The sequence below is a fragment of the Oncorhynchus clarkii genome, chromosome 16 (genome assembly GCF_045791955.1).
Source record: "Oncorhynchus clarkii lewisi isolate Uvic-CL-2024 chromosome 16, UVic_Ocla_1.0, whole genome shotgun sequence".
NCBI classification, from domain to species: Eukaryota; Metazoa; Chordata; class Actinopteri; order Salmoniformes; family Salmonidae; genus Oncorhynchus; species Oncorhynchus clarkii.
Window position 1 is genome coordinate 28,714,264 of NC_092162.1, and position 72,089 is coordinate 28,786,352.

At 41.0% G+C, this 72,089-nt stretch overlaps 1 protein-coding gene across 1 annotated transcript; it reads left to right on the top strand.

Moving 5' to 3' along the window:
• Window positions 1–29,574: 29,574 nt before the first annotated feature.
• LOC139368298 (eukaryotic translation initiation factor 3 subunit L-like) lies at window positions 29,575–47,153 on the top strand. Its single transcript, XM_071107045.1, has 15 exons — window positions 29,575–29,689; window positions 30,276–30,318; window positions 30,530–30,740; window positions 38,315–38,394; window positions 39,245–39,306; window positions 39,486–39,555; window positions 39,665–39,738; window positions 41,008–41,179; window positions 41,413–41,567; window positions 44,488–44,658; window positions 45,481–45,614; window positions 45,918–46,091; window positions 46,278–46,467; window positions 46,611–46,691; window positions 46,933–47,153. The coding sequence occupies exons 1-15, from the start codon at window positions 29,660–29,662 to the stop codon at window positions 47,014–47,016; spliced, it is 1,731 nt and encodes a 576-aa protein (XP_070963146.1). The 5' UTR covers window positions 29,575–29,659; the 3' UTR covers window positions 47,017–47,153.
• The last annotated feature ends 24,936 nt before the right edge of the window (window positions 47,154–72,089 follow it).

The following is a 72,089-nucleotide window of genomic DNA, read 5'->3' on the forward strand; positions in this document are numbered from 1 at the left end:
ACAGTTTTTCCTAACCTCAGTGCAGTGGGCGGCTGGAAGGAGGTGCTCTTATTCTCCATGGACTTTACATTGTTCAAAGACTTTTTGTAGTTAGAGCTACAGGATGCACATTTCTGCTTGAAAAAGCTAGCTTTTGCTTTCCTAACTGTCTGTGGGTATTGGTTCCTGACTTCCCTGAAAATGTGCAAATCGCAGGGACTATTCAATGCTCGTGCAGTACACCATGGGATGTTTCTGTGCTGGTCAAGGGCAGTCAAGTCTGGGGTGAACCAAGGGCTATATCTGTTCTTCGTTCTCTATTTTTTCTGGGGCATGCTTATTTAAGATGGTGAGGAAAGCACTTTTAAAGAGCAACCAAGCATCCTCTACTGACGGGATGAGGTCAATATCCTTCCAGGATAAATAGGCCAGGTCCATTAGACAGGCCTGATCGCTGAATTGTTTTAGGGAGCGTTTGACAGTGATGAGGGGTGGAGATGGGGATGGTATTCTCTGGAGAATGAGAAGTGTTAGGTTTGCGCCGGACATAGCATTTTCCTTGATGGCCAAAAAGCTCAATTTTATAGTCTCATCTGACCAGAGTACCTTCTTCCATATGTTTGGGGAGTGTCCCGCATGACTTTTGATTTAATTTATTTTTACAATGCCTTTTTTTCTTGCCACTCTTCCCAGCTTTGTGGAGTGTACGGCTTAAAGTGCTTCTATGGACAGATACTCCAATCTCCGCTGTGGAGCTTTGCAGCTCCTTCTGAGTTATTATTGATCTATTTGTTGTTTCTCTGATTAATGCCCTCCTTGCCTGGTCAGTGAGTTTGGTGGGTGGCCCTCTTGCAGGTTTGTTATGGTGCTAAATTCATTCCATTTTTTAATAATGGATTTAATTGTGCTCCTTTGGATGTTCAAAGTTTCTGATCTTTTTTTATAACCCATCCCTGACCTGTTTGGAGAGCTCTTTGGTCTTTATGGTGCTGCTTGCTTGGTGGTGCCCCTTGCTTAGTAGTGTTGTAGACTCTGGGGCCTTTCAGAACAGGTGTATATATACTGAGATCATGTGACAGATCATGTGACACTTAAATAAAGTTCACCTGTGTGCAATCTAACTAACTATGTGACTTTTGAAAGTAATTGTTTGCACCAGATCTTATTTAGGGGCTTCATTACAAAGGGAGTGAATACATACAATGGGGCAAAAAAGTATTAAGTCAGCCACCAATTGTGCAAGTTCTCCCACTTAAAAAGATGAGGCCTGTAATTTTCATCATAGGTACACTTCAACTATGACAGATGTAAAGCCATAACATACGTTTTTCCAGCAGCAGACTATGCTCGATAGTGTCAAAAGTACTGAAGTCTAACAAGACTGCCCCCACAATCATTTTATCATCAATTTCTCTCAGCCAATCATTAGTTATTTGTGTAAGTGCTATGCTTGTTGAGTTTCCTTCGCTATAAGCGTGTTGGATGTCTGTTGTCAATTTGTTTACTGTGAAATAGCATTGTATTTGGTCAAACACTATTTTTTCCAAAAGTATACTAAGGGTTGGTAACAGGCTGATTGGTCAGCTATTTGAGTCAGTAAAGGGGGCTTTACTATTCTTGGGTAGTGGAATGACTTTAGCTTCCCTCCAGGCCAGAGGGCACACACTTTATAGCAGGCTTAAATTGAAGATGTTGCAAATAGGAGTGGCAATTTCGTCTGCTATTATCCTCAGTAATTTTCCATCCAGATTACCAGGCCCCGGTGGCTTGTCATTGTTGATAGACAATAATTTTCTCACCTCTTCCACACTGACTTTACGGAATGCAACAGTACAATTGTCTTTCATAATTTGGTCCGATATACTTGGATGTGTAGAGGCAGCGTTTGTTGCTGACATGTCATCCCTAAGTCTACTAATCTTGCCAATGAAAAAGTAATTAAAGTAGTTGGCAATATCAGTGGGCTTTGTGGTGAATGAGCCATCTGTTTCAATGAATGCCTAGTTGGCTTTTTTCCCAACATTTAATTTAAGGTGCCCCAAAGCTTATCATTATTTATCTTTGTTTCATGGTATAGTTTATTTTTATTTAGTTTAGTCACATTATTTTTGATTTGCAGTACGTTTGCTAATCAGTTGGGCTTCCAGACTTATTTGCCATACCTTTTGCCTCATAACCATACACTTTTTGAATTCCTCATCATCCAAGGGGATTCAACAGTTTTTACAGTACAGAATTAGATCCGCAGCCAACATCATTTTGAACGCCCTTGCCTCGGTTGTACTGAATCTAGTTATACATCTTAATTTATTTCCACAATTGATGAATAATATGCCTAATAATATAAGCAAATCTACGAAGGATTGTTATCCATAACAAGGGCCTGTAGTAATAATTAAAAATGTTGGTGAACAGATGTGGGGTGCATACACTCACTCACCCTACCACTCCCAAACAAACACCTATGCCCCTCTCTCCCCTTCCACCCTTAGATTGACCTACACCAACCCATCCCCCCCCACACACACAACCACAAGCTCAAATGTTCAACAGTAGTTCCATCACAGAGACCAACTCAAGAGAATACTTGATGTGTGAATGCATATAGAGTTTGGTTGTTTAAGAAAGCATGCCAAATTAACCAATATCTAGTCGTAGCTGATTTAGCTTGGATACCCCCCTACCTCCCAACACCCACACACGCTGGGCCCCCGTTGTGACCCATCTGCCCAAGCACCTCTGTGCAGTCAGACCATTTGATTATCCTGTACCAAAACTTGAGTATAGAGCCAAAAGAAGAAGAAATGCTTCACTGTCCCAATAATTACAGAGGGCACTGTATATTATATATGATATTACACAGAACAAAAAGTTGCTGCAGGGGGTGCTGAGATGTTGGCCAGGGTAGGGGTAGCCAGGTGGAAAGCATGGCCAGCCGTGGAAAAACACTTATTGAAATGATCGATTATCGGAAATTTATCGGTAGTGACAGTGTTTCCTATCCTCAGTGCAGTGGGCAGCTGGGAGGAGGTACTCTCGGTCCCAGCTTTGATGCACCTGTACTGACCTCGTAATTCTGGAAGGTAGCGGGGTGAACAGGCAGTGGCTCGGGTGGTTGTTGTCCTTGATTATCTTTTTGGCCTTCCTGTGATATCGGGTCCTGTAGTTCTCCTGGAGTGCAGGTAGTTTGCCCCAGGTGATGAGTTGTGCAGACCTAACCCCCTCTGGAGAGCCCTGCGGTTGTGGGTGGTGCAGTTGCAGTACCAGGCGGTGATACAGCCCGACAGGATGCTCTCAATCTGTAAACGTTTGTGGGTTTTAGGTGACAAGCCAAATTTCTTCAACCTCCTGTTGCACCTTCTTCACCACACTGTGTGCGGGTGGACTGTTTCATTTTGTGATACGTACCATGAGGAACTTTAAACTTTCGTCCTCCACTGCTGTCCCGTCGATGTGGATATGGGGGTGCTCCCTCTGCTGTTCCTGGGCCGTAAGCTCGTCCTTTATTTTCTCTGTTACACCGTGCAGGAACATGTCGAACAATGCTTCTGGGTTAAGGCACTCTCAGCCGCCAACGTGCAAAAATCCACCGCGTAGTCCGCCACCCTACAGGAGTCTTGACGTAGCTGGAGTAGCTAACAAGCAGCCTCTCTCCCAGACAACAGAGAATCAAACACCTTTCGAACTTCCATCACCAACTCCTCCAGACTGAGGCAGACGGCAGATTGTTGCTCCCACACCGCCGTGGCCCAGGTGAGTGCCCTACCGGATATCAGCGTTATGGTGTACACTATCCTCGAGCGGTCCGAGGGAAATTCCGTCAGGTTCCAGAATCTCAAGCATAGCGCTCCGGAGGAGGTAAGCACGGTTCTCGGGACACTAGGGTAGGCTGAGAGATTACTGGTGTGACCCGCTGCCCAGTGTGGAATCCACAGGATTGCTCCAGCAATGTATCGAAAGCCTGGTCATGGTGTTCTGCCAGGGTATGGAGTCCCTCCATAAGACATTGAAGTAACTCCTCATGTCTTCCAATGGTGGCTCCTTGCAGGGAGACAACATTGTGGAGCTGGTATTAGTCTGCTGTGGCAGTCATGGCAGGTTCGTACTATCCCATTTTAGGGAAGACCCAGATGCAGACAGTGTCGAAGTAACATAAGTTTATTACTAGAACAGAGGGCAAGAAAAACAACAGGCAGGCAGAGGTCAGTAATCCAGATCAGAGTCCAAAAGGTACAGAACGGCAGGCAGGCTCAGGGTCAAGGCAGGCAGAATGGTCAAAATCAGGTAAACTAGAAAACAGACAGGAGCAAGGGGGAAAACGCTGGTATCCTTGACAAACAAAACGAACTGGCAACAGACAAACATAGAACACGGGTATAAATACACTGGGGAAGATGAGTGACACCTGGAGGGGGGTGGAGACCAGCACAAAGACAGGTTAAACAGATCAGGGTGTGACAAACTCAAGAGTTGGCATGCTGTGGTAACAATTCTAAAATGCAATCCAGAGAGTAGCAGATGGAGATTCAATATTTAAAGATAGTAATTGAAGTCAGAACGACCGACGAGAACTTATTTTACGTATACAGCAACACCACCACCCTTAGATGCATGATCTGCATGAAAAAAAATGATTCAAAAAAATGTATTTATGCATATTGGGTTTGAGTGGGAAAGGTCCATTTCAGACGGGGTCAAACTTTTCCGACCCGTGAAGACCTCTAATGAGAAATTCTAATTTCCTAGTCTTCTAAGCCTCTGGCCTAGTAGCCATCTGTTTTATTCTTTATCTTCTAACTCTCAAGATTTATGCCTAGAATAATGTATTCCGTTAATGACCTGAATGACGGGTCACCACTGATTGAGGCCAAAATTACAGACCATGTAACTTACAATTAGCAAAATAGAAATCAATTGATTGAACATGACATTAATTTCAATATGATTGAAATATATCAAGCGCATACTGAAAGTATTCAGACCCCTTGACTTTTTCCACATTTTGTTACGTTACAGCCTTATTCTAAAATTGAGTTATTTTGTGTAAAAAGTGATGTGGAAGGGCAAATAGTCATCTAACGACACACTTCTGTTACACGAGTGGTCTGAGGCAGTCGGTAAATAGTGTTTTCAAGTGCAGCTTGAGTAATCATGGTTTTCAAGTGCTGCTCTAGTAATCATGGTTTTCAAGCGCAGCTCTAGTAATGATGGTTTTAGGAAACAGCTCCGATGCTCAAATTCACTTAGCCTTGAGATGCTTTTGTGAAACCGGGCCCCCTGCTGAAACGTCAAATTGTGTTAACCCCAAACACATCTACTCACCATGCAGATTATTTTACAATAGTGGTAAACTGCAAGTACTTTTTCTAATTAATGCTTTTTTTAACCTTTATTTAACTAGACAAGTCAGTTAAGAACAAATTCTTACTTACAATGACAACCCACTGTTCCCCAGTAGGCTAACTGCCTTGTTCAGGGGCAGAATTACATACAGTATATTTACCTTGTCAGCTCAGGGATTTGATTCAACAACCTTCTGATAACTGGCCCAACAGTCTAACCACTAGGCTACCTGCCTACCCAAATGATCTCTCTGTTGGAAAGGAAAAAAAGACTAAGAACTACAAGTCAAGAGTGAGGGAAAAACAGAGAGAGAGAGAAGGATGAGATAAACATGAGGCCTGAGAACCAGGTATTTCTGATTTACACACACCCTCTGTCCCCTTTTCACATCCCCCTGGTCTGTCTGCAGCAGCTGCTGATGCCATGCTCTGTGCACGTCTGTCATAATTGGATGGCACGTTACACATCTTCGCAGTGAGGTCCTCCGAGACCCATGGGCACCAGAAGCATACCAAACAACCAGGAATGGTGTATGTGTGGTGTGCATGAATGTGCACAACGACGCAGTGAGTGCTGTTCATTAGCATTAGCACACTGGCTCATTAGGGGACGTGACGGTGAGGCGGGCAGGCTGACTGAACCTCTCAGCAAGAGAGCTCTGGGGGACACTACTGTCACCACCAGGACACACACTGCTTGCTGCTGCTTCATCAGGACATGGGCTGTTTATGTTGCTGTACGCAATTGTTTATAGTTGGTGTCAAACCAAATTAATATGTGCCGGAATCTGGTGTAGTGGTAGTGCTACCAGACCACACATTGCTCTGTACGACATGGGTTCAAACCCTCCCTGCGCCTTTGTCTATATTCCTCTACCTATCTTTCCCTCTCATTCATGATTGTCTATCTCAAAGAGAAAAATGTATTAACTTCTTCAATGACAATGGATCTATTGAAAAAAAGGTAGGCTATATAACATAGGCAATGCTTGACTGAACTTCTCTGCTGTAGAAGGTGCATAGAATGTCCATTATGGATCCAATGCATATTTAAAAGTTTAACTGCACCGCAGAGTAGGGGAAAACATTTGTTTCAAAGTGGATGGAACTGCACTGCCACCATCAGAGGCATATTTCAGAAATGTATTTCATTATTTTAGGGACATTTTCAAAAAGAATGACTACAACTGTAGGTAAATTCTAATGTGCAAATACTTATGGTCAGTTTTAGTTAGTTTTATTCCCCCAGTGATTGTCCTCAAGTGTGACAACATAACAGACAATCAGAGATGAGTCTGTCTCTGATAAATCAACGTAATATATATATATATATATATATATATATATATTTTTTTTTACATACACACACTACCATTCAAAAGTTTGTGGTCACTTAAAAATGTTATTATTTTTGAAAGAAAGTCCATTGAAATAACATCAAATTGATCAGAAATACCGTGTAGACATTGTTAATGTTGTAAATTACTTTTGGTGGCGGAAACGGCTGATTATTAATGGAATATCTACATAGGTGTTTTTCTTATTTTATTTTACCTTTATTTAACCAGGTAGGCTAGTTGAGAACAAGTTCTCATTTGCAACTGCGACCTGGCCAAGATAAAGCATAGCAGTGTGAACAGACAACAACCGAGTTACACATGGAGTAAACAATTAGTCAATAACACAGTAGAAAAAAAACGTCTATATACATTGTGTGCAAAAGGCATGAGGAGGTAGGTGAATAATTACAATTTTGCAGATTAACACTGGAGTGATAAATGATCAGATGGTCATGTACAGGTAGAGATATTGGTGTGCAAAAGAGCAGAAAAGTAAATCAATTTAAACAGTATGGGGATGCGGTAGGTAGAATTGGGTGGGCTATTTACCGATGGACTATGTACAGCTGCAGCGATCGGTTAGCTGCTCAGATAGCAGATGTTTAAAGTTGGTGAGGGAGATGAAAGTCTCCAACTTCAGCGATTTTTGCAATTCGTTCCAGTCACAGGCAGCAGAGAACTGGAACGAAAGGCGGCCAAATGAGGTGTTGGCTTTAGGGATGATCAGTGAGATACACCTTCTGGAGCGCGTGCTACGGGTGGGTGTTGCCATCGTGACCAGTGAACTGAGACAGGGCGGAGCTTTACCTAGCATGGACTTGTAGATGACCTGGAGCCAGTGGGTCTGGCGACGAATATGTAGTGAGGGCCAGCCGACTAGAGCATACAGGTCGCAGTGGTGGGTGGTATAAGGTGCTTTAGTAACAAAAATGATGGCACTGTGATAAACTGCATCCAGTTTGCTGAGTAGAGTATTGGAAGCTAATTTGTAGATGACGATCGGTAGGATAGTCAGTTTTACCTTGGTAAGTTTGGAGACGTGAGTGAAGGAGGCTTTGTTGCGGAATAGAAAGCCGACTCTAGATTTGATTTTAGATTGGAGATGTTTGATATGAGTCTGGAAGGAGAGTTTACAGTCTAGCCAGACACCTAGGTACTTATAGGTGTCCACATATTCTAGGTCGGGAACCATCCTGGGTGGTGATGCTGGTCGGGCATGCGGGTGCAGGCAGCAAACGGTTGAAAAGCATGCATTTGGTTTTACTAGCGTTTAAGAGCAGTTGGAGGCCACGGAAGGAGTGTTGTATGGCATTGAAGCTCGTTTGGAGGTTAGATAGCACAGTGTCCAAGGACGGGCCGGAAGTATACAGAATGGTGTCGTCTGCGTAGAGGTGGATCAGGGAATCGCCCGCAGCAAGAGCAACATTGATATATACAGAGAAAAGAGTCTGCCCAAGAATTGAACCCTGTGGCACACCCATAGAGACTGCCAGAGGACCGGACAGTATAACCTCTGATTTGACCCACTGAACTCTGTCTGCAAAGTAGTTGGTGAACCAGGCAAGGCAGTCACTAGAAAAACCGAGGCTACTGAGTCTGCCGATAAGAATATGGTGATTGACAGAGTCGAAAGCCTTGGCCAGGTCGATGAAGACGGCTGCACAGTACTGTCTTTTATCGATGGCGGTTATGATATCGTTTAGTACCTTGAGCGTGGCTGAGGTGCACCCGTGACCGGCTCGGAAACCAGATTGCACAGCGGAGAAGGTACAGTGGGATTCGAGATGGTCAGTGACCTGTTTGTTGACTTGGCTTTCGAAGACCTTAGATAGGCAGGGCAGGATGGATATTGTTCTGTACCAGTTTGGGTCCAGGGTGTCTCCCCCTATACAATCCTTGGGGATCTCAGACGATATGAAAGAGAGGTTGAACAGGCTGGTAATAGGAGTTGCGACAATGGCGGCGGATAGTTTCAGAAATAGAGGGTCGAGATTGTCAAGCCCAGCTGATTTGTACGGGTCCAGGTTTTGCAGCTCTTTCAGAACATCTGCTATCTGGATTTGGGTAAAGGAGAACCTGGAGAGGCTTGGGCGAGTAGCTGTTGGCCGAGGTTGGAGTAGCCAGGAGGAAGGAATGGCCAGCCGTTGAGAAATGCTTGTTGAAGTTTTCGATAATCATGGATTATCGGTGGTGACTGGACTATTCGATGCTATTGCAGTCCGCCACAGGATGTTTTTGTGCTGGTCGAGGGCAGTCAGGTCTGGAGTGAACCAAGGGCTATATCTGTTCTTAGTTCTGTATTTTTTGAACGGAGCATGCTTATCTAAAATGGTGAGGAAGTTACTTTTAAAAAATGACCAGGCATCCTCAACTGACGGGATGAGGTCAATATCCTTCCAGGATACCCAGGCCAGGTCGATTAGAAAGGCCTGCTCACAGAAGTGTTTTAGGGAGCGTTTGACAGTGATGAGGGGTGGTCGTTTGACTGCGGATCCGTAGCGGACACAGGCAATGAGGCAGTGATCGCTGAGATCCTGTTTGAAGACAGCGGAGGTGTATTTGGAGGGCCAGTTGGTCAGGATGACGTCTATGAGGGTGCCCTTGTTTACAGATTTAGGGTTGTACCTGGTGGGTTCCTTGATTTGTGTGAGATTGAGGGCATCTAGCTTAGATTGTAGGACTGCCGGGGTGTTAAGCATATCCCAGTTTAGGTCACCTAACAGAACAAACTCTGAAGCTAGATGGATAGATCAATTCACAGATGGTGTCCAGGGCACAGCTGGGAGCTGAGGGGGGTCGGTAGCAGGCGGCAACAGTGAGAGACTTATTTCTGGAGAGAGTATTTTTTTTAATTAGTAGTTCGAACTGTTTGGGTTTGGACCTGGAAAGTATGACATTACTTTGCAGGCTCTCTGCAGTAGACTGCAACTCCTCCCCCTTTTGCAGTTCTATCTTGACAGAAAATGTTATAGTTGGGTATGGAAATATCAGAATTTTTGTTGGCCTTCCTGAGCCAGGATTCAGACACGGCAAGGACATCAGGGTTAGCAGAGTGTGCTAAAGCAGTGAGTAAAACAAACTTAGGGAGGAGGCTTCTGATGTTGACATGCATGAAACCAAGGCTTTTTTGATCACAGAAGTCAACAAATGAGGGTGCCTGGGGACATGCAGGGCCTGGGTTTACCTCCACATCACCCGCGGAACAGAGGAGTAGTATGAGGGTGCAGCTAAAGGCTATCAAAACTGGTCGCCTAGAGCATTGGGGACAAAGAATAAAAGCAGCAGATTTCTGGGCATGGTAGAATATATTCAGGGCATAATGCGCAGACAATGGTATGGTGGGGTGCGGGTACAGCGGAGGTAAGCCCAGGCACTGGGTGGTGATAAGAGAAGTTGTATCTCTGGACATGCTGGTTGTAATGGGTGAGGTCACTGCATGTGTGGGAGGTGGGACAAATGAGGTATCAGGGGTATGAAGAGTGGAACTAGGGGCTCCATTGTAAACTAAAACAATGCTAACTAACCTGAACAACAGTATACAAGGCATATTGACATTTGAGAGACATACAGCGAGGCATACAGTAATCACAGGTGTTGATTGGGAGAGCTAGCTAAAACAGTAGGTGAGACAACAGCTAATCAGCTAGCACAACAACAGCAGGTAAAATGGCGTTGACTAGGCAGAGAGGGTCGGATTAACTACACACAGAGCCTGAGTGCGGCTGGGGCCGACAGATAAAAACATAATCACGGTACTCCATTCTGTTTGTTTAATGGACAGTCCAGCAGGCATCAGCTATGTAGCCAAGTGATCAGTGTCCAGCAGGCATCAGCTATGTAGCCAAGTGATTACAGTGTCCAGGGGGCAGCGGTAGATGGGACAGGGAAGCTAGACTGGCGAGTATTATCCAGGCTAAAAAAAACTGGCTGGCTGTGTAGAAGGTAAAAGTCGCTAGCAGTGGCTAACAATGACTAAATAGCTTGTAGCTAGTTAGCTGGTTAGCTTCTGGAGGTTCTTGAATGTGTTCTAAAAATTTAAAATAATAGCGATTCCGTATCACATTGGGTGAGGCAGGTTACCGGAAGGTATAATCGAATTAAAAATCAAAAAGAGATTGAAAATAAATATGGGTCCAGTGAGTGGTTGGGCTGGCTGGGGATGCGACGATTCAGACTGTTAGCAGGCCAGTGCTAAACAAGCTATCAGTTAGCAGACCGGGGCTAAACAAGCTAGCAGTTAGCAGACCGGGGCTAAACAAGCTAGCAGTTAGCAGACCGGGGCTAAACAAGCTAGCAGTTAGCAGACCGGGGCTAAACAAGCTAGCAGTTAGCAGACCGGGGCTAAACAAGCTAGCAGTTAGCAGACCGGGGCTAAACAAGCTTGCAGTTAGCAGACCGGGGCTAAACAAGCTTGCAGTTAGCAGACCGGGGCTAAACAAGCTTGCAGTTAGCAGACCGGGGCTAAACAAGCTTGCAGTTAGCAGACCGGGGCTAAACAAGCTTGCAGTTAGCAGACCGGGGCTAAACAAGCTTGCAGTTAGCAGACCGGGGCTAAACAAGCTTGCAGTTAGCAGACCGGGGCTAAACAAGCTTGCAGTTAGTAGACCGGGGCTAAACAAGCTTGCAGTTAGTAGACCGGGGCTAAACAAGCTTGCAGTTAGTAGACCGGGGCTAAACAAGCTTGCAGTTAGTAGACCGGGGCAGGATAGCAGTTAGCAGGCCGAATTAGCAAGCAAGCAGATAGCAAGGGCTAGAAAGTTAGCCTTTGGGGGACGTCAACGATGGTGTGTATAGAGGCCCATTATCAGTAACCATCACTCCTGTGATCCAATGGCACATTGTGTGAGCTAATCTAAGTTTATCATTCTAAAAGGCTAATTGATCATTAGAAAACCCTTTTGCAATTATGTTAGCACAGCTGAAAACTGTTGTTCTGATTAAAGAAGCAATAAAACTGGCCTTCTTTAGACTAGTTGAGTATCTGGAGCATCAGTATTTGTGGGTTTGATTACAGGCTCAAAATGGCCAGAAACAAATATGTTTTTCTTCTGAAACTCGTCAGTCTATTCTTGTTCTGAGAAATTAATGCTATAACATGCGAGAGATTGCCAAGAAATTGAAGATCTCATACAATGCTGTATACTACTCCCTTTACAGAACAGCGCAAACTGGCTCAAACCAGAATGAAAAGAGGAGTGGGAGGCCCCGGTGCACAATTGAGCAAGAGGACAAGTATATTAGAGTGTCTAGTTTGAGAAACAGACACCTCACAAGTCCTCAACTGGCAGCTCCATTAAATAGTACCCGCAAAACACAAGTCTCAATGTCAACAGTGAAGAGGCAACTCTGGGATGCTGACCTATGCAGAGTTGCAAAGAAAATGCTATATTTCAGACTGGCCAATAAAAAGAAAAGATTAAGATGAGCAAAAGAACAGACACTGGACAGAGATACTCTGCCTAGAAGGTTAGCATCCCAGAGTCGCCTCTTCACTGTTGACGTTGAGACTCGTGTTTTGCGGGTACTAGCATGTGTCATGAGTCCTGATCAGGTCAGGTTACAGGAGACCACAACCCTACAGATTCTCTCAAACCCAACAGAGGAGAGATCTAGAAATATAGCATAGTAGATGCTGAATAGGAAACAGAAGTGGTAGAAGTAGACAGTTCAAATAATACAAGTTTGTACAAAAATAGTTATATCGAGAGCATGTGAAAAATTTGTATTAAAACGGTAGTCTTTTTTATCTTTAGTAGACATGGATGATCAAGAGTGCTCTTGCATCATTTTTATATTAGGTGCTGCCAAACTCATGTGGACATCAGTCAGTGCTGAATTCTCTTAAGACATTGGGTGTGGAAGAGTTGGAAGAAATGAGTATGTCCAGGAGGCAGATCTTCTTCATGTCCTGAGGCCAGTAGAAGCAAGGAAGCTTATAGCCCAAGTGAACGCTAAATATGAGTGTATCAGTTTAACGTAAAGAACTCGTGATAACTGTCATTAAAACATGGTATTGTCAATATGTAAAATGTGTTAAGCATGGTGAGAAAATTAGAACATGGTACACAGCTTGATTCCCAGCCTCTTTTTATCCAAGGTGAAAAGGATAGTACTGAAAGGAATGATCCAACACCCAGAAGTGTGTCTGGTTGTCCCCAAACACCCCGCAGCAAGGATTGCTACTTTGTTATACGTAAGTACATAAGAAAATGCTAAACGGGCTATACATTTACTGTGTAAAAAGTGCATATACACCCAAAACTTAAATGGGCTCTATGATTATGACGATAGGATTGACAAGAAAATATTTTCAAGGTGGGTGTCAAGTTAGGTAATACTTGTCGAATTCAAATAGTTCAAATCATAGCTTTTGGAAATCTTTTCGAGCTATACTACCGATGATTTCAATCTACACAGACATTAGAAAGGTCTCATCTCGGCTCAGTTTCTCAGACTCTGATTAAGCCTAGTTTAGCCCTCCTATTCATGGTGTCAAAAATGTAGTTTTATGGCCTTTATCAAATGTTTATGTCATAATAATCATTATTTAAGCAAGCAGACATTTTGTAGCAAGATGTAGATGTTACAATGGGAGTTATGTTTGGATTAGAAACTCAGTGATGATAATGTATGTGGTGTCAGGGAGTAAAATGTGGAGTTAAGAGAGCACCAAATGTGTTTCTTGTGCGCATTCTCTAGCCCCAGTAGACGGACAGCAGTGGACTGGCACTTCAGTTTTGTAATTCCATGAAATCTAATGCCATCTGAGGTTAAAAGAAAGCTGGAGAACAAGGAGCGCCCAAATGGAAGGGAGTGATGTGAAGTTATTTGCCTGATTGTAGGTGAAATTCTTACTGTTGGTCCAATGCCAGCAAATAAGCATTTGAGTGAGGTAGAAAGATGGTGCTGACTTATCCTAAGGCATTCCAAGATGTTATCGAAGGTGAAATTGTTGGTAGTGGACACGACTCCTTCACTAAGCAGGTGCAGAGCCGAGTTGATAACTTTAAGCGAGGGAACACCCCCCTATCCCTAAGAAGACAGTCAAGTGAGTCTGAGGATCCACCATCCAAGAGAATATGCCTGGATGTTTATGGCTGTATCAACTGGCGACCAGGACAGCTACCAGCCAATGAAACTACAGAAACGTACACAAGAAGAACTAAAGAAGATGTACAAAAACAGAAGCAAGGACAACAAGAGTATTGAAAAGAAAATGGCAGCAACATTCTACTTCCAGAGGAAAGACATTTTTGGTATGGAGTCCTCTGACATTGCCCAAGAATGGCCATATCTACACGAGGCATCAAGACTCATTTTAGAGAACTTACTGGTGTTGATCTCAATGAAGAGCAAGAGAAAGCCATAGCGAGCAAATGTGTAAGAATTGTGTCTTACTTCAAATCTCTCTCGTGAGTGGAGGAGCAAGATTGACAGTTTCTATATCTGATAGTGTCTTGGCAAAGAGAAGCCAGAAGCCAACCTACCTGGGTCTGTTTTGCTGCTACTTAACTTCTTCAATGAAGAAGAGAACAAGAGGTTCCTCAACGTTGATGAAATTTGCCTTCCATCGGAAATTGACAGTACAAAGCTGCCAAGCACACCATGCATCATTGTTTGTGGTAAGACATATTTTGCATTTCCACTTTACATACCCAAGCGAAATCAGCAGTTTTCCTAAAGTGTATTATTTTGGAACCACGTAAGTTTTACTTTAGTACACTGAATAGCATTAAAAGCTATTTTAAATTGGAAAACATAGTTTGATTACCAAGATTCTAATCTTTTGAAGGGTGTAAGACATTTGCATTTTCAAAAATGTTTAATGTTACGACGTTGTATTTTTAGTTGTCACTCTGAAATTTCACCTGATGTTGATCCCTGTACAGGGATCGCAGCCATAAGAGGTTTTAAAGTTACAAGTCTGTGAGAGCCAGAAATCTTGCTTGTTTGTAGGTGACCAAATACTTATTTTCCACCAGAATTTGCAAATAAATTCATTACAAATCCTACAATGTGATTTTCTGGATTTTTTTTTCTGTCATAGTTGAAGTGTACCTATGATGAAAATTACAGGCTTCTCTCATCTTTAAGTGGGACAACTTGCACAATTGGTGGCTGACTAAATACTTTTCTGCCCCACTGTATGTGTAAGTGTGTTCAAAATAAACTTAATGATTTAATACTTCAGTATACTTATAATACAGGATTGAAATAGCATTTTAATTCACTTTAAATATATTCTTAATTTAAACTAATAGCTTATTTTAAGTGTACCGAAATACTATTTGTAATCTTCTATTAAAAGTATTGGGACCGGTCTTGCATAACAATAAAGCAGGACAAGTGGAAAAGGATCGAGACAAAAAGAACCAAGGGCAATTTAATTAAAGTGGTTTAAATTAAATAAACAAGGCGTTGAATTTCCAAATAAGCAAGTAGACTTCTCTCTAACCATTAAGGGAAATAAAATAAACAGTAAACCAACATGCACTCTAAGGAACAAAAAGGAGACTTAACAAAAGCTAAACTGATGAATAGGAGGAGAGGAGTTCGACTCCAGTCAGGTTGTTGTGTGAGGCCCGAAGCTTCAAACGTCATTAGGCATGTGGTGTTGTAACTTCGATATCAAGCTTCTGGTTTACTGCATTGAATTGGAAGCTCTTTGAAAACTGAACTGGGCATCAGAGCTTGTTTTTTATATTCTTCCCATCACTACGTATTACTATTTAAATAGCATTCTAATGTACAACTTAAGGGGTTCCAAAATAATACAAGTATACAGCTTTTTTTCACTTGGGTAACAATGTGTCAGACCTGTGTGGGTGTGTGTGAGGGAGAGGGATAGAGCAGGATCAAAAGAGGGAGATGAAGTTGGCGAGGTTGCAGGAGGTAATGAGAGAGATGGGTAAAGAGAGGAAGAGTTTGAATGGAAGACAAACAGTGGTAAAACATTTCACGCTTTGTCTGTTATTACCATAGGGAGTTCTCCTCTGACTGCTGAAAACTTCAACTTCTTACCTTCAACTATGCCCTGGTAATGATGTTTGTGGCATATTATTTATTTAGCATAAGTTACCCCTCTGACCTGGCAGGAGTTCCTGCAGAAGTATGAATTCATCCCTTTATTACCCACTACAATTTCATTTGAAGTGACTGACTGTATATTTCTTCCAGAATGTATTTGTAGCACTTGGGAAAGTGGCGTGTAATGTTATATTGCGCACCTATTGCAATAGACATTACTTTCTTTGCACACGTTATAACTAACTCTAGTCTGGTGTTGTCATCTAGAATGCCTTATTGTTAACTACAACTTTCAATTTCAAAACAGAACCACACCAGTCCCTTATTGGCCAAAAGACATGTAGCATTTCAGGATAAACTTTCTATGCACCCAATATACTTTCTTGTGAAAAAACATTGTGAAACATTGTCGTTCCAATGTTACTTTAATTGTATCATAGACATTTTCTAATACTACATTGTAAGCATTCTAAATTAGATAAATAGATTTTTGCAGGTACATTTGTTTGTCCACAAATCAAATTATTGTATCTGAAGGGGTAGAGGACCACTGCTAGTGATTAAGAATGGCGGACACAAAAGAATAGAATGACATTATTTATGTTATTTCATCCAACATAGGTGCCTATTCAAGATCAACCCGGATAAGGGGTCCAACGTGGAGAAGAATTTAAGAAAGCAGCATGCAATCAATGCAAAATGTATTTCTCTGATCTCAAACATTGCAGACAATGAATGGAGGGAGTAGCCTTGCGCACGCACACATACAGGCACTTAACCCTGTGAGTTCCAAATATCTCTAACGGTCGCCCCAGCGTGAGTTTTTTTATGCACGTGATGTTAGAATGTCCTCTCCATTCCAGAATGTGATTGATACGTAACAGTACATTTTATCAGCGCTGCCCTCAAACTAAAGCACGCAGCCTGTTTATTTATAGGTTGTTTTAACTTCAATTTCAAATGATTTTCTAACAAGTTTTTATTTTCTAAAAACAGTTTGAATTTAGGTGTGTTCCGCCTCCTCATTCATTCACATAAAAATAGTCATTTTGACTTTTGCGGATAATTACATTTTTGGGACATTTCTGACACGGACAAAATTCCCCAAGCACTTCCCAATTATTTGTGCAGTTCACATCTGCAGCTCATCTCCCGTCAGAACAGGATCTGCACACGTGTTCACATTTTCTATTCCACATTTCTATTGTAGCGTACTGTATGTATGGAGCATAATATATTTGTGTATATTCTTTATCACCGCAGACACGTGAGGTAACGTTACTCATTGTATAACCTTTATGGTGTTATAGTCAATCGTGCTTATGTAGCCACATTCTTCTATAAACAATGCTAAATGCGTCAGAGAAGTATTATCTTGTGTTGCATTTTGAAGCTATGACTCCAAAGTGGTTCAGCGGTCAAAGGCACAGAACATCAGTGCTAGAGGCATCACTACAGACTCCCTGGTTCAAATCCAGGCTGCGTTTCTATCAAAGTAAGTGCCTTATTACGTTATAATAGTTATAATAATAGTTTCCGTATGCCGTTTCTGCTGTAGATCATAATATATTCCTTATAACTGCGGACACGTGAGGTAACGTTACACATTTTATAACCTTTATGGTGTTATTGTCAATCATGCTTACCTAGCTACATTATTCTATTAGCTCTGTAAAACAATGCTAGTTGCGTCCGAAAACGATTAGCTTGTGTTGTATTTTGAAGCTACCCTGGCCTTATGACTCCCAAGTGGCGCAGCGGTCTATGGCACTACAGACACCCTGGTTCAAATCCAGACTGTATCACAACTGGCTGTGATTGGGAGTCCCATAGTGCAGCGCACAATTGGCCCAGCGTTGTCCGAGTTTAACTTGCCTAGTTAAATAAAATAAAAATATGACCATGGTTTGTTTATTTGGTCTATTCAGCATAGCTCTGTTCTGCCCTGCCTTGCCCCCTTGTGGAGCTCAAAAGTTAGTTTCTTACTGTTATAACTCAAATCTGTGATTTTGTCAATGCAATAAACTATTTTTTATAGCAGTGTTTATTCTGTTACTTCTTTGTAGTATTGTTTTATTGCTATATCCATATATTGTATTCTAATGAATAATTCCTCTTTATTCTGTACTTTCAGAAACCAGAAACATTATTTGCCAATATTATAACTGGAGCAGGACATCTTTGGAGCTGAAGAATGAGGACAGCTTTTGTATGCTAACGTACACTCCTTAACAGTTTTACTGGATGAAAACACAGCAAGAAAACACATATGCCAATATGTAATAGTCATCTATTTTATTGCAGTATTGGTAGTTGGTTCAACAACTTGTTTTACTAGAGGACAAAAAACTGAATATGCATAACCCATATTTAATATTCATGCAGTGACTGAACAACAACTGCATTTCCACCCCCATCTCTAAAGGCATAATATCATGGCAAGTCACATGTCAGGTCACCTGTCAGGTCAGTCAGTCACTTATTGCTGCAGATGTGCTCAATAATGCTTGAGCATGTGATACTCCTCAAAGCATGGTGAAATACATAGAGGTGTATCACAAGCTAAACACATGTATTTTGTCATCTTCCTCTGCTTACTTCTCCTGGCGCCAGACAGGCAGACTTTGCAATGCCTCCGTGTGCGACTACCTTGAGAAGCAGTTTGAGGGACTTTGCAGGGAAAATGCCGTGCAGTGAAGCGTAGGGGATTGTCTGCAGCAGGACGGCCCCCAGTGGATGGGCGCCGAGGGGTGTGGTGCTCCTCTAGCAGCTCTCTCATGAGGTTCTCTCTGTATTTTTGGTAGGTAATTACTTTACCTATGAGGGAGTGGGGAGGATGAGGAAAGTTAGAGGATGATGAGGCAGTGGGTAGGTGGGCGAGATATTGTCACTATAGTTGCATAATGGATTTGTATGTGAACTGTACATCCAATTACAAAAATACCTTGTTCAGTAATCATCTCACCTGTTAGTTGGCGGTGAACTATGCTGCCGTTGAGGACAGCAGTGTCGATCAGATGGAAAAAAATATCTTCTTATACCACTTGGTCGTTTTCCGAGTGCATTCCACAAAGCTGTTTATCATGTCCGCCTTATCCACGGACCCCATTTTGAGGTTATAATCAAGCACACAATCTGGTTTGATCAACCTCTCTCTGGTCAGGTGGTCCACCTTCCCTGTGGCCGACATGGTTGCTGTATGGACAGTGGAGAGGACATGGACGTCTCGCTTGTCATGCCACTTTACTGCCAGGGGCAGCTCCTCACTGTCAGAATCTGATTCCTGACTTTCATACTCAGACTCATTGTCAGAATTTTAAAAAATCTCCAGAATTTCCACATTTGTGAGTTGTCTCCTTTTGAAAGACATTGTTAATGCTACAGCTTAGCTCACTAGCTACATACATAAACAACAACACTGAATGGCCCAGAGTGGGAATAAATCACTATCAGAAAATGTTTTGTGTGGCAATTATTTGTGTATTTACAGTTTTATTCACATGTTTTCAATTCTAGGTGACAAATCATGCATTCCGATTCTTGCACAGATTGTAATGGGCACATATTATGTGTGTAAAATACTTTTTTGAAGGTTGTACTGATTATGATGAGCTAAGCTAATTCCAGCTGTGTAGCCATGTTTGTTGACATACAATGCATTCTGGGATTCAGTCTGTTTGACCAAAGATGTTATAACAAAATGAGGTGAGTAAGAGTTCAAATTTTTTGAGGACTTCCGGAAATTAATGGTGGGATGTGAACGACGGATGACACACCCCTTCAACATGCCTACTATAAACAGACCAAACTCATCTCGTCTTCTCTTATTATCTTCGGTTTCTGTGAGGAAAAAATGCATGGCTGCGCGCTGAAACTAATCGTCGGGTTACTTTCGATTTCTATAAAGTATTTTACCTAGTTATTTCGATCAATGGTGAGCTCACCCGTGATGTGATTAATTATATTTTGCTATTAGCTAATTCATATTGTAGTTTATGTCAGCCGAGAGTTAGAAAATATGACTGCTTGTGTTGGGTCAATCTTTCCTCAGCGCTAGGACAAATGTAGCCTACATTTTTCCGGTTAGGATGATCGTGTTATGCTATATTTACTTCTGTGAATATCTGAACAATGCATCCCAAAATAAACTGCTGACATTCTGGACATAACTTTGTAAGGACTGTGTTTGTGTAAATAGTTTCTGAAAAAGTGTGGCCAGCTCAAACGCTGATTGTTGCGTCATTCGAAACTGCCGTTCTAAACGAGCATTCTAAATGAGTGTTCTAATCACACGGGGTGTGATCGTACGCTTCAGGGACCACTGTAGAACGACCACACCCGTGTGATGGTACGTGTGAAAGGGTTAAATCCACCGACTGCAGCACACATTCAAGAAACAGGCAGATGATAAAAAAAACACTTGACAAAATGTTAGAACTGAATGTTTTTACATTAGCATGTTGTAAGTTGCTTTTAAGTGAATGTTTGACACAGTATCTGTAAAGTTTGAGATCAATAAATGTTTTTTCACTAGGATCAATATACCTTGTCCTACACACATCTCCCATCCACCCCCCCATATAGTTGTGGGTTAGGATGACAGAATAATAAACTGGACCAAAATTTTATAACCAAAATGTCAAAATACTGATATTTTTTTGTACAAAAAAAATAAACGTGCTTGTCCTCTTGCTCAGTTGTGCACCGGGGCCTCCCACTCCTCTTTCTATTCTGGTTTGAGCCAGTTTGCGTTGTTCTGTGAAGGGAGTAGTACACAGTTGTACGAGAACTTCAGTTATTTTTAATTTAATTTTTTACAATTTATAGCATGGAATAGCCTTCATTTCTCAGAGCAAGAATAGACTGAGAAGTTTCAGAAGAAAGTTTTTTGTTTCTGGTAATTGAGCCTGTAAATCAAACCCACAAATGTTGATGCTCCAGATACCCAACTAGTCTAAAGAAGGCCAGTTTTATTGCTTCTTTAATCAGGACAACAGTTTTCAGCTGTGCTAACATAATTGCAAAAGGGTTTTCTAATGATCAATTAGCCTTTTACAATAGTCATTTACAACATCAACAATGTTGTCATGAAGTTGCCCTCTTTCGGTACAGCGAGCACCATCCCCCGCTCTCTGCTCCTAAAACCAGACTGCTGTGGTCAGAGAGCGGTCGTAAATTCCTGAGGAGAGGATCTCCTCATGGCCACACAGTATAGAGAGAGTGAGTTTTCATAGAGAACAAAGGAATTTCTTCCACCTCACAGAACTTGAGGTCCGAACAACATTTACGTTCCAGAGAAGGTATTAAAGATCGGTGAAGAATCCAGCAACAAACTGGTCCATTTGTACAATTTGGGGAAGCTCATGGGAGACGGTGTGGCCACATTACCATAACGCTGTTTATATAATAGCCTCAGATATAAGGTTTACATCTAATTGTTGTATAAGATGAATGAGTGAGGATGATACAGTTTGTAAAATTGGGTAATGTGATTTTGGACTGTTTAATGAAGGAAACTCCAATTCCCTTTTGAGTTTAACTAAATCAGAGGACCACCCATGAGCCCAGTTAGGGTCAGGTATCCTGGAACAGCCCCTTTTCTGCAAGTCCTGAATAAAACCCCAACTTTGAGAAACAATCAGTAGACCATGTTTTTCTCCATTACTAGGGGACAAAGGTTGCAGACCATTGCTGAATCTTTTAACCATACCACGTGGATCAACTCTTAGACTATCGATACCGACAGAATAAGTCTTTGATATTAATTACTAGTCTGCAGCCAGGAATTCGGTATCATTGAACGCGAAGAACGACAACCACCGAAACATTCATTCTATAGCGAATGAATGTCACTCTGAACAATCCATCCTAACCATGACACACACACACACAGAGAGACAGAGAGAGACAGAGAGAGAGACAGGAGAGACGGGGGACGGAAACGCTCCAACAGAAACTAACTTTTCAAGACGACACACTGAGCGTAAAAATATATATTGATTGCATATGTTCCTGAATGAGTGAGCGTTCATGTGCAAAGGATTAGCATTTCAATTGTTATAATTATCAACTCTGTAGTGACTTCTCAGCTGACCCCCACTCCCCTTTTGTCCACCAAGCCGCGATGCCGGTTTAGCCCACTAGGTCACATTCTCCCATCATTTCTTGTAACCATATTTACTTGGTTTGCGTGTGCACTTCTGTGATTGTTTAGTTAGTTAATAAATAAATGATTTAAGACAATTGATGTATGGATGACTCATAGTGAAGACTGGGTTCGTGCAGATATCCAACAATTTACCATGTTTGGAATAAGACTAACGTGAGGTAAAGTAAATAATTCATTAATTCAAAGAATAATTGATCAGATATAAAATATCTGAAAAGTTTAAGGAAATTATAACTTTGTAATCTGAATATTTTCCTTGGTGCCCCGACTTCCTAGTTACAGTTACATGATTAAATCAGTTTAATCGCGTAATACTAATTGGAGAATCTTTGATAAATACTAAAAGTCTTTATTTAATGATAGTAAAGACATGACAATGTCTACATTGTATTTCTGATCAATCTGATATTATTTCAATGGACAAAAAATGTGCTCCTCTTTAAAAAACAAGGACATTTCTAAGGGGACCCCAAACTTTTGAACGGTAGTGTATATTCAGAGTAGGTTTTTGTAATATTATGACAATTATCTGTTTTCTAGCTATAGGTAGCCTAGTGGTTATAGCGTTGGACTATTAACCGAAAGGTTGCAAGATTGAATCCCCGAGCTGACAAGGTAAATAAATATGTTCTACCCTTAAACAAGGCAGTTTACCTACTGTTCCTAAGCTGTCATAGAAAATAATAATTTGTTCTTAACTGACTTGCCTAGTTAAATAAAAAGGTTAAAATAAATAAAAAGATTCCAGGTAAAAAAAATAGGGGTTAATGTTGTAAAATTGCAGTAATATACTTTTTGATGTAAGGTAAATCACAGTTTATTTACATTTTTTTGTCTGTAATTTTACAGTCTATTTCTAGCACCCGTGCTGCCAGACCTTTACCGTGAACTAACAGGATTTTCCTTTATAGTGTGGTTCGCTGTTTGATTCACTGTTCCGGGGCTAAACTGGGAAAAATATTCTCAGATTTTTATCCTACTTGTGTTCGACGTAAAACGGAACCAGCCACACTGTTTCATATGTTTTGGAACTGTCATAAACTGTCGGGTTTCTGGGAATTAATATTTAAATGTTTCTCTGATATATATATATATATATATATGGCACTGTTATAGATCCGTCTCCCCTTACAGCCGTTTTTGGAGTACTGCCCATTGGTACCCCCCTGTTAAGAATTCAGTCAGACACTGTTGCTTATACAAACAACTATTTTAGCTAGACAGCTAATACTCCATAACTGGAAGATGGTAGTTCCCCTATCGTATAATTATTGGGTGGGAGATGTGTTGTGCTCTCTGAAATTAGAAAATAAAAAATTGTATTCAATACACGTGGGAACACAACTGTTTTATGATACTTGGGCTCCATTCCAGTCTTTGAACATTCCAACCTCTGATGGCATTCTTATTAAAACAAAACTAAGTGAATTGACACTCCTGTGACTTACTGGCTGGAGGAGCATTTCTTTGTGGGTCTTTTGGGAGGACATTGTGGTTGGTGATGTGCTTATTGAATCAGACTTGTGGATGCCTTATTTCTCTTGTCCTGTAAGAGCCTAAAATGTGAGCTTGTTTTGACCAGTTTTTTATTTGTTTACACTTGCATTTCTCCAACTACAGATTGCCCTTTAATCTCTGTACCCTTCTGCCCAGTGTGTTTAACTTGTCTAACGGTTTCATTATAGTATTCCTTTTTTTCCTTTCCTCTAGTTGAGTATATTATTTAAATAGTTTATTGTGCGGTCTTATTATGTGTGTAAAACTGAATAAACAGAGTTGCTTCAAGTTCCTTGGTGTCCACATCACCAACAAACTAACATGGTCAAAGCACAACAAGACTGTCACGCCCTGGCCTTAGTTATCTTTGTTTTCTTTATTATTTTGGTTAGGTCAGGGTGTGACATGGGGGATTTATGTGCTTGACTTGTTTAGGGGTTTTGTATGTTTATGGGGCTGTTACCGGTCTAGGTAAATTGTATGTCTATGGTTGCCTAGATTGGTTCTCAATTAGAGGCAGCGGTCTATCGTTGTCTCTGATTGGGAACCATATTTAGGCAGCCATATTCTTTGGGTATTTTGTGGGTGATTTTTTCCTGTGTCAGTGTTTGTGCCACACGGGACTGTTTTCGGTTTACACGTTTCTTGTTTTGTAGTTGTGTTCATGTTTAGTGTCTCTTATTAAAGAACCATGAACTATAACCACGCTGCATTTTGGTCCTGAAGGGTTGCATCACTGCCTGGTATGGCAACTGCTCGGTCTACAACCACATGGCACTACAGAGGGAAGTGCGTACAGTACATCACCGGGGCCAAGCTTCCTGCTATCCAGGACCTCTATACCAAGCGGTGTCAGAGGAAGGCCCTAAAAATTGTCAAAGACTCCAGCCACCCTAGTCATAGACTCTTCTCTCTGCTACCGCACAGCAAGCGGTACCGGAGCACCAAGCCTAGGTCCAAGAGGCTTCTAAACAGCTTCTACCCCCAAGCCATAAGACTCCTGAACAGCTAATCAAATGGCTACCCAGACTATGTGCCTTGCCACACACACACCACGCTGCTGCTACTACTCTGTTATTATGTATGCATAGCCACTTTAATAACTCTACCTACAGTTGAAGTCGGAAGTTAACATACAGTTTAAACTCAGTTTCACAATTGCTGACATTTAATCCTAGTAAACAATCCCTGTCTTAGGTCAGTTAGGATCAACACTTTCTTTTAAGAATGTGAAATGTCAGAATAATAATGGAGAAAATTAGTTCAGCTTTTATGTATTTTATCACATTCCCAGTGGGTCAGAAGTTTACATAGGGCAATGCTACCAAATACTAATTGAGTCTTAAACTGTTTAACTTGGGTCAAATGTTTTTGGTAGCCTTCCCACAATAAGTTGGGTGAATTTTGGCCCATTCCTCCTGACAGAGCTGGTGTAACGGAGTCAGGTTTGTAGGCCTCCTTGCTCGCACACGCTTTTTCAGTTCTGCCCACAAATTTTCTATGGGATTTTCTATGGAAGTATGCTTGGGGTCATTGTCCATTTGGAAGACACATTTGCGACCAAGCTTTAACATGTCTTGAGATGTTGCTTCAATATATCCACATAATTTTCCTACCTCATGATGCCATCTATTTAGTGAAGTGCACCAGTCCCTCCTGCAGCAAAGCACCCCCACAACATGATGCTGCCACCCCCGTGCTTCGCGGTTGGGATGGTGTTCTTCGGCTTGCAAACGTCCCCCTTTTTCCTCCAAACATAACTATGGTCATTATGGCCAAACAGTTATATTTTTGTTTCATCAGACCAGAGGACATTTCTCCAAAAAGTACGATCTTTGTCCCCATGTGCAGTTGCAAACCGTAGTCTGGCTTTTTTATGGCGGTGTGGAGCAGTGGCTTCTTCCTTGCTGAGCGGCCTTTCAGGTTATGTCGATAAAGGACTCGTTTTTACTGTGGATATAGATACTTTTGTACCTGTTTCCTCCAGCATCTTCACAAGGTCCTTTGCTGTTGTTCTGGGATTGATTTGCACTTTTCGCACCAAAAGTGCATTAATCTCTAGGAGACAGAACGCGTCTCCTTACTGAGCGGTATGACGGCTGCGTGGTCCCATGGTGTTTATATTTGTGTACTATTGTTTGTACAGATGAACGTGGTACCTTCAGGCGTTTGGAAATTGCTCCCAAGGATGAACCATCCACAGGTACACCTCCAATTGACTCAAATGATGTCAATTAGCCTATCAGAAGCTTCTAAAGCAATGACATAATTTTCTGTAATTTTACAAGCTGTTTAAAGGCACAGTCAAAACTTCTGTAAACTTCTGACCCATTGGAAATGTGATAGTGAATTATAAGTGAAATAATCTGTTAACAATTGTTGGAAAAATATCTTAAGTAATGCAAATGTCCTAACCAACTTGCCAAAACTATAGTTTGTTAACAATACATTTGTTGAGTGGTTGAAAAACGAGTTTTAATAATGACTCCAACCTAAGTGTATGTAAACTTTAGACTTCAACTGTACATGTACAGTACATAATTACCTTCGACACAGGTGCCCCCGCATATTGACACAATGACTCTGTACCTGTACCCCCTGTATATAGCCTCACTATTGTTATTTACGGCTGCTCTTTAATTATTTGTTATTCTTCTCATATTTTTTTTAGGTATTTTCTTAAAACTGCATTGTTGGTTAAGGGCTTGTAAAGTAAGCATTTCACTGTAAGGTTGTATTCGGCACATGTGGCAAATAAAATGTGATTTGATATTCAACAACAAAAAAGTCTACCCCAAATAGAAGCACTTATGAGCTATGGAATCAAAGCTTCTGTTTGAAATCATCTGAAAGTGTTTGAAAATCGGCAGAAAAAGGCAGTCAATATTTTCAGGTGATTTTATGTTCCATAAACAAGTAGCACTTACTGCATTATGTAGGAAAGCTAGTGTTAGGGTACCAATTGTGACCGGTTTGGTAGGGAAAAGGCCACAGTTGGAGACCTCTGGTAAAGGCTACTTACTGCTTACTCCATGATGCCCATCTTTACTGGAGCCCATTCATTTAGTTGGTAGTTCTCCAAGGAGTCCGACTAGTGATTTTCTAACCTGGGACGTGCTCATTTTAAAGTCGGGTACACCAATTCATAGCTGTGCCGTTCACGGCCAAGCCTTTTCCACAATCGATTGTGAAATAAGTATTGGTCTTCATGCTAATGTGAGTATGCAGCTTACGACTGAGGTGCTTGAGCTTGAGGAGTCGTCTTCCACCTTGTCAGCTGATTGTTGACATGAAAAAGGAGTGTGTGTTTAGTTAAAAAAAGCACACAACACATGAAAGCAGTTTATGTGGTCTTTCTTGGTACTCAAGAGCAGAGCCTAGTGGCAAAATACAGTTATGGCTACCCCAAAGAGAAGTACTTTTTCCAGCCAAAAATGCATTCTTCCATTTAAGGTAAATTTAATGTGAAGCTCGGAGAAAACCCCTGTTAAGAAATGCACCACAAAATGCTTGTCGTCGAGTGGCCATTAACAGCTACCACAACAAAAACTCTACATAGTTGTGTTCTGTGGATGTCACCGAGTAGGCTGATACCCCATTCTATGGGTGTACAATCCATAGTTCAACTTTACACTGCAATATGAATGTTCAATACAGACAATAGACTTACTAGAATAGAAAGAGTTCATGGTCAAAGTCCTGCAATTAGACTTACTAGAATAGGCTTACTAGAATAGAAAGAGCTCACGGTCAAAGTCCTGCAATTATAGCTAAGACAGTCATATTTGTGTAAACTCTGCACAGTTGTGTTCTGAGTGTCACTGAGTAGGCTGTGTGGTGCACCCATTTCATGGGTGCATTCATATTTCACTTTACAGCCTAAACTATGGATGGTGCACCCATTTCATGGGTGCACCATCCATAGTTTAGGCTGTAAAGTGAAATATGAATGTTCAATACAAACAATACTGACTTGGATGGTGATTTCCCACAGTCAAAGTCCTGCAATAAGCGCTAAGATCCTAATAGTTGGGTAAACTCTTGAGAAGTGTCCCCTGTGGCTGTCACTGAGTAGGCTGATACCCCATTTCATAGGTCAGGCTGCACAGTGCAATATGTATGTTCAATACACACAATAGACTGACTGGAAAAATGATTTCAAACAGCCAAAATCCTTCAATAAGCACTAGACAGTAATATTTGTGTAAACTCTACACAGTTGTGTTCTCTGGGTGTCACTGCGTAGGCTGATACTCCATTTATTGGGTGTACCATCCATAGTTCTGCTGTACACTGCAATATAAATGTTCAATACACACAATAGACTGACTGAGATGGTGATTTCATAGTTAAGTCCTGCAATAAGAGCTAAGGTGCTAATATTTGTGTAAACTCTACATAGTTGTGTTTTGTGTCAGTTTCAATGAAGGCATTAAGGCGATCCACCGATTGCACTATTGTTGCTCAAGAAAAAGTTGTTCATGATACACACGTGCCTGTGCCTACCCTGCAGGCATTTGGTACATGAAAAATGTGTGAAGTTTTATCACTCAGTGCACACCGATCATGTCGAAAGAAAGGACTAATGGATATAAATGAAACAGATTGAGACAAACTTTGTTAAATAAGCATAAACAAATAGGTTGTACTTAATATAATAGCGTAATACAAAGAAAAACAAAATACTGTCCATAAAGTGTTAAAATGTGGGTTTGTTTTTATTTAATAAAAATGCCTAAATGGTCTGGATGTCTATGTCATAGAGTAGAGGAAAGAGTCATGTACATTTAAATTCCATCTGACACATCGACAACTCACAATAAGAAATGCAAGGTTACAGCCAAGGGTAAATGTGTCTGCATAAGGCTACTAGTTACCGTGCAACACAAGTCAGAATGTTATCCTGTCAATGCAAATTCATGCCACCAGGTGTCAAGTTAAGCAACCTGATTTGTAGGGCGCTTACCTGACCATAGATAGCAATAGTAATACAACACAGGAGGTCGGTGGCACCTTAATTGGGGAGGACGGGCTCATGGTAATGGCTGGAGCAGAATAGTGGGATGGTATCAAATACATCAAACATGGTGTTCATGTATTTGATACCATTCCATTCACTCCGTTCCAGCCATTTATGAGCCATTCTCCTTTCAGCAGCCTCAAATGTAATATTTGTAGACACTAAGTCTATTTTTAGGCACCAACTACGCCATTATTTGTTGGACAAAGCCTATGGGGAAATGAATGGAGTTTTGGGATAAATGCCGAGCTCCATTGCAACATTTCAAAATATATTTTAAACTAGTATCTAACAATAAAAAGTTATACTGTCAATGCCTATAAAAATGTAGTGCATTCAGTATGCATATAAAAACACTGGACTATTGCATTTGAAAATATTTACATCAGACACTATTTAATATGATCAAATTATTCAGTTGTTATATTCAGTTGTTAGCGTGGAAAGTTATTACAATCATCTTACTACTTTGATAGAGGACTCTTCTTTATATCTGTGCCATAGTGTGTGACATAGATAATAAAAACAAGTTAAATAAATAATACAAATTAACTGTAAACATTATACTCACAAAAGTTCCAAAGGAATGAGTCACTCTATGCATAACATAGCGGGTGCATCAAAGCTGGGAATGAGACAGAAAAACAGCTTCTATCTCAAGGCCATCAGACTGTTAAACAGCCATCACTAACACAGAGAAGCTGCTGCCTCTCATTGGTCACTTTAATAAATGGATCACTAGTCACTTTAATAATGTTTACACACCTTGCATTACTCATCTCATATGTATATTTTATACCATCTATTGCATCTTGCCAATGCTGCTCTGTCATTGCTCATCCATATATTTATATATTCTTATTCCATTCCTTTACTTAGATTTGTCGTTATTAGGCAGTTGTTGTGGAATTGTTAGATTACATGTTAGATGTTGCTGCACTGTCGGAAATAGAAGCACAAGCATTTCGCTACACTCGCAATAACATATGCTAACCATGTGTATGTGACCAATACAATTTGATTTTAACTTATTTTCGGGCATAACAACCCCCGTGCCAATATATCCAACAAAACAAAACACTGGCTTCTCCGGTATTATCACTTAAATACGGTCAATCGATTCCACGCCAGTAGCTCATCTGATCCTAATTTCATTCCGCCACAATCCCAGCATGCTGCTGTCTACTATTTGTTCTAGTTGCAAATCCATTTCCGGTTCCTTTCCCCGCTAGCTGCGTGGTTTTGTTAAGCACACACTTCTGTACGAGATTGGAAATATCCTAACATGTCGTACCAAACCGAAGAAACCGAAGAAGTACATACCCATTTTATGTTCTACAGTTTATTTTAGGTTATAGCGCGGTAACCTAATGTTGGCTATCCTCACCGGCTCATTACGAAGTAGAGGACGCCACATTAACTAGCTAACTATAGTTGCTAACATTAGCGGCATAGCTACCCAAGTTAGCTAGGCGGTTGATTTGATTATATTTTTTCACATACTCACAAACAATTGTTGCTTTTCATGTGCTTACTAGTGTTTGTTATGAATTAGCTAGTTAGCCAGTCATCCAGTTGGCGAAAACCACCTATTTTACCTTGCCTACGCAACGCGTAGCTAACGTTAACTCATGGGGGAGTAATGTCTGTCTGGCTTCTGAGTGATTAAAAAAAAATATCAGATACAAATATTTGCTGTTATCACATTGAATAGCTTTCAGAAGAAAAATACCCGGAAACGTTGGGCCGTAATTAGTTATTTAACTAGCTAAATATGTTAATTTTAATTACCCTGGTTTCACCAACTAGGATTTGGACTTTGACTGCTTGTTAGTTAAAGAGGAAAGTCTCAACATATGTCATGTTGATTTTAATTGACATACTTTTCCATCTCTCCACAGTATGACCCTTATTCCTACACAAATGATGATTATCTCCATACTGGTGAGTGTAGTTTTGTCTAGATATGAGTGCATAAACTACACTCAAATGTCAGGCATGTGTTTGGTGTGTAGTCACTACATACGCCTCGCTCCATCAGTTAATTGTACCGCAAAGTAGACACCAAAAAAAACTTATTGCACATATCCCACCATTATCGTTTCAGTGCAACACTATTCCTTAAGAACCTCACCATTCCTCAATCTTCTTGCAGGTGACCCTAAAGCTGACCTGGCCTACGAGCGCCAGTACGAGCAGCAGACCTACCACGTCATCCCAGAGGTGATCAAGAACTTCCTGCAGTACTTCCACAAGACCATCTCAGACCTCATTGACCAGAAGGTGTACGAGCTGCAGGCCAACCGTGTGTCGAGCGAGAGCATTGAGCAGAAGATCTACGAAATCCAAGATGTCTACGAGAACAGGTACTGTCTTTTCTGTAGTTATCGTAACATTAATACAGTGCTGTCCCTTGACAAAATAAATCTGATGGGTCTAAATTTTTTATTATTTTCCAAATAGACACATTCTGTTTTAATAAAATCAACTATATATGCATTCTGATGCTTTTAAGCGCACTTATGTTGAAATAAGACACAAATGACTCGAGGGAGCCAGAGATCAGGATAACCAGAAGAAAGAGACCTTACCGTAATCAAAATTCCATCCAGGTTTAAATGAATGATACAATCCTAAAAAGTAACTTCTTATGCTTGCCAACTATGTAAAAATAGCCTATGAAGCTAACGAATACAAACATTGGAGCCTGCAGGTAGAAAATATCCTGATTAAAAAATAAATTCCTTATAAAAAAATAACTATGGCTACAAATGGTCTGTCTGCAACAAACTTGAAACATATCAACTAACTTGAATCCGGTCGAAGCTCGCGCTAGCAAACTTGCAACATTGTATAACATATTGTGGGCCTTCAGTTTCCCACACCAATGAGCTTGGGACAGACACAGCTGTTGGTTATTTGTGCAAGGGATAAGAAGTAATCAGGTAGGTGTTCAATTTTTCCCTTTCATGCCGAGTGGTTAACGAAAGGGAGATTTTTAAAATACATTGGCTTGCTGTTTAAGGTGAAAACATTACTTTGAGAAGCTCCACAGCTCATTGGTGGTGTTAAGCCAGTCAGAAATGCTATCAGTTCCCCAAATGGGCACATTTCTATGCCTACATTGGTGTGCAGGCCTACTTTGCATAATCGGGTGCGCATCCTTACTCAACATTGACAGGAGAGCTCCAAACAAAAGACTGACTAAATTGACAAGTTGTAAATGGAAGGAAATAAACCAAAACTTGTTTCTCAATTGTAGCATAGGTTGTGGACTCAGCAAACGGTGTCCACTCCGACAATGAGAACGGTAAAAGACTGGAATAATATGTTGAATGCATTAACAGAAGTGACCGTAACCAAAAACATTGTAGATTTGATATTATTGGAATTAACGGTAAATGTACTAGTGATATACAGTGCATTCTGAAATTTAAGAGCTGTCTTAGAGATCTACAGACAATTCCTTCGACCTCATGGCTTGGTTTTTGCTCTGACATGCACTGTCAACTGTAGGACCTTTATATAGAGAGGTGTGTGCCTTTCCAAGTCATGTCCAATCAATTGAATTTACCACTTGATTGGACTCCAATCAAGTTGTAGAAACATCTCAAAGATGATCAATGGAAACAGGATGCACCTGAGCTCAATTTTGAGTCATAGCAAAGGGCCTGAATACTTATGTAAAAAGGTATTTCTGTTATTTATTTGCTTAAATTTCTAAAAACCTTTGTCGTTTTTTGCTTTGTCGTTATGTTTTTTTTATTTTTTTTACATCCATTTTAGAATAAGGCTGTAACGTAACAAAATGTGGAAAAAGTCAACGGGTCTGAATACTCCACGAATGCACTGTATATATGGGGGGAGGTTTTAGTGGGTGGAAGATTAGGACAATCCGAGGTTTACACAGTTGCAGCTACAGTATGCTTAACAGTGCAAATATTATAGTACAGCAATATGGACACTTAATCATCATGGGGCTTTTTAATGTTAAGTTTACCAACATTGGTTGTGGTATCATTATTGTAAGCGGGGAAATAAGCGTGTAACCAGTTAAAATTGTAATTGCTTAGCATATCATAAAAAAAATAAACATTTTTACCTGGCTAAAGTAATATAATATCTATTGTTTACAGGATTTTTTTTTTTTTCTCTTGGGCAAAGAAACTCAAAAGTTTTTTTTAAAATTTATATTATCCAAAAAATGCATCCTTTAAAATAGGCTGTTGGATAAAAAACAGATCTGGCTAATTAATCCACACTGCTTTGAAAATGTATCTAATTAATCTATTGGGCTCACAAGCAGCAAATTAATCTGTTATTATGATGGGAGATTATAATACGGTTTTAAGTGCCACAATGGATCGTAAAGGAAATCACACTACAAACCATCAACCTCATGCACTTAAGGAGATTATGAATATCATAAATACTTTAGAACTAGTTATATGGAGCCTGAAAAACCCTGACCTAGTAACATATACATGGAGGAGGCTTAATCAAGCTAACCATCGCGATTACTTCCAGGTCTCATTCTTGCATCCATCAAGTTAAAGTATGATGGGATCGAATATGATCGGCCCACCATCTAATTGGCCTCCATATAACTCTTAAAGAATTTCCACTTGGACGGGGATATTTTAAAATTAATCAAAGCCTGCTGGTTGACAATTTGTTCTTAACTAAGACAAAATAATTCAGAATTCACTTTCTACACAACATGGGTACCACAGATTCTCTTATGAATGTATGGGATACTTGTAAATGTACATTTATAGGCAATTCAATGCAATTCTCATTTAAAACAAAAGCCTACAAACAAGCAAGATTTCTGGCTCTCACAGACCTGTAACTTCTTTAAGAGGCTCCTCTGTCTTCCGCTTCGTAAGAAGCATTTCAAGGTCCTGGAGTGGCCTAGCCAGTCTCCAGAACTCAACCCCATAGAAAATCTTTGGAGAGAGTTGAAAGTCCGTGTTGCCCAGCAACAGCCCCAAAACATCACTGCTCTAGAGGAGATCTGCATGGAGGAATCGGCCAAAATACCAGCAACAGTGTGTGAAAACCTTGTGAAGACTTACAGAAAGCGTTTGACCTCTGTCATTGCCAACAATAGGTATATAACAAAGTATTGAGAAACTTTTGTTATTGACCAAATACTTATTTTCCACCATAATTTGCAAATAAATTCATTAACAAACTGACCCTAGCCCCCCGACACATAAACTACTGCAGCATAAATACTGGACGCTGAGACAGGAGGGGTCAGGAGACACTGTGGCCCCATCCGATGAGACCCCCAGACAGGGCCAAACGGGAAGGATAATAACATCACCCACTTTGCCAAAGCTCTAGACAATATTGTGCTGCTGAGGTATAATAAACAGATATACCGTAATTTCCGGACTATAAGCCACTACTTTTTTCCCACGCTTTGAACCCCACGGCTTATACAATGACGCGGCTAATTTATAGATTTTTCCCGCTTTCACAAGATTCATGCCGCCAAAAAACTGAGCACTGTCACATGATGTGACGTAAATCGAGCGCGCTCAAACTTCCCATCATTCTGATTACGGTAGTCATTTTGTCACCCTCATCATGGCAGACACGGAGAAATGCATATGATGCAGCTTTCAAGTTGAAGGCGAGCGATCTGGCTGTTGGAAAAGGAAATGGAGCTGCTGCACGGGAGCTTGGCCTTAATGAGTTGATGATAAGACGTTGGAAACAGCAGCGTGAGGAACTGACTCGGTGCAAAAAGACAACAAAAGCTTTCAGAGGGAAGAAAAGCAGATGGCCCGAACTAGAAAATGAGCTTGAAAACTGGGTCAACACACAGAGAGCAGACGGCCGAGGTGTTTCAACTGTGCAGATCCGACTGAAAGCCAAAACAATCGCCGCCGCAATGAAGTTTGAGGATTTTAGAGGTGGACCATCGTGGTGTCTAAGATTTATGATACGTAAAGGCCTGTCCATCAGGGTTACGGACGAGTCTGTGTCAGCAGCTCCCTCCCGACTACGAGGAAAAAGTTTCAAACTTCCGCAAATTCACTGATGCAAAGATAGAGGAGCATTCCACGATATCATAAATATGGATGAGGTTCCTCTGATGTTTGCCCTGCCTTTCACTCGGACTGTCAACAGGAAAGGCGACTCATCCGTCAAAGGATGGATGACGGAAGGTCTAATGCATGAATGGCATACAGAGTGAGAATCACTCTGAGAGCATCAGGTGACCACTTGCGCAATGTAGCCGCTTACGGGTGTTCTTCAACAAACTACGTCACAATGCTGTAGACACCTATCCGGAATACAGAGAAAAAGTAATCTGGTTGATAGCCCATTCACTGCTCAATAGGGACGCATTGGAACGCAGTGCTTTCAAAACATGAGGCACTTCCGGATTGGATTTTTCTCAGGCTTTCGCCTGCAATATCAGTTCTGTTATACTCACAGACAATATTTTTACAGTTTTGGAAACTTTAGTGTTTTCTATCCTAAGCTGTCAATTATATGCATATTCTAGCATCTTGTCCTGACAAAATATCCTGTTTCCTACTGGAACGTTATTTTTCCCAAAATGAAAATACTGCCCCCTAGTCACAAGGTTAAAAGCCTATTTATTTTTGTTACAAGCCGTGTTTCGTTAACGCCTATTTATTTTTGTTACAAGCCGTGTTTAGTTTAAAAGCCTATTAATTAAAATTTTTGTAAAAAGCCGTGTTTCGTTTAAAGGCTGTGTAAACACCTGCGGCTTATAGACATGTGCGGCTTATTTATGTACAAAATACATATATTTTTTTTATTCAGTGCGTGCGGCTTATATTCAGGTGTGCTTAATAGTCCAGAAATTACGGTATATATAGAGTACAGGGAAAATAAGGTTGAATATATTATTTTAGACCTACTACACCTACTGTCTCTTTTTTATATTATGACATTTCAGCTAGATCTACTGTCTCTATTATATTACAACAGACCAGCTGTATCTACTGTTTCCATTTCACTTTGGCAATTGTTGTGGGTCGGCCCTCCCCTCAACAGCCTCAAATAGGCTATTTCATTTGGGGGTGGGGTGGGGCGGCAGACACACGCATCTCACATTTCATGACATGACATGTTTATATATTGCTACTAAAATGTAAAAATCACAAATAATATTTTATATTATTAATTTCAAACAAGGGCATTAGCATGAGAAGAAATTACCAGTCCAAAACGGTGACATTGTTCCTCTTTTGCAGGCACGTTACAGATTATACACAGTGGCTACAACGGTGTCCTCTCCGTTCCAAAAATATTCCTCCACTTGGGAATCGCTAAATTAATCCTCCTACAACTATCTGTCTCACTTTTTCGATCAATTTCTTCTAAAATTGTGTGTACATCTGTATATCTAGACTTAGATGTAGCTTTCCCTGACTTAGTCGCCATACTGATTGATGTATAAACAGCTGAATCTGCACGTTTACCAAAACAACGCTATGCGTAAAATGCGTAGCTCCTTCCGGAATAAAACTTCAATAGCAAATGACTCTCTTTACGCTAGAGTTTACGACATGGGTTGGTCTTCCAACACACAACCATTTCATACTGCCGTTTAGCTCAGCTCATTGGCTATCTACCCAGCTAGATTTCAAGACGATCAGTGGTCATTGGGTTAAAATACAGTCAATCAACGAAAGAGAGGGCAAATCATTGGTGCACAGTGATGTCATTACTTGTTGTCTTCAAATCGGTTTCTTTCAGTCAATACATCCCGCGAAATGGCCCATCAGGTTTGGTTGTGTTACAAACAAACCAGTTGATTGCAATGAAACCAAACATGACTGGAAAAGTCACGTTCTGTGTGGGTTATTTACCTGGAATGTGTCGTCGAAAATGGAATGAGACGGAATTCACGACACAAGCGGTTCACAAAATGTTTTGTTAGGCTATAAAAATGGATTTTATCAAACAAAAGATCATTCATTGTGTACCAATGAGCATTGGGATTGCAAACGGACGAAGATCGTCAAAGGTAAATATAAATGATTTATGCAGTATGTGATTTTGTTACGCCTGTGCTGGTTGAAATTGTTTTTTTTTTATGGGGCTCTATCCTCAGATAATCGCATCGCAGTAAATCCTTTTTTAAATCTAACAACGCAGTTGGATTAGCAAGATTCTAGGCTTTCTATACATGTGAGACACTTGTATTTTCATGAATGTTTAATATGACTATTAATGTAGCGATCACTGTATGTTGTGGAATTTCAGCCCGCTACCGGGTTCCGTGCTCAGAGGTTAAGCAATGGCTTTTTTCTGGCCACTCTTCCGTAATCACTAACCTTTGATCTTCATCAGATGACACTCCTAGGACTTCATGTTACACAATACATGTATGTTTTGTTCGATAATATCCCAAAATCTCAGTTTACATTGGCGCGTTATGTTCAGTTATGTTTTGCTTCCAAAACATCCAGTGATTTTGCAGAGAGCCACGTCATTTTACAGAAATACTCATAATTAACATTGGTAAAAGACAAGTGTTATGCATGGATTTATAGATACATTTCTCCTTAATTAATGCAACCGCTGTGTCAGATTTCAAAAAAGTTTTACAGAAAAAGCACACCATGCAATAATCTGAGTATAGCGCTCAGAGACCAAAACAAGCCACCCACCATGTTGTGGAGTCAACAGAAGTCAGAAATAGCATAACTATTCACTTACCTTTGATGATCTTCATCAGAATGCACTCCCAAGGAATCCCAGTTGCACAAATGTTTGTTTTGTTCGATACAGTCCATTTATGTCCAAATACATCCTTTTTGTTCGCGTTTAGTTCACAAATCCAAATTCACAGGGGGCACGCACTTAGTTCAGACGACGTTTCTACGAACTGTAATGGAACTATGTCAAACGATGTATAGAATCAATCTTTAGTCTCTTTTTATCATAAATCTTCGATAATATTCCAACCGGACAATTCCTTTGTCTTTAGAAAGGAAAAGGAACGCAGCTAACTCTCACGGGCGAGCGCGAGACTGAGCTCATGTCTTTTCTTCCAGACACCTGACTCAAACAGCACTCATTCTCTCCCCCTTCACAGTAGAAGCCTGAAACAATGTCCTAAAGACTGTTGACATCTAGTGGAAGCCTTAGGAAGTGCAATCAGACCAAATCTTCCACTGTATATTGGATGGGCAAAGACTTGGAATAACTACAAACCTCAGATTTCCAACTTCCAGGAAAGTGCATTCTGGAGAGAGATGTTTATTTTTAGCCACACTCCCCTTGTGCTGTGCCCACCCCGCGGCCATTTTTTATTTTATTTATTTATTTCACCATTATTTAACCAGGTAGGCTAGTTGAGAACAAGTTCTCATTTGCAACTGCGACCTGGCCAAGATAAAGCATAGCAGTGTGAACAGACAACAACACAGAGTTACACATGGAGTAAACAATTAACAAGTCAATAACACAGTATAAAAAAAGGGGGAGTCTATATACATTGTGTGCAAAAGGCATGAGGAGGTAGGTGAATAATTAAAATTTTGCAGATTAACACTGGAGTGATAAATGATCAGATGGTCATGTACAGGTAGAGATATTGGTGTGCAAAAGAACAGAAAAGTAAATAAATAAAAACAGTATGGGGATGAGGTAGGTAAAAAATGGGTGGGCTATTTACCGATAGACTATGTACAGCTGCAGCGATCGGTTAACTGCTCAGATAGCAGATGTTTGAAGTTGGTGAGGGAGATGAAAGTCTCCAACTTCAGCGATTTTTGCAATTCGTTCCATCTCGTGTGTTGTGTATATATATATATATATATATATATATATATGCTATTGCTCGGCCCAAAAAAGTTCTCAGTCAACTAATTGGGGTCTATCATTTTAAAACACTTAAGTTTAAAGTTGTAATTTTACACATTTTTCCCTCTCTCCTTAGCTGGAACAAGCTGACTGACCGCTTCTTCAAAACATCTCCCTGGCCAGAGGCTGAGGCCATCGCTTCCCTCGTTGGAAACGGTGAGTGCGCCAGTCTACTGCTGTTTCTCCTTCCAGTTTGGGCACAAGCCCGTTCAGATGATCGTGGACACGAGTGGTGGTAGTTAGTAGTACTAAGTAGAAGACATTATTATCTCTCCGGGGTTAATTGGTTTTGCAGCAGAATCATATCCAAAAAGACATCACACAAGAAGTGTGACACAAAATAACGTGGACCACACATTTATTGGACAAAGTTGCTGGAATTAACAAAATTTCAAGTTATTGTAGTGTGGCGTGCAGTAGTAACATGCATCTTAAAAAAAAAAAAAATGCTATAGCAGCATGAGTGAATGTCTTTATTTGTTGTTTTGGCAACGGTGGACAGAGAAATGTGGACCTGATGGTAGGAGTTTAAACTTTAAACAGAGTGTCTAGTGTCCATTAGGGTGTTCTCTGCTTTCTTTAGAGCTGTTTGCTTTTAAAGTGGAGACTATGTGGTTCACAAACTAGATTGCCGCCTCTGTAGAGTATTCATGTTGTTGCTGTTTTCCATTGACAATGAAGTTGGAAGAATGCATAGGTTAATGTTTGTCATGAGTCTTGCCTTGGAAGCGGAAAAAGCAATTTCTGCTCAATGGGCCAGCTGCACTCAAAATGGTCTATATTGTAAAAATGTGTTATTTGGTTTTAATTTAGGGTTATGCATTATGGTTTAAAGTGTGGTTAGGGTTAAAATCAGATTTTATGACTTTGTGCCAGCTGTTGACCACTGCAGAGCTGCCTCCAGGCCAAGATTCATTACAATAAATGCCAACAAGCGAAGAAGGCAAAGAATGTTGTGCCAGTCTATCTTGTTGCGCTTGCTCACTTTTGCTGTTGGCCCATTCAGATGCTGTGTTCTTGATCCTGTATAAGGAGTTGTACTACAGACACATCTATGCTAAAGTCAGTGTGAGTATCTATCCTGCCACAGAACCATTGTTTAACACCTATCAGCTTTAAAATATAAATCTTACATCTCCTGTCCTGGATGGATTTAATCCAATGGATTTACAGTGCACAGAACTATAATAATGTCACTACTTGGAAGACTTTACTTAAATAATGCTTTTGTGTTCTTTGACCATTAGGGAGGACCCACTCTCGACCAGAGATTTGAGTCTTACTACAATTACTGCAACCTCTTCAACTACATTCTAAGTAAGTTTGAGTACTAAATATTTGTTGTCTTAATATATTTTCATAATACACTGTGTTACATTGGACGTTTTCAATGCCTCAATAAGAAGGTATATATTGTTCTATATAGATGCAGATGGACCCGCCCCCTTGGAGCTACCCAACCAGTGGCTCTGGGACATTATTGATGAATTCATTTATCAGGTAAATTAACATAGTTTGGTATGTTGCATGTATATTAGTTTTTCAGCTTCAAAATGTACACTACCGTTCAAAAGTTTAGGGTCACTTAGAAATGTCCTTTTTTTGAGAAAAGGCTATTTTTTGTCCATTAAAAATAACATTAAATTGATCGGAAATACAGTGTAGATGTTAATGTTGTAAATGACTACTGTAGCTGGAAATGGCAGATTTTTATGGTAAATCTACATAGGTGTACAGTGTCCCGTTATTAGTAACCATCACGCCTGTTCCAATGGCACATTGTGTTAGCTACTCCAAGTTTATCATTTTAAAAGGCTAATTGATCATTAGAAAACCCTTTTGCAATTGTGTTAGCACAGCTGGAAACTGTTCTGATTATAGAAGCAATAAAACAGGCCTTCAGACTAGTTGAGTATCTGGAGCATTTGTAGGTTCGATTACAGGCTCAAAATGGCCAGAAACAAAGCACTTTCTTCGGAAACTCATCAGTCTATTCTTGTTCTGAGAAATTAAGGCTATTCCATGGGAGAAATTGCCAAGAAACTGAAGATCTCGTACAATGCTGTGTACTACTCCCTTAACAGAACAGCACAAACTGGCCCTAACCAGAATAGAAAGAGGAGTGGGAGGCCCTGGTGCACAACTGAGCAAGAGGACAAGTACATTAGAGTGTCTAGTTTGAGAAACAAACGCATCGCAAGTCCTCAACTGGCAGTTTCATAAAACAGTACCCGCACAACACATTTTGAGCCTGTTATCGAACCCAGAATTGCTGATGCTCCAGATTCTCAACTAGTCTAAAGAAAGTCAGTTGTATTGCTTATTTAATCAGCACAAGTTTCCAGCTGTGCTAACATAACTGGAAAAGGGTTTTCTAATGATCAATTAGCCTTTTAAAATCAAATTTTGATTAGCTAACACAATGTGGACACAGGAGTGATGGTTGCTGATAATGGGCCTCTGTACACCTATGTAGATATTCCATAAAAAATCTGCTGTTTCTAGCTACAATAGTCACTTACAACATTAAACATTTCTACACTGTATTTCTGATCAATCTGATGTTATTTTAATGGATCAACATTTTTGCTTTTCTTTCAAAAACAAGGACATTTCGAAGTGACCCCAAACTTGTGAACAGTAGTGTACTTTTCTGGCAATTTTTTAAATCTATGGCATTCATTTGGTACCCCTCTGTCTTGAAGCTGCTATGACGCATGGAATTGTGACTGCATTTGAATAACAAGTTCAATCTTCTTCCCCAACCAGTTCCAGTCGTTCAGCCAGTATCGCTGCAAGACAGCCAAGAAGTCTGAGGAGGAGATTGAGTTCCTGAGGAACAACCCCAAGATCTGGAATGTCCACAGCGTTCTAAATGTGCTCCACTCGCTGGTGGACAAGAGCAACATCAACCGCCAGCTGGAGGTCTATACCAGTGGAGGTAAAGAAGTTACAGCTGTAGATGCATTGTATATGCATTGATATATTGTTGCTTATTGTTTTAACAATATATTGTTTGTAGTTATATATTATGACATAACGATATATAATTTGTAGCAAAATATTTTGACATTTTCTTACACCACATGATCAATACTGAATGGTTGATGCAGTCCATGGTTCCTGTGCGACAGCTCTAACGACAGCTCTAACAGGTTGTGTTTTGTGTCGCAGGCGATCCAGAGAGTGTGGCTGGCGAGTATGGCCGTCATTCCCTATATAAGATGCTGGGGTACTTCAGCCTGGTGGGGCTGCTGAGGCTACATTCTCTGCTCGGGGACTACTACCAGGCCATCAAAGTCCTGGAGAACATCGAGCTCAACAAGAAGGTACACTGGCCAATGTATAGTAGTACTGTCAATGTTCGTACAGTACAGCTGAAGATGCATCTCCAAATTGAAGCAAATGTATTAGTCAGGTACACATATTATACAGATGTTATAATGGGTGTAGTGAAATGCTTACGTTCCTAGCTCCAACAGTGCAGTAATATCTAACAATAGGAAAGGAATATAGGAATATTAGAACGAGCAATGTCAGGGTTCAGAATATATGTATATGATGGTGTGTGTCATGGACAGTATATGAATCGAAAAGGTGTGCACAGCAGTAATTATATAGGATGAGCCTTAACTAGAATACAGATATATACATATCTAGGGTTTCTGTTTGGAAAATGTGGCGCTGGATAACGTGACCGGGAAGGTTTTAATTTTCCGGACCCATATGCACCCATTAGGGTGTCCACCCTTGGTGCTCAGAATGACACAAATCACATTTAAAATATGGTAGTGCATTTTAACAGAACAGGCAGCTCATGTAATGAAACAGCCAATAAAACATGTTCTAACATTTGTCAAAATACAATTCGCGGATGAACACCTTTCTAAAACAGCGCACATGAGAAAACGCCATTCTAAACAGTGCACCTGATAGCAGTTCCATATGTGACTGTGGTGAAAATCTCAGTTAAAATCTTAGAGGGGGAATCTAAAGATGCAACAACTAGGATGGGTTGCTAATAAGACTAGGATTGTGCCTTTGGATTCTGGACAAAGAAAGAAAGTTGATATGAAAACAAATATAACAGGACATAAATGGCATGGCTGTGGGTCCAATAGAGAAGTACATGGAAATACATTTGCCAAAATTATATAATTACTCCTCTTTACACAGAAATAAATACAATTATTCAAAATACTTCACCAGAAAGAAAGCATGACTTAGCCACAGAGGAATAGAGGTTCATTATCTAATTAAATAACATTTCTGTGGATTGTTTAAAATCACAAGCTCGTAAGCCTACGCTTATTTGAAAAGCCTGAATTATTGAGTTGTGGGTGTCAGTGAAAAGCATCTAAAATATGTGTGAAGATAATGTCTTGGGTATAATTTAAAATGTTTAGACAAGACGAAGGGCTATGGTGCTTGACTATCGGTGAGTCTCTTTCCAGAATGGCTCAGCTGTGTCCCGCCATTTCTTGCGCATTCATTGTGTGAATTGTGTTTGCCCTTTGATAAATACATACATACAGTATGTAATGGGGAATAGATTTGTATGTCACCAGTAGTAAATGTACTGTTAATCCACATAATTTGCTCTTAATTTATGTATTAATTACAAGTAATTTACCATTCTCATTCTCGAGGGGAAATGTTGTTTTCAGAGTTCACAACCTGCTGCAGTTGTGGGAAATAAGTTTTGGTTTATTTCATAACCATAAAGATTTGTGTACTTTTTAAATTTTGTCTTGTTTGGTGTGCTCCATATGAGCAATGAGATGGCTTGTTTCTCTGAGCGCGCATAAGTACCTGGCCAATTGCAGGGAAATGTAGGAAAGGGTTTTTTAAACATCTATTGCGAATGATATATTAAAACTCTAGTTCCTCACAGTACACTATTTAAAAAATCGTTCCAACAAGCTCCCCCTCGATAGCCACCACTTTGTGAAAGAGCTATAAAAGTTATAGGTGTACTACTGCATTGGCCTATAGGCTATGAGTTCCATGCGCTCATTTATTTAGCACCAATGGATCACGGTATATCAATGTGTCTATATGGCAGAGGCTGGTAATCTTGAAATAGTTGACTTGACTTTTAGATATTTGTAATTCTAATTGAGATTTTTATGATTAACCACCTGGCAATGATTTTGAGAAATGAACATGTTATTGAAATGATTCATGAAAACGTGCTGTTCCATGAAAACGTGCATATAAAAATCATAACTGGAATGCAGAACGGTAGAAATGGTAGGATAAATTGTAATCTTCCCCTAACTTGAAACTCACATGCTGCCGATTTAAGTCTTTATAAAATATTTGCCTCCACATTTCCGTAGTCGGATTTTGCCTATAGGCTACTTTGAGGTGAGGTAAGAGCAAGGTAAGACATGCCTCATAATATGAAATAAGACATTCACGTTTCAAATAAAGTATGTTTTTTTAAATGCATACGGCCTCCAGCTCACATTGTAAAGTGGTGTGAGGCACACTTCAATTACCAGTTGAGAAGTCAAAATAGGCTCTGTATGCTGTGCGTGTCTGATAGTCATCATGCATCTTATTTATCAAAAAGCTAACAAAGATACACACGGAACAATGTAATTCCCCACAAAAATAAATATGCAAATTCGTCTATAGACTGATAAGCATGACTGTCAAATGTGTTTTCCATCAACTGGTATTTCATCAATTAATAAAAAGCATTCTTAAACAGTTTTTTTCCCCTCCTGGTGATTTTGGCCGGCAACAGTTTAATCAATCGGCTTTTCATATAAAAAAAATTTGGCCAAGTGGTTAGAGCGTTGGGCCAGTAACCAAAAGGTTTCTGGATCATATCCCCGAGCTGTAAACATTATTAAAGCGACTTGTATTCAATGACTATGTACATAGGGCAGCAGTCTCTAGCGTGCAGGGTTGAGTACCGGGTGGTAGCCGGCTACTAAGTTACTGAAGTTCAGGGCAGGGTACTAGTCTGAGGCCGGCTAGTAGTTACTATTTAACAGTCTGATGCCCTGGAGATAGAAGCTGCTTTTCTGTCTCGGGTCCCAGCTTTGATGCACCTGTACTGTCTCCGTATCTATCCCCAAATGCCCACTCTCTGATATTGACAGACCTACGAATGAAGGGGTGGGCCTTAACTGTTGACACCTCTATCCATATTTCTACTCCATATTTCTCTCCAATTGATTCCCTGTTTGCTCTAACCCACTCACTGCCCTCTACTTTATATTTAATCTCTCTTAGAGTATGTACTCTCGTGTGCCTGAGTGCCAGATCACCACCTACTACTACGTGGGCTTTGCCTACCTGATGATGAGGAGGTACCAGGATGCCATCCGTGTCTTTGCCAACATCCTACTCTACATCCAGAGGACCAGGAACATGTTTCAGAGGTCCACCTATAAATATGAGATGGTCAGTGACAATGTTTGTGCGCATGCACCTTCCGGACTGCCGCACAGAAGAAATGCCAGCCCGCGCAGATGTTGATATTGTTAGCAAATTATTGCCATGTTATAGCTATTTCTTTGTTCAGCCATGGGCGAGTGATTGCTTCCATCAATTACTTTCTTTGAAAAGTAAGTTTGGCAATGAGCTTTGTTTTTTGTCTTAAAGGGGTATTTTGAGACACGCTTGCATTTGAAAAGTGCTTTCTTGCATCATACAATTCCATTTCCAGTCACGTATTAGGGCCATGGTGTTAACACACCATTTTCTATTTTTAGACATGTGACTTGAGCTTTCAGACAACTAAACAGAAAAAGGTTAATGTCAAACCCTTCGTAATGTTTTTACATCTAATAGAATAAGCCAACATTGAACACCATATAGGCCACTATAGGCTGAAATCAATAGCTATTTCCATATGAAAATGGATGCCTTGTTTTTGTTAGTAGGCCACTGATAGGCCTAATAGGCTCAAATAGCCTCAGTAGTTTACTTGGCAAATGTCTAAAATTAACTGGAAGCGGGTACATCGTCCGTGTAAGTAAATGCACACAGGAAGTTGCACAGAATGCTCACAATGTTAAAGTTTCTGCTCACAAGACTTACAATGTTCTCAGTAATATATTTTTCTTAGGGGAATATTGGTCAGTGGGCCTAACTACATTACTGATTATGATTAACATCTCCCTCTCAGAACTGGGTGATGTTCATTAGTGCACATAATGGAAAACTTTTTAAAATGAAGACGACCCTGGTAATTGGTTGAGTCACTTCTTCCTGCTCCTCCAGATCAGCAAGCAGAACGAGCAGATGCACGGGCTGTTGGCAATAGCCCTGACCATGTACCCCATGCGCATCGACGAAAGCATCCACACCCAGCTCAGGGAGAAGTATGGAGACAAGATGCTTCGCATGCAGAAGGGGTGAGCGAGAGAAAGTCTACACTTACTACCACACTGTGGGAACTCTAGGGGCTAGAGGAATTTATAGGCCCAAGACCTATGTGGAGATCTGACAGACAGGATTTGTTTGGTCTAAGCAATATAGTGAAAATTCCACCTGGATTATCAGAGGGCGAGGTGGAGCTATTACCATATTGCTTACTTGCACCTGTCAAATCCACTCAGATTGCCACAGGTGCACAGTGTGTAAGGGTCTACAGTTCGATTTTGAATTGGGCCATAGTTGGTGTTTGAGACTTGACTGACATGACTTTGTGACCTCAGAGACCTGCAGGTGTTTGAGGAGCTCTTCAGCTTTGCCTGTCCCAAGTTCCTGTCCCCGGTGGTGCCCAACTACGATAATGTGCTCCCCAACTACCACAAGGAGCCCTTCCAGCAGCAGCTCAAGGTGTTCGCTGAGGAGGTGCAGCAACAGGCGCAGCTCTCTACCATCCGCAGGTAACGAGTTATCTCTGAGAGTCTGGTGAGCTGCTACAGTCAGTCAAGTTCAGCACCTCCCTGTTTCACTTCGTTTCAAAATATTTCTCCCTACTGAACATGACCCAGCTCTCTAGCATTGCTCTCTAACATGGTTCCTTGGTTTCCCCCACTAACCTCACACTGCTCCATTTCTCTGCTGTACAGTTTCCTGAAGCTCTACACCACCATGCCTGTGGCCAAGCTGGCAGGGTTCCTGGACATGACTGAGCAGGAGTTTCGCATCCAGCTTCTGGTCTTCAAACACAAGATGAAGAACCTGGTGTGGACCAGCGGCATCTCTGCCTTGGACGGAGAATTCCAGTCCGCCTCCGAGGTCGACTTCTACATCGACAAGGTGTGTGTGTGAGATGTCGTTACACAGAGCCCACTCACCTCGTTTTAGATTCTGTTTAATGTATTAACTCCGTCAATATGGAATTAACTCTTTGGACATAATGTAGTGAAGTAACCTGTATTCATTGTCTTATGTGCCTGCAGGACATGATCCACATCGCAGACACCAAGGTGGCCCGTCGCTATGGAGACTTCTTCATCAGACAGATCCACAAGTTTGAGGAGGTGAGAAATTATACATTTTCAAATTACTTTACAGCAGAATTTCCAGGTAGCAACAGTCTGTTTACCTTTATCATAGTATTTCTGTTATATTGCAGACGTTTGCTTCTGTATTTAATTATATATTTTTAGGTCACAGAATAGGAACATTAAAGGCTCCTATCTGCAATTGAATTTGGTTTATTCCAGTAAAAATGTAAAATAAATGTTTAGTCAGTTTGTACTTGTGTTATTCGCCATGCAGTTGAACAGAACGCTGAAGAAGATGGCCATGAGTGGAGCCAGCACCAATGCCACAGCCGCCACCATAACCACCCGGGCCACATGAGTCTGACCTCTGATTTACAGCCGCTAAATCTGGCCTACCTGGCTCTCTATTTCTTGGCTCTGTTGATCCTCCAACAGAACGATCGATAATGCTTTTTTTATTTAACAATAAAGGATGAAGTGGTGAGCTAAAAGCCATATTTTGTTGGGTTGCATATGGAGTCATTGTGATAATTTATATTATCAAATGGGTGTACTGTGATTTTAGTACCCTCAAACAGTACAGTAGTTAATGAACTAAATCAGAACCACTAGATGGCAACATTTAGCTATCAATATCTTTACTCTCAAGTGCCACCAGTTATTTATAGGACCTCAGAGTTTTGTATTATATTTTATTTCAACTGCTATGAGATTAGATATTAATTTACACTGAACAAAAATATAAACACAACATGTACAATGTTGGTCCCATGTTTCATGACCTGAAATGTAAAAAGTCCCAGAAATGTTCCATACGCACAAAAAGCTTATTTCTCTCAAATGTTGCGCACATTTGTTTACATCCCTGTTAGTGAGCAATTCTTATTTCCCAAGATAATCCAGCCACCTGACAGGTGTGGCATATTAAGGAGCTGATTAAACCCCATGATCATTACGCAGGTGCACCTTGTGCTGGGGACACTAAAATGTGCTTTGTCACACAACACAATGCCACAGATGTCAAGTTGAGGGAGTGTGCATTTGGCATTTTGACTGCAGCAATATACATCAAGAGATGTTGCCAGAGAATGTAATGTTAATTTTTCTACCATAAGCCGCCTCCATTTTAGGGAATTTGACAGTACGTCCAACCAGCCTTACAACCACGCCAGCCCAGGACCTCCACATCTGGCTTCTTCACCTGCGGGATCGTCTGCGACCAGCCACCTGGACGTTTGATGAAACCGAGTAGTTATGTCCCTAATAAAGCCCTTTTTGGGGGAAAAAACTATTTCTGATTGTTTGGGCCTGGCTCCCCAGTGGGTGGTCCTCCAACAATCTCAGGCCTACCAATGGCTGTGCCCCTGCCCAGTTATGTGAAGTCCATAGATTAGGGCCTCATTCATTTCAATTGACCGATTTCCTTATATGAACTAACACAGTGAAATCGTTGAAATTGTCACATGTTGCGTTTATTTTTGTTCAGTGTATATAACACATTTCAACTATAAATTGTCATCCAATATCTTGAGCTGTGTATTGAGAGATAGTCAGCATTCACGATTTACAGCATTTTGTGTGCCCCCCAATCTGTCAAAGGGTCAACGTCATGAAGATAGTCGTTGACAGCTCAATCAGTAGAAGTAGTTACCAGCTCAACCTCCTTAGTGTCTGCCAGTGTCTTTAATACCCAGCCATTGTGCTCCAATGGTGAGAGTTGAGCCAACGTATCGAATTCCTATCAACCCACTGGCCCTGGGGCGGAGGAAGTTGTATATTTATTTTATCACAGATCATCCAACATTAGTCTAGTGGTTAGAGCGTTGGGCAAGTAACCGAAAGGTTTCTGGATTGAGTCCCCGAGCTGCCAAGGTAAATCTGTCATTCTGCCCCTGAACAAGGCACTTAACCCACTGTTCCCTGGTAGGCTGTCATTGTAAATAAGAATTTAACGGACTTGCCTCGTTAAATAAAGAAACATTCCGAAAACGTAGCGCAGGACTGGTGATAATGAATACCATAAAAAATGTACAAAATTAGAATATAAAAATAAATAAATGCCTAAAAAACGACACTTAGATTCGGAAACGGTTGCTATACAAAAGGAAAACCGACAAATGTCTCAAGTACAATGTACACCTATTCCAGACATCCCTACTTTTCCCATTTTGGTAAAGCAGCATTTTTTTAAAACTTTTTTTTCTCCTTACCATTTTCTTTAAAGTCAAGTCCCCTTTAGGAGACCTGCATAGTTCTGGTATCTGTTCCGTCCGACATTTATTAATTGATCTATGGACACTGTCGATTGAAATGGCTTGCGTTGAGCGTTAGTCCTGGTTCCTACAGACAGTAGTATATTTATTGAGCCTGTGTGACACAGGATGTGAACCCTGAAACCACTTGAAGCTGGGATGTCCCTCCTAGCACTTCATTCGCTCTTTTCTGACTGTCCAACTCCTGACTGAACCCTACATCACAGCCACTGACAAAGCACATGTCCGCAATCCTTGCAGCGGAGCGGAGAGTGGCTTCATCACTAGCACATTCAGAAATCTATTTATAGCCATTCATCTGAAATAATTAAACGATTTTGAAGGGGAAAAAACATTGTTTGTCATAGATGGACAATATTAATATGATAAGCGAGTTCAGGAAGCCAAGCTAGAGTGCTGAGACTTTCACGGCGATGGGGCAGACGTTTTGATCAAGAGACCTTTAGAAAATATGCACAACACTATAAACATGCAAAGATGTATTTTACAGTTAAGGTGAATTCTTATAGTTGGTCGTTTTAATAAATTGATTGTACTATATTTAGAAAGCATGTCATTTCAACCCTTATTCATAGTTTTGTTGAATAGGTACTACAGAATATTTCATTTGTATCATATTTGGCTGTGTGCTTAGGCTGTTGTCCTGTTAAAATGGTGACGGAGAAGGCAGACGTGAGCTTGTGTCCTCTAAAGTGACTACACCTCAGCAATTTAACTATTTTTACCAGAAAGGTGAAATTTCAATATTTTCTTATGTATGCAGCATTACTAGTTATTGTTTATGGGCCTCTCATGATATAACTTTTGGGGATCACATTTTCAATTACATTTAATTGGTTTTAGGCTTAATCTTTGAATTTAATCTTAATCTTTTAATATTTTTATAAACAAATTAAGCAAATGCTACTCATTTTGACCATGAACTAACTCGCTCTCTTTCTGGTGGCAGTGTCAAGTTTCTTTGTGGGTCAGCATGCCATCTTATGTTTCCCACAATTGGGTTTTCTTTATTTTTTAAATATACTCCCACCCGTAGCCTCCTGGCAAGGAGGGCTAGATCCAATCCGATGATTGTTTGAAAAATGTTTAAGACGATTGTGGGAGCTGTACTGTTATATTTCAGTGCAGCATTTGATATTGTTGACCATAACCTGTTGAGAACTTATGTGTTATGGCTTTTCAACCTCTGCCCTATCATTGATTCAGAGTTATCTATCAAATAGAACTGAGGGTTTATTTTATGGAAGCTTTTAATGTCAAACACGTAAAGTGTGGTCTACCCCAGGGCAGCTTTCTAGGCCCTATACTTTTTTCCTATTTCCTATTATAACCCTTTTACCAATGACCTGCCACTGGCATTAAACAAAGCATGTGTTTCCATGTCTGCTGATGATCTAACCATATATACATCAGCAACCACAGCTAATGAAGTCACTGAAAACCTGAACAAAAAGTTGCAGCCTGTTATGGAATGGGTGGCCAGTAATAAACTGGTCCTGAACATCTCTAAAACTAAGAGCATTATTATATTTGGTACAAATCATTCCCTAAGTTCTAGACCTCAGCTGAATCTGGTAATGAATGGTGTGGCTGTTGAACAAGTTGAGACTAAATTACTTGGTGTTACATTAGATTGTAAACTGTCATGGTCAAAACATAAACAGTGCATTCGGAAAGTATTCAGACCCCTTGACTTTTTTCACATTTTGTTACATTACAGACGTTATTACATTAGACTTATTCTAAAATATATTCCTCATCAATTTACCCACAATACCACATAATTACTAAGCAAACAAATATAAATACAACCACATTTACGTAAGTATTCAGACCCTTTACTCAGTACTTTGTCGAAGCATCTTTGTCAGCAATTACAGCCTTGCGTCTTCTTGGGTATGACGCTACAAGCTTGGCACACCTGTATTTGGGGAGTTTCTCCCATTCTTCTCTGCAGATCCTCTCAAGCTCTGTCAGGTTTGATTGGGAGCGTTGCTGCAGATATGTTCAATTGTGTTCAAGTCTGGGCTCTGGCTGGGCCACTCAAGGACATTTAGAACCTTGTCCTGAAGCAACTCCTGCCTTGGCTGTGTGCTTAGGCTGCTGTCCTGTTAAAATGGCGTCGGAGAAGGCAGATGTTTTACGTGCCCCCAACCAATTGTGTTTTTTTGTTAATAATTTATTTGCGTTTAACTTTTTGATTTAAAAAATAAGAATTTTAAAACTTATTTTGTACATAATAGAGCCGCTACTGTCTCTTATGACCGAAAATAACTTCTGGACATCAGGACTGCGATTACTCACCACGGACTGGCAGAATCCCTTTTTTTCGTTAAGGAGTCTGACGAGCCCGACGCGAACAATATACTGCTTTCTCAGGAACAGGCCCAGGTCCCTGTGATTTGCGTGAAGAGGAGGCTGCCTTCTGAGTATTCGTAACTGATCGAATAAACCCCAACTTCCTTCCATTCTACTAGCAAACGTGCAGTCTTTGGTGAATAAAATAGATGACATACGCAGAAGATTAAACTACCAACGGGACATTCAACACTGTAGTATCTTATGCTTCGGAGTCGTGCCTGAACGACAAACTATTAACATACAGCTGGCTGGTTATACGTTGCATCGGCAGGATAGAACAGCGGCGTCTGGTAAGACGGGGTGGCGGACTGTATTTTTGTAAATAACAGCTGGTGCACGATATCTAAGGAAGTCTCGAAGTATTGCTGGACTGAGGTAGTGTGGTCTACAGCTTATGAAATACTCTACCTAGAGAGTTCTCTATTTTTCATAGCTGTTTACATACCACCACAGTCAGAGGCTGGCACTAAGACAGCATTGAATGAGCTGTTCTCCACCATAAGCAAACAAAAAAAATGCTCACCCCAGAGGTGGTGCTCCTAGTAGCCGGGGACTTTAATTCAGGGGGACTTAAATCTGTTTTACCAAATTCCTTTCAGCATGTTAAATGTGCAACCAAAAAACTGGACCCCCTTTACTCCACACACAGATCCGTACAAAGCTCTCCCTCGCCCTCCATTTGGCAAATCTGACCATAATTCTATCCTCCTAATTCCTGTTTACAAGCAAAAATTAAAGCAGGAATCACCAGCGACTAGATCAATAAAAAAGTGGTCAGATGAAGCTGATGCTAAGCTACAGGACTGTTTTACTAGCTCAGACTGAAATATGTTCCGGCATTGAAGAGTTCACCACATCAGTCATTGGCTTCATTATAAGTGCATCGATGACATTGTTCCCACAGTGACCGTACGTACATACCTCAACCAGAAGCCATGGATTACAGGCAACATCCTCACTGAGCTAAAGGCTAGAACTGCCGCTTTCAAGGAGCGGGAATCGAACCCTTCAGCTTATAAGAAATCCCGCTATACGTTCCAACGAACCATCAAACAGGCAAAGCATCAATACAGGACTAAAATCTAATTGTACAACACTGGCTCTGACGCTCGTCGGATATGGCATGGCTTGCAAACCATTACAGACTACAAAGAGAAGCACAGCCAGGAGCTGCCCAGTGACACGAGCCTACCAGACGAGCTAAACTACTTCTATGCTCGCTTCGAGGCAAATAACACTGAAACATGCATGAGAGCAACAGCTGTTCTGGAAGACTGTGTGATCACGCTCTCCGCAGCTGATTTGAGTAAAACCTTTAAACAGGTGAACATTCACAAGGCCGCAGGGCCAGACGGATTACCAGGATGTGTACTGCGAGCATGCGCTGACCAACTGGCAAGTGTCTTCACTGATATTTTCAACGCCTTCCTGTCAGAGTCTGTAATACCAACATGTTTTAAGCAGACCGCTATAGTGCCTGTGCCGAAGATCACTAAGGTAACCTGCCTAAATGACTACCGACCCGTAGCACTCAAATTAGCAAGATATATTGTTAGGTTCTTATTTTTCAGAGTAAATAACTCACGGACACTAGAGAAGCTTTAACCAAGTTTAATCTTTCCCAAAGGTTCTGTTCAGCTGAAATCAGACGGCAAAAGATTTCAGACATCACAGTTTATATGCATCCTACTTAAGACATTCCTCTTTCTCTCCAGTCGTTACATTTTATGGCTCTCCACAGGAAAGAAGGTAACCAGATACCAACCCAATCCCTTAAGGGAGTAACCTCACCCCTCACCTCCTGACCTCAACCCCTCCTTCACCTAATCCACAGATGTCCATCTGTCTTCCCTATATCAACACATCGCTCTCCTCCATCAAACACATTCCAACGCCTTCTGGCTTTTTATAAACTCTTTCTATTTAAGGCTTTGTCTCTATCATTTATTTAATATCTCAATGTTCAAAGTTTAGCCAATTCCAACAATACATATGGCTCCTGAGTGGCGCAGCGGTCTAAGGCACTGCATCTCAGACCCTAGTTCGATCCCGGGCTGTATCACAACCGGCCGTGACCGGGAGTCGTATAGGGCGGCGCACAATTGGCCTAGCATTGTCCGGGTTAAGGGAGCATTTGGCCATGGTAGGCCGTCATTGTAAAATAAGAATTTGTTCTTAACTGACTTGCCTAGTTAAATAAAAAAATATGTATTTTTTTAAAAATACATAACACAGTTGTTGTCAAGTTTTGAGAATGACACAAATATTAATTTTCACAACGTTTGCTGCTTCAGTGTCTTTAGATATTTTTGTTAGATGTTACTATGGAATACTGAAGTATAATTACAAGCATTTCACAAGTGTCAAAGGCTTTAATTGACAATTACATGAAGTTGATGCAAAGAGTCAATATTTGCAGTGTTGACCCTTCTTTTTCAAGACCTCTGCAATCCGCCCTGGCATGCTGTCAATTAACTTCTGGGCCACATGCTGACTGATGGCAGCCCATTCTTGCATAATCAATGTTTGGAGTTTGTCAGAATTTGTGGGTTTTTGTTTGTCCACCCACCTCTTGAGGATGGACCACAAGTTCTCAATGGGATTAAGGTCTGGGGAGTTTCCTGTCCATGGACCCAACATATTTATGTTTTGTCCCCGAGCCACTTAGTTATCACTTTTGCCTTACGGCAAGGTGCTCATGCTGGAAAAGACATAGTTTGTCACCAAACTGTTCCTGGGTGATTGGGAGAAGTTGTTCTCAGAGTATGTGTTGGTACCATTCTTTGTTCATGGCTATGTTCTTATGCAAAATTGTGATGCCCCAATCCTGCAGCTGAATCAACTTTAGGAGGGTCCTGGCGCTTGCTGGACTTTCTTGGGCGCCCTGAAGCCTTCTTCACAACAAATGAACCGCTCTCCTTGAAGTTCTTGATGATCCGATAAATGGTTGATTTGGGTGCAATCTTACTGGCAGCAATATCCTTGCCTTTGAAGCCCTTTTTGTGCAAAGCAATGATAACGGCACATGTTTCCGAGCAGGTAACCATTGCTGACAGAGGAAGAACAATGATTCCAAGCACCACCCTCCTTTTGAAAATTCCAGTCTGTTATTCGAACTCAATCAGCATGACAGAGTGATCTCCAGCCTTGTCCTCATCAACACTCACACCTGTGTTAACGAGAGAATCACTGACATGATGTCAGCTGGTCCTTTTGTGGCAGGGCAGAAATGCAGTGGAAATGTTTTTTGGGGATTCAGTTAATTTGCATGGCAAAGAGGGACTTCGCAATTAATTGCAATTCATCTGATCACTTTTCATAACATTCTGTACTATATGCAAATTGAAATCATACAAACTGAGGCAGCAGACTTTGTGAAAATGTATATTTGTGTCATTCTCAACTTTTGGCCACGACTGTACAGCTGTGTATCGTCCGCATAGCAATGAAAGTTAACATTACAGTCACTTGCGAAAGTATTCACCCCCCTTGTCTTTTTTCCTATTTTGTTGCCTTACAACCTGGAATTAAAATTGATTTTTGGGGGGTTTGTATCATTTGATTTACACAACATGCCTACCACTTTGAAGATGCAAAATATTTTATATCGTGAAACAAACAAGAAATAAGACAAAAAAAATGAAACCTTGAGTGTGCATGACTATTCATCCCCCCCAAAGTCAGTACTTTGTAGAGCCACATTTTATAGCAATTACAGTTGCAAGTCTCTTGGGGTATGTCTCTATAAGCTTAGCACGTCTTGCCACTGGGATTTTTGTCATAATTTAATGCAAAACTGCTCCAGCTCCTTCAAGGTGGATGGGTTCTGCTGGTGTACAGCAATATTTAAGTCATACCACAGATTCTCAATTGGATTGAGGTCTAAGCATTGACTAGGCCATTCCAAGACATTTAAATGTTTCCCCTTAAACCACTTGAGTGTTGCTTTAGCAGTATGCTTAGGGTCATTGTCCTGCTGGAAGGTGAACCTCCGTCCCATTTTCAAATCTCTGGAAGCTTGAAACAGGTTTCCCTCAGGAATTTCCCTGTATTTAGCGCCATCCTTCAATTCTGAAATGTTACCCAATCCCTGCCGATGAAAAACATCCCCACAGCATGATGCTGCCACCACCATGCTTCACTGTGGGGATGGTGTTCTCGGGGTGATGAGAGGTGTTGGGGTTGCGCCAGATGTAGCATTTTCCTTGATTGCCAAAAAGCTCAACTTTAGTCTCATCTGACCAGAGTAACTTCTTCCATATGTTTGGGGAGTCTCCCACATGCCTTTTGGCGAACACCAAATGTGCTTGCACATTTTTTTTCTTTAAGCAATGGCTTTTTTTTCTGGCAACTCTTCTCTAAAGCCCAGCTCTGGGGAGTGTACGGCTTAAAGTTGTCTCCGCTGTTGAGCTTTGCAGCTCCTTCTGGCTTATCTTTGGTCTTTTTGTTGCTTCTCTGATAAATGCCCTCCTTGCCTGGTCCATGAGTTTTGGTGGGCAGCCCTCTCTTGGCAGGTATGTTTTGGTGCAATATTCTTTCCATTTTTTAATTATGGATTTAATGGTCCTCCCTTGGATGTTCAAAGTTTTGGATATTTTTTTATAACCCAACCCTAATCTGTACTTCTCCACAACTTTGTCTCTGACCTGTTTGGAGAGCTCCTTGGTCTTCATGGTGCCGCTTGCTTGGTGGTTTGTGGTGCCCCTTGCTTAGTCGTGTTGCAGACTCTGGGGCCTTTCAAAACAGGTGTGTATATATACACAGAGTTCATGTGACAGATCATGTGACACTTAGATTGCACACAGGTGGACTTTATTTAACTAATTATGTGACTTCTGAAGGTAATTGGTTGCACCAGATCTTATTTAGGGGCTTCATTGCAAAGGGGGTGAATACATATGCACGCACCACTTTTCCGTTTTAGATTTTTTTGAAACAAGTTATTTTTTAAATTTCACCAATTTGGACTGTTTTGTGTATGTCCATTACATGAAATCCAAATAAAATCTATTTAAATTAGTTTGTAATGCAACAAAATAGGAAAAACACCAAGGGGGATGAATACTTTTGAAAGGCAGTATATGTTTCCAAATGACATCACCAAGAGGTAAACTATATAGTGAAGACAATAGTGGTCCTAAAACGGAACCTTGAGGAACACCTTAATTTACAGTTGATTTGTCAAGAGGACAAACCATCCAGAGACAAACTGATATCTTTCCGACAGATGAAGCTCTAAACCAGGCCAGATCTTGTCCGTGTAGACCAATTTGGGGGTTTCCAATCTCTCCAAAAGAATGTGGTGATCGATGGTATCAAAAGCAGCACTAAGGTCTAGGAGCATGAGGACAGATGCAGAGCCTTGGTCTGATGCCATTAAAATATAATTTACCACCTTCACGAATGCAGTCTCAGTGCTATGATGAGGTCTAAAACAAGACTGAAGCTTTTCCTATACATTGTTTGTTTTCAGGAAGTCAGTGAGTTGCTGCACAACAGCTTTTTCTACATTTTTTGAGAGGAATGGGAGATTCGATATAGGGCAATTTGTTTTTTATATTTTCTGGGTCAAGGTTTGGCTTTTTCAAGAGAGGCTTTATTACTGCCACTTTTAGTGAGTTTGGTACACATCCGGTGGATAGGGAGGCATTTATTATGTTCAACATAGGAGGGCCAAGCACAGGAAGCAGCTCTTTCAGTAGTTATGTTGGAATAGGGTCCAGTGTGCAGCTTGAAGGTTTAGAGGCCATTACTATTTTCATCAAATATGTCAAGAGATATAATATTAAAAAACTTGAGTGTCTCCCTTAATCCTAGGTCATGGCGGTGTTGTGCAGATTCAGGACAACAGCTTTGGAGAAATACACAGATTTAAAGAGGAATCTGTAATTTTCTTTCTAATGATCATGATCTTTTCGTCAAAGAAGTTCATGAATTTATTGCTGCTGAAGTGAGGGTCATCCTCATGTTGGATTGTTCTTATTCTCAATCAAGTTGGAAAAATAGGATGATCGAGCAGCAGTGAGGGCTCTTCGATACTGTACTGTCTTTCCAAGCTAATCGGAAGACTTCCAGTTTGGTGTAGCGCCATTTCCCTTCCAATTTTCTGGAAGCTTGCTTCAGGGCTCGGGTATTTTCTGTATACCAGGGAGCTAGTTTCTTGCAGCGACTGCAATTGGAAGGCATAATGTTAATGTTACTACTTAGCTTCTGCTGATGGAGGTTGTGTAGAACCATGTCCAGATAAAGCGTCCGTGGTGAAAAAGTTTAATGAAAAAGTTGAGCGAGGGGAAAAAATATATATATCGCTAATTAAAAACCGTGAAGTTGACAGGTAGCAAAGTAATGTTAGCAACAAACCGCACAGCAGCACGTAAACAAGTCCACAATATGTGATCGGAAATGACGTCAAAACAACACACTACAGAGACAAAAGAGCTAAGAATGAATTATTTGAAGCAAGGAGTAAAATCATTGATGTGTAATAATGCCTTTAAAATTATGACCTTGGACTAGCTAACACAACATGCCATTGGAACACCGGAGTGATGGTTGTTGATAATAGGCCTCTGTACGACCATGAACAGTGCCTTGCAAAAGTATTCATCCCCCTTGGCGTTTTTCCTATTTTGGTCCATTACAACATGTCATTTAAATTGATTTTTATTTGTATTTCATGTAATGGACATACACAAAATAGTCCAAATTGGTGAAGTGAAATGTAAAAAATAACTTGTTTCAAAAAAAAAAATTAAATTTAAAAACGTAAAATTGGTGCATGCATATGTATTCACCCCCTTTGCTATGAAGCCCCTAAATAAGATCTGGTGCAACCAATTACCTTCAGAAGTCACATAATTAGTTAAATAAAGTCCACCTTTGTGCAATCTAAGTGTCACATGATCTGTCACATGATCTCAGTCTGTAACACCACTAAGGAAGCAAGGGGCACCACAAAGCAAGCGGCACCATGAATACCAAGGAGCTCTCCAAACAAGTCAGGGACAAAGTTGTGGAGAAGTACAGATCAGGGTTGGGTTATAAAAAAATATCTGAAACTTTGAACATCCCACGGAACACCATTAAAAAAAATGGAAAGAATATTGCACCACAACATACCTGCCAAGAGAGGGCCGCTCACCAAAACTCACGGACCAGGCAAGGAGGGCATTAATCAGAGGGGCAACAAAGAGACCAAAGATAAGCCAGAAGGAGCTCCACAGCGGAGATTGGAGTATCTGTCCTTGGGACCACTTCAAGCCGTACACTCTACAGAGCTGGGCTTTACGTAAGAGTGGGCAGAAAAAACCCATTGCTTAAAACCTCTTTGGGCTAGGGGGCAGTATTTTGACGTCTGGATGAAAGCGTGCCCAAAGTAAACTTCCTGTTACTCAGGCCCAGGATATCCATATAATTGGTAGATTTGGATAGAAAACACTCTAATAATGTCTGTGAGTACAACAGAACTGATATTGCAGGTGAAACCGTGAAGACAAACCATCCCAAAAAATAAATGTTCAGCCTACCACTGTTTCAAATGGCTGTCAAGTTTATGAGGTGAAATCCTCCCAGATTGAAGGTCCTAGAGCTTCCACTGGATGTCAACAGTCTTTAGAAAGAGTTTCAGGCTTGTTTTTGGAAAAATGAGCTAGAATTTGTAGTGTTTCTAAGTGGCTCCCATTTTGGCTGTAGTGTTTTCATGCGTGTGGATGAGAACGCATTCTTTGTTGTTTATCTCCGGTAAAGACTAACGATTCTCCGTCTTAAATTGTATCATTTATTTATGTATTAGGGTACCTGAGGTGTGATTATATACATTGTTTGACTTGTCTGGAGAGGTTTATTGGTAACGTTTGGGATTCATATATTTTGTATGCATTTTGAAGGAGGGAAACCGGTGGATTATTGAATGAAGCGCGCCATCTAAACTGAGTTTTTGGGGATATAAAGAAGGAATTTATCGAACAAATGGACCATTTGTGATGTAGCTGGGACCTTTTGGAGTGCCAACAGAAGAATATCTTCAAAGTTAAGGCATTTATTTTATCGCTATTTCTGCCTGGTTGAAAAATGTTTTTAATGCTTTTGTGTGTGGGGCGCTGTCCTCAGATAATCGCATGGTGTTCTTTCCCGTAAAGCCTTTTTGAAATCTGACAACTTGGCTGGATTAACAAGACGTTAAGCTTTATTTTGATGTATGACACTTGTATTTTCATGAATGTTAAATATGACTATTTCTGTCATTTGAATTTCGCGCTCTGCAATTTCACCAGATGTTGTCAAGGTGGGTCGCTAGCGGAACGCCTGCGCCAGAAAAGTTAAAGAAAAAAATAAGCAAACACGTTAGGTGTTCGCCAAAAGGCATGTGGGAGACTCCCCAAACATTTGGAAGAAGGTACTCTGGTCAGATGAGACTGAAGTTGAGCTTTTTGGCCATCAAGAAAAACGCTATGTCTGGCGCAAACCCAACATCTCTCATCACCCCGAGAACATCACCCCTCATCCCCACAGCGAAGCATGATGGTGGCAGCATCATGTTGTGGGGATGTTTTTCATTGGCAGGGACTGGGAAACCTGTCAGAACTAAAGGAATGGTGGATGGCGCTAAATACAGGGAAATTCTTGAGGGAAACCTGTTCTTCAAGAGATTTGAGACTGGAACTAAGGTTCACCTTCCAGCAGGATGACCCTAAGCATACTGCTAAAGAACACTCGAGTGGTTTAAGGGGAAACATTTAAATTTCTTGGAATGGCCTAGTCAAAGCCCAGACCTCAATCCAATTGAGAATCTGTGGTATGACTTAAATATTGCTGTACACCAGCGCAACCCATCCACCTTGAAGGAGCTGGAGCAGTTTTGCCTTGAGGAATGGGCAAAAATCCCAGTGGCTAGATGTGCTAAGCTTATAGATACATACCCTAAGAGACTTGCAGCTGTAATTGCGGCAAAAGGTGGCTCTACAAAGTATTGACTTTGGGGGGGATGAATAGTTGTGAATAGTTTCAGTTTTTTTGTCTTATTTCTTGGTTGTTTCACGAATACTTTGCATCTTCAAAGTGGTAGGCATGTTGTGTAAATCAAATGATACAAACCCCCCAAAAATCTATTTTAATCCCAGGTTGTAAGGCAACAAATAGGAAAAATGCCAAGAGGGGTGAATACTTTCGCAAGCCACTGTAGATATTCCATTAGAAATCAGCCATTTCCATCTACAATAGTCATTTACAATTTTAACAATGCCTGCACTGTATTTCTCATCAATTTGATGTTATTTTAATGGACAAAAAATGTGCCTTCTTTCAAAAACAAGGACATTTCTAAGTGACCCCAAACTTGTGAACGGTAGTGTCCATATTAACTCAATTACCTCGACTAACTGGTGCCCCCACACACTGACTATGTACCGGAACCCCCAGTATATCGTCTCGCTATTGTTATTTTTCTGCTGCTCTTTAATGACTTGTTCCTTTTATTTGTTATTCTGTAAACTGCATTGTTGGTTAGGGGCTTGTAAGTAAGCATTTCACTAAGGTCTACCTACACCTGTTCTATTCGGTGCATGTGACTTATAATATTTGATTTGATATGTGTTAATATTTAAGTGACATTGGCATTACATTTGGGTTTTAAAACATGTTCCAAGATCAAATAAATGCCCCCAATCCGAATCACTGTATATGGAATACATATTAGTGTAGAGCAAGAACTATTCTGGGTGCAACAGTAATAGTATTGTGAGGAATTCTCAGTAGGGTCTGTAGAATGTATATACTGTATGGTGCAATTTCATGGGTCTCTGAATAATATGGAGTGTTGCTGGCCTTTTACTCCACCTATTCCATTGGTGGGCAAATCACATCATGTGTGCTTACTGCACTACAGAAAACCCACTAACTAAACAGTGCAAGGCATGCTCACTGAATTAAAGGGAAATACACTAAATAATCACTCTTAGATTTTTCCCAAAAGTCATCCCCTGATGTGGTTTAAGCATTGTTTTGAACACAGAAAATCTAATTTTGGCTATAGAAAAAGTATTAAATTTTTTTTACGGTGAAACCAGAAAAAAAGTATCACTTTTGAAACCAGGAAAAACAAAACCAAGAAAACGGAATTTGTGAAAAAACTGAAGTAGGCAAAAAAAATCAAAACCGATTTTAAAATCCATACCAAGCTTTTTGCTGTGCAATACTGCACTTTAGAGTGTGTGTCATCCTGCAGCACAGAATTTTGGGGGAAGTTGAGGTCAGGTCCAATATTGACTATGCACCCAAGAGGGAAAGCGGTTTGACCATCCTATAAATGTGTTAGTGAAATAATATATCAAATTTAGCAGACACTTTTATCCAAAGTGACGTACAGTCATGAGTGAATACATTTTTACGTATGGGTGGTCCCGGGAATCGAAACCAATATCCTGGCAATGCTCTACCAAGATGCATGACAGGGTTCTAAATGCTTCGTGAAGCCTACATTTTATATGATTTATAAGGCCTTTATTAAGTGGTGCTTATGCCACCCTTTAAAAAGCAAACGTTTGTTATTTGACATTGTGGTTTGTCACATTGGACATTGGTGGTTATGTCACAGTTATGCCACATTTATATACCCTTTATAAAGCATGACATATGGTTATAGATGATTTGTAAAACATTTAAGTAGTGTTTATGAAGCCTTTATAAGCTGCACATTGAATGTCATTGAATGCGGGACTACTTTTGGTCCTCAATACAAATTGTTTTCTTTGGTGCAAATTCAATACAATACATTAATAAATATACGTTTATGGGCAAGCTTGTAATCCTTAAGGACTGGAGAGTTTTTCAGGATAAAAAAGAAACTGAATAGAGCTAAGCACAGGCAAAATCCTAGAGGAAAGCCTGGTTGTCTGCTTTCTTCCAGACACTGGGAAATGATTTCACCTTTCAGCAGAACAATAACAAGAAGAAGTCAGTGAATGTTCTTGAGTTACAATTTTGACTTAAATCTGCCTGAAAATGAATGGAAAGACCAGAAAATGGTTGTCTAGCAATGATCAACAGCCAATTTGACAGACCTTTAAGAATTTTGAGAATAATAATGGGCAAATGTTGCACAATCCAGGTGTGGAACGCTATTAGAGACTAACCCAGAGAGACTTGCAGCTGCCAAAAGTGATTCTAACATTGTATTGACTCAGGGGGTTGAAAACGTATCAAATCAAGATTTATTAGGGTTTTAGGGTTTTAGTTTTCATGTTTTAATTTTTCTTCCACTTTGACATGATATTTTCGCGTAGATCGTTGACAAAAGAAATTGCAATTAAATCCATTTGAATCTCAATTGGTAACACAACAAAATGTGGAAAAGGTTAAGGGGTGTAAATATTTTCTGAAGGCACTGTAGGTGGTTAAAGGCAGAAGACACAATGTCTATTGCGTTATCTTTGGATCTGTTGGTACAGTATGCGAATTGGTGTGGGTGCAGGGTGTCTGGGATGATGGTGTTGATGTGAGTCATGACCAGCCTTTCAAAGCATTTCATGGCTACCGATGTGAGTGCTGCGGGTCGATAGTCATTTAGACAGGTTACCTTGGCGTTCATGGGCCCAGGGACCATGATGGTCTGCTTGAAACAGACTGGGTCTGGACGAGGCTGAAAATGTCAGTGAAGAAACTTGCCAGCTGTTCAGTGCCTGCTCTGAATAAGCATGCTCTGAATAAGCATCCTGGTAATCCGTCTGGCCCTGCGAATGCCAACCTTTAAAGGTCTTACTCACATTGGCTATGGAGAGCAGGATCACACAGTTGTCCAGAACAGTTGGCGCTCTCATGCATGGTGCAGATGTTGCCTGTAATCCATGGCTTCTGGTTGGGATATGTACATATGGACGCTGTGGGGGAGACATCATCAATGCACTTATTAATGAAGCTGCTGACTGATGTGGTAAACTCCTCAATGCCATTGGTTGAATCCCGGAACATATTCCACTCTGTGATAAAGAAACAGTCCTGTAGCTTAGCTTCTGCTTCATTGAACCACTTCCGTATTGGTACTCCCGGTTTGAAGCAGAAATCAGGAGGATAGAGTTATGGTCAGATTTGCCAAATGGATGACAAGGTGATCTTGAGTTTTTCCCCTCTAGTTGTACAGGTGACATGTTGGTAGAAATGAGGTAAGACGGACTTCAGTTTCTCTGCATTAAAATCACAGGCCACTATGTGAGCCACCTCTGGGTGAGCATTTTCTTGTTTGCTTATGGCCCTATATGGCTCATTGAGTGTGGTCTTAGTGCTAGCATTGGTTTGTGGTGATAAGTAGACAGCTATGAAAGGTAAATAGTATGGTCTACAGCAGGCGTAGGCAACCGTGGTCCTGGAGTACCGCAGGCACTTCATGTTTTTGATTTAACCAACCTGGAAGACCAGGTGTGTTGAATTTTTTCAATCACTGAACTGATCATTTAGCGCAGTTGGTCGGTCGTGATACCTAGTTAGAACAAAATCCTGCGGTACCTGTGGCACTTCAGGAACAGTGTTGCCTACCCCTGGTATACAGCTTATCATGAGGTATTCTAACTCAGGTGAGAAGAACTTCGAGACTGCCTTAATATTAGAGATCGCGCACCAGCTGTTAACAGAAGAGACACACCACCCTATCGAGTTCACCCGATGTTACCGTTCTGTCCTGCCAATGTACAGAAAAAACAGCTAGATTTATATTTTCCATGTCCTTCTTCAGCCACGACTCGGAGAAACATAGGATATCCCAGTTCTTCAGATCACGTTAATAGCATAGTTTCAAACAGAGCTCATCCAGTTTATTCTCCAGTGATTGCAAGTTCTCCAATAGAACAGAGGGCAGAGGCGGTTTATCCACTCGCCAATGTAGTCTCGTCGGGTATCCCACACGTCGGCCTCTATAACACCGCATCTTCCTTCTTCGATTGTCGGGGGATTTGGGCCTGGTCCGGGATAAGCAGTATGTCATTCGCCTCCAACTCATTTAAGTATAAAGCATCATCCAAATCGAGGTTAGCTCTTTTACGGTGAAAGGAAATTATGGCATAAACTTTAAGTACAAAAAGTGTTAGATCTTAACTTCAGGGACAGATACAATGTTTTAATTGTAGGCCTATATGTGACCCGTTTCAGGAAACTAGGAGTATGCCGTGCGTCACTATTTCACAGGAGAGCCGTTTGAAAGTAAACTTTTCAAATTTTTATCAACATGTGTTTTGAGCAAAAATGTCTTCTGGAACATGTGAACTTTCATGTGCCTTAATATCAAACTTGTATGCCATCTGTAAATACAAATAAAATTGTTAAATTACAAGCCTTGTTGGTTTAGCCACAGAAAAATACATATCTTCCCGCTAGCCATGATTGGCTGAGATAATGAGTGGGATGTACATGCCGAGAGATGAGTTTGGATTGGTCAGTATGTCTAGGTAATCCTGTCTAACGCGGCTTAAAAAAATGTATTGCGTAGTAAAAATGCATAAGCCTAATGTCAAGTTAAAGTATACTGTTAGCTAGAGAGATACAGCTGTGTCTCTCCACTTTTTGGAGGGCCGAGCTTTGAAATCAGTGGAATTCAAGTACGATGGCTAAGGAGATGAAGAAGACACCTGTCTCTGGATTACATCTTCAAACTAAGGGCAACCATGGCATCTGACAGGAGACACATCCATCCATGATGTATGTGGGTAAGATAGTCTAGCTAGCTACATTTTCAGATATTACATGTTTCTAATTTTGACAAAATCCAGGTCGCAGTTGCAAATGAGAACTTGTTCTCAACTAGCCTACCTGGTTAAATAATGGTGAAATAAAATAAAGTGTTTTCATTATGTACAATATGTACATAAAGATATATGAATGAGTGATGGTACAGAACGGCATAGGCAAGATGCAGTAGATGGTATCGAGTACAGTATATACATATGAGATGAGTAATGTAGGGTATGTAAACATTATATTAAGTTGCGTTGTTTAAAGTGGCTAGTGATATATTTTACATCAATTTCCATCAATTCCCATTATTAAAGTGGCTGGAGTTGTCAGTGTGTTGGCAGCAGCCACTCAATGTTAGTGGTGGCTGTTTAACAGTCTGATGGCCTTGAGATAGAAGCTGTTTTTCAGTCTCTCTGTCCCTGCTTTGATGCACCTGTACTGACATCACCTTCTGGATGATAGCGGGATGAACAGGCAGTGGCTTGGGTGGTTGTTGTCCTTGATGATCTTTATGGCCTTCCTGTGACATTGGGTGGTGTAGGTGTCCTGGAGGGCAGGTAGTTTGCCCCCGGTGATGCGTTGTGCAGACCTCACTTACCCTCTGGAGAGCCTTACGGTTGTGGGCGGAGTAGTTGCCATACCAGGCGGTCATACAGCCCGACAGGATGCTCTCGATTGGGCATCTGTATAAGTTTGTGAGTGCTTTTGGTGAAAAGCCGAATTTCTTCAGCCTCCTGAGGTTGAAGAGGCGCTGCTGCGCCTTCTTCACGACGATGTCTGTGTGGGTGGACCAATTCAGTTTGTCCGTGATGTGTACGCCGAGGAACTTAAAACTTACTACCCTCTCCACTACTGTCCCATCGATGTGGATAGGGGGGGTGCTCCCTCTGCTGTTTCCTGAAGTCCACAATCATCTCCTTTGTTTTGTTGACGTTGAGTGTGAGGTTATTTTCCTGAGACCACACTCCGAGGGCCCTCACCTCCTCCCTCGAGGCCGTCTCGTCGTTGTTGGTAATCAAGCCTACCACTGTAGTGTCGTCCGCAAACTTGATGATTTGAGTTAGAGGCGTGCAATGCTACGCAGTCATGGGTGAACAGGGAGTACAGGAGAGGGCTCAGAACGCAACCTTGTGGGGCCCCAGTGTTGAGGATCAGCGAGGGTGGAGATGTTGTTTCCTACCCTCACCACCCGGGGGCGTCCCGTCAGAAAGTCCAGGACCAGTTGCACAGGGAGGGGTCGAGACCCAGGAGCTCGAGCTTAATGACGAGTTTGGAGGGTACTATGGTGTTAAATGCTGAGCTGTAGTCGATGAACAGCATTCTCACATTGGTATTCCTCTTGTCCAGATGGGTTAGGGCAGTGTGGTTGAGATTGCATCGTCTGTGGACCTATTTGGGCGGTAAGCAAATTGGAGTGGGTCTAGGGTGTCAGGTAGGGTGGAGGTGATATGGTCCTTGACTAGTCTCTCAAAGCACTTCATGATGACGGAAGTGAGTGCTACGGGGCGGTAGTTGTTTAGCTCAGTTACCTTAGCTTTCTTGGGAACAGGGACAATGGTGGCCCTCTTGAAGCATGTGGGAACAGCAGACTGGGATAAGGATTGATTGAATATGTCCGTAAACACACCAGCCAGCTGGTCTGCGCATGCTCTGAGGACACGGCTGGGGATGCCGTCTGGGCCTGCAGCCTTGCGAGGGTTAACACGTTTAAATGTTTTCCTTACGTCAGCTGCAGTGAAGGAGAGTCCCGCAGATTTTGGTAGCAGGCCGTGTCAGTGGCACTGTATTGTCCTCAAAGCGGGCAAAAAAGTTATTTAGTCTGCCTGGGAGCAAGACATCCTGGTCCGTGACGGGGCTGGTTTTCTTTTTGTAATCCGTGATTGAGTGTAGACCCTGCCACATACCTCTTGTGTCTGAGCCGTTGAATTGTGACTCTACTATACTGGCGCTTAGCTTGTTTGATTGCCTTGCGGAGGGAATAGCTACACTGTTTGTATTCGGTCATGTTTCCGGTCACCTTTCCCTAGTTAAAAAGCAGTGGTTCGAGCTTTCAGTTTCACGCGAATGCTGCCATCAATCCACGGTTTCTGGTTTGGGAATGTTTTAATCGTTGCTATGGGAACGACATCATCAATGCACTTTCTAATGAACTCGCTCACCGAATCAGCGTATTCTTCAATGTTATTGTTGGACGCAATGCGGAACATATCCCAATCCACGTGATTGAAGCAGTCTTGAAGCATGGAATCAGATTGGTCGGACCAGCGTTGAACAGACCTGAGCGCGGGAGCTTCTTGTTTTAGTTTCTGTCTGTAGGCAGGAAGCAACAAAATGGAGTCTTGGTCAGCTTTTCCGAAAGGAGGGCGGGGACATATATGCGTCGCGGAAGTTAGAATAGCAATGATCCAAGGTTTTACCAGCCCTGGTTGCGTAATCGATATGCTGATACAATTTAGGGAGTCTTGTTTTCAGATTAGCCTTGTTAAAATCCCCAGCTACAATGAATGCAGCCTCAGGATATGTGGTTTCCAGTTTGCAAAGAGTCAAATAAAGTTTGTTCAGAGCCATCGATATGTCTGCTTTGGGGGGAATATATACGGCTGTGATTATAATCGAAGAGAATTCCCTTGGTAGATAATTCGGATGACATTTGATTGTGAGGAATTCTAAGTCAGGTGAACAGAAGGACTTGAGTTCCTGTATGTTGTTGTGGTCACACCACGTCTTGTTAATCATAAGGCATACGCCCCCGCCCCTCTTCTTACCAGAAAGATGTTTGTTTCTGTCGGCGCGATGCGTGAAGAAACCAGCTGGCTGCAGCGATTCCGTTAGCGTCTCTCGAGTGAGCCATGTTTCCGTGAAGCAAAGAACGTTACAGTCTCTGATGTCCCTCTGGAATGCTACCCTTGCTCGGATTTCATCAACCTTGTTGTCAAGAGACTGGACATTGGCGAGTAGTATGCTAGGGAGTGGTGTGCGATGTGCCTGTCTCCGGAGCCTGACCAGAAGACCGCTACGTTTTCCTCTTTTTCGACATCTTTGTTTTGGGTCGCTGGCTGGGATCCATTCCGTTGTCCTGGGTGGAAGGCAGGACACAGGATCCGCTTCGGGAAAGTCATATTCCTGGTCGTACTGATGGTGAGTTGACGTTGCTCTTATATTCAGTAGTTCTTCCCGACTGTATGTAATGAAACCTAAGATTACCTGGGGTATTAATGTAAGAAATAACACGTAAAAAAACAAAAAATAGTTTCCTAGGAACGCGAAGCGAGGCGGGACTCTGTCGGTGCCGGAAGGATACTATGTTAGTCACCATTGACTAGCACAGTTAGTCACCATTGCTCTGGATAACATGAAAACAGCATAACCAGCTCTGCAAGGGTGAGTAAAATGGTCAGAGTGGGGTGTTCTCTCATTATGTGTAGCTAGCAAACTAGGCAATTATAGCCAGTTAGCTTGGGTGCTTGACTACCGTTGTGAGGTCAGAATGTTCAGATCAACCCTACTCATCGTCCAGAGTGTCCAGTGTGGGCTCTGAACCCTCAGAGGGAAACGCTCTGAATTTACGAATGGGCAATCTGACAGCACAGTTGCCGTCACCAACGCTCTGAATATCATAACAGCCTAACCAGCTCTGATAGGGCGAGTAATGTTCAGTGAGCTGTTCTCTCACTTGTGTCTGGAAGTAGCTAGCAAGTTAGCTTGGGTGCTGGACTGCTGTTGTTAGTAGACTGCTTGGATCAACCCTTAATGAGATGGGTGGGGCTAAAGCTTAAGAGGGTGTGAACGATGCTGAATGGGTGTAGACAAAGAATGGGTGTAGACACACACAGTTTTTGAATTAGCAATAAGTACAGTGGATTGATTCTTCACATAGTCTGCGCCATCTGATGTGACAACGTAGCCATTTGTTTGTGGGGCACCGCCACTCACAACAGCTAACCTAACATAGCCACAGGGCGTCTGCAACCTGACAATTTGTCCAGGCGCCAATGGACTGAGCTGCCGTGCACTATGGTCATAGTACACTTTTCCCCTCATTCTCTGTTGTGTCAGAGCCTCCTTTACCGTGTCTCCATCACAGGGTGAAGCATCTCTGTGGTGTGGGAAGCATTGTCCCTAGTCCTCCTGGAAAACGGTCTCTACGCAGGTGATGGCAGGTCATTTGGGCAGGTCATTTTCAAGGATTAGAACACCTAACCTGACAGCATCTCAAGTTCTTTAATCACTTTCTCTTTCATTGCCACTGGCACTTTTCTGGGCGCATAGACTGGGCATTACTCATTCAGTTTCATGTGAAAAACCACTGGTAGATTGCCAATCTCTTCTGTGTTAAATAGGTCACTATACTCCTGGAGCCTATTGCTTCAACATGTGCACATCAGGAGGTAGTTGTATGAGCCCCAATGCTATGCTGTCTGACAACCCAAGTAGTGGTTTCACTTCCTGTTCAACTACATTAAAGTTAAAGTTCCCTTGAGTGCAATGAAGGGTGGCTGTGTACGGATCATCTGCCCCCCATAGGCAGCCAGGTTCACTTTTTCAGCAGTATTAACAGACACAGTAGGTTCAATGTTCTCCAGCATTTGTTTCAATAACACATTGCACTTTGCACCAGTATCCATTTTCACTTTGAGCTTGGCTGCAGAGTAGATTACTATTAGAGTAGTGAATATCTCCCCCTTGTTAGTAATCAGATCAACACTTTCACAGTAGAATGTATCCTCAACTTCATTTGCAGGTTTACATTCCAGTTCATTCATTCTGCTGAAGTTCTGTGCTCTGGGCTGATATGAGCCAGGCTGATGTGCATTAGTATGGTATCTGTTACTGTTAGCATAGCTGCTTGATGGTTGCTGTTGTGCTCATTGTTGACTTGACCTGCAGCACTTGGCAAAAATATTAATCCTACCCGAGTTATTGCACCGTTTGTTAAATGCAAAACATATGTTTCTATCAGGGGGGTGTGCACCATTACAGTTTGTACAGCGTTGACCTTGAACGGCAAAAACCTCTCCTCCCTCCTCAGTTCCTTTTTACTCCTTTCAGACTGCTCATTTAGCATGCACAGATTAACAGCTGATTCCAGTGTGATTTTTTTTTCCATAGCAGTTTATTGTCACTTTGTTCTCTAACCAGTTCATCAGTTAGTGGACCAAATTCACACTGTATCACCAGTATTTTCAGCATAGATGTATAGGACTGAATAGATTCATCAGGTTTTCGGTTTGTAGAATTTAACGAGTCTGTCCATTATTACATTTTTCACTTGGAGACATACAGTATCTGTTCAAACTTTGTCAACAATACCTCCTCATGATTCTCTTCCTCTGCAAAGACAAATGATTTTCCATGGTGTCCGGTCCAGCCAGGTTTAGTAGAGTGCACACTTGAACCTTCTTTGTTTTGTCCGATAGACCCGCATCGCAGTAAATCCACCATTCCTTCTCAAATTTTTTCCAGTTGTCTGCAATGTTTTCATTGAAAACCAGCTGGTTGATACGGCGCAATCCCAATAATCCCACTGAGTGAGTCTGACAACGTTACTGCCGATGTACAAATATCCAATGTTAACTTTACCCTCTGCATTTCATACATCTTGTGTCACACTCAATGTGGTCCCCACACACCCCACGTATAGTCCATACATTCCTGGTGAATCACCCACCCATCTACAAGGCTACAATATTATTAGGCCATTATCTACTGCCTAAAATAAACTTTTAACAAAATCTAATAATAAAAAGACAAAGTCATAACAGTTTTAGTTAAAAGCCCATCTTTTATTTATGAAGACTTTAACATCTCAGGGGTCAGGAGGGAGAACCGGGAGGGGGTGTTAGGTCAGGTACAGTGCCTTCAGAAAGTATTCACACCCCTTGATTGAATTTAAAATAGATTAAATGGAGATGTTTTTGTCATTGGCCTACCCACAATTCCTCATATTGTGAAAGTGGAATTGTGTTTTAAATCTACACTGGAGTTGTTTACCAAGAAGTTAGTGAATAATCCTGAGTGGCCGAGTTACAATTTTGACCTTATCTGATTGAAAATCAATGGCAACACTTGAAAATGGTTATCTAGCAATGATAAACAACTAATTTGACAGAGCTTGAAGAATTTTGAAAGAATGATGGTCAAATATTGTTCAATCCAGGTGTGCAAAGCTCTTAGACTTACCCAGAAAGACTCACAGCTGTAATTGCTGACAAAGGTGATCCTAACATGTATTGGAAAGGGGTGTCAATACTTATGTAAATGAGATACAGAACCAGTCAAAAGTTTGGACACATCTACTCATTCCAGAGTTTTTCTTCATTTTTAAAATATTTTCTACATTGTAGAGTAATAGTGAAGGCATCAAAACTATGAAATAACATGCATTGAATAATGTAGTAACCCAAAAAGTGTTAAATGTGAACCGTTTCAGGAAACTAGGCGTACGTCGCGGGTCACTACTTCACACGAGCCATTTGAATGTAATATTTTTTTTATCAAAATGTTTTTTTGGGGTTCAGAAATGCCTTCTGGAACATGTGAACTTTCATGTGCCTTACCAACAAACGTGTATGGAATCTTTAAATACTACTACAATTGTTACATTTCAAGTATTGTTGGTTTAGCACAGAAAATGACAACCTTCCTGCTAGCCATGATTGGCTGAGATAATGAGTGGGATGGACATGCCGAGAGATGAGTTAGGATTGGTCTGCCACATAGCACGCTTCTGTCTATTTGAGCTGGTCAGTATGTGTTGGTAATCCTGTCTGACGCAGCTTTAAAAATACATATAATGCTTAGTAGAACTGCATAAGTGTTGTTCTCCACTTTCTGGAGGACTGAGTTTTGAAATTAGTGGAATTAGAGTATGATAGCTAAGGAGATGGAGAAAATACCTGTCTCTGGATTACATTTTCAAACTAAGGGCAACCAGGGCATCCGTGACAGTGAGAAGCGTTCAACCATGATGTATACAGGTAAGATAGTCTACCTAGCTACATTTGAGGATATGACAAATTTTACATTTTGACTTAGTCTTTTCATTTCAAGTTAAAATGTATGGTTAGCTAGCTAGTTAACG

Bases quoted from the DNA above. Each gene is read 5' to 3' on its own strand.
- LOC139368298 (XM_071107045.1), top strand. From the start codon at position 29,660: ATGTCGTACCAAACCGAAGAAACCGAAGAA. The intron at 45,615-45,917 runs GTGAGCGAGAGA...TTGTGACCTCAG, and splicing joins ATGCTTCGCATGCAGAAGGG to AGACCTGCAGGTGTTTGAGG. The intron at 46,092-46,277 runs GTAACGAGTTAT...TCTGCTGTACAG, and splicing joins CAGCTCTCTACCATCCGCAG to TTTCCTGAAGCTCTACACCA.